The sequence below is a fragment of the Salvia splendens genome, chromosome 9 (assembly GCF_004379255.2).
Source record: "Salvia splendens isolate huo1 chromosome 9, SspV2, whole genome shotgun sequence".
NCBI lineage: Eukaryota > Viridiplantae > Streptophyta > Magnoliopsida > Lamiales > Lamiaceae > Salvia > Salvia splendens.
Window position 1 is genome coordinate 22361082 of NC_056040.1, and position 69315 is coordinate 22430396.

Consider the following 69315-nt stretch of genomic DNA (forward strand, 5'->3'; position numbering starts at 1 on the left):
AAAAGAAATAAGAAAAAAAATTGAAATAAATTCGAAGGCAATAAATTGGAGTTTATCTATTCTTAGCATGCCCAACAGGGTTAAGCAAAATGCATTCGAACCCAATGGTATAAAAAATGGAATTTCTCTCCTAAAAACACCAAGTACTATTATATTGATGATGATTTCTCACATAAGAAAATTTCAGTCAATTGCACAAAAATGTTATAGGAGTACTCCATTACATAAATAAAAGAATAATACTAGTCGTCCATGATAAAAGATTGATTTATGAAGTGCTTTCGAACTTCACTCATATCCCTAATCCCTAATTTGATTGTTTCTGAGTGTGAGTGCTAATGCTGTTTTCCAATTGATGAAGTATGGAATATTTTTGAGAAGGGAAAGTTGAGCATTAATTTGTATATAGCCGCTCGTGTTTTTTTTTTTTTTTTCCTATTTACATCCGCTTTCTCTCTCAAAAAGGTTTCGCTTATTCCTCCTCCTCTGTATCTTTAAACATTTTATTTTTCTTTATAAATGCACACTCTGTCATACACGTCGTTTATTCGGCAATCACTCGCCTCAGATCTCTCCGTTCAGTGGTAAGTGCTGCCTATCTCCTCTCAAGATCATCAGCACGCTAACCCTATAAACTCATTTTTGTGTATTCATTTTCTGTTTTCCTTTTTCCGTCTCAACAATTGCGTGGTGGCCAATTTAATCTAATCCAATGCCGGTTTTCCTGGCTCATTATATTATCTTGATTTTCGATCATAATGATTGAATCTCAATTTATGGTTAGAAAATTTTGCTTGCGAATCAGTTTTAACTCAAGTCTGAGTTTCTTCAGATTGTTCTGGATCCTTTGTAGTGAGAATGAGTTTTTTCACTAATTCATATTTCCAGGATTTATCTACACTATGAGCATCTTCTTGTTTAGTGCTGCTAAGTTCATTGTGTATAGACAGTGTTATTCTGCCGATGATCAAATGCTTATGTGTGTGACTGTTAGCTACATAAGTAGTAGGCAATATGCTGCTCGTTGAGGAAGCAATTGGAGATTTTTGCTCACAGTTTAGTTTTGTGGATAGAGCTGGTAACAACGGTTAAGGGCGGCTTGATCTGATTTGCATGAGTTTTTTTTTTTTTCATTTTAACATGCGATTTTATTAGCTTATTCAGTTGCTTTACAGACGTAAGTATTCATTAACAATTTCTGTAAGTCACAATTATTCTGTAAAATGTATAGATTAGTTCTTAAGGATAACTAGATGTGATTCTCGGTGGTTCTCATTCTTAAAATTTGAAATGAATTTAATAGGTGGATACAATTGTGTGTTACCATGTTAAATACAATTAAACGTTGGGTGTAGCTTTTTTTTTTGTGTAAGATCACTACACATTTAAAGTAGCTTTTACTTATGTCCTTATATTCGTCTTCAGCACGTGGTTTAATCAAGTTTGTTCATCCTTTAATGAGAAAAGAATCATACCCAAATCATTCTTACCTTTATAATAAATGCTTAATGCTATAGAACCTTCTTGATATATACTGCTTCTGCCTATTTATTAAATGAATCTTGTGCCTTTTTGAATGAGATTTATCTCCTTTATTGTCTGACTGAGTTTTATAGTTATTTGGCATTTTCAATCAATATATGGTCACTTATATATCATTAAATTGTGCAGTGTTTCTGAATGAGATAATTGTAATTGAAACCTAGATGCCTGCTACAAAGCTCTGCTCAAGTGGAACTCTCAATGCAATGAAATCAGAAGTAGGGAATGATTCCCTAGATACCTTCATCAGACAAGCCGTAGGAAAGGAGCCTCTTCTCCCTTTCCCAAGGACTGTGGATAGTTCAGTTCCGTGGATTCAATTGTTTCAGGCCTTAGATCAACCAGGTATAAATAAAGTTTAACGTTGTTGAATTTGGTTGTCCATCCACGAAGAAAAATACCTATATGGTGAAGTTATCGATTGGGGTATGTGATTCTATATCCATGATTTAAGGCATAAAAACTTAACACATACAGATGTGATACAATTGTCTGCAACTGTATGGAACATTATATTTTTCTTTTTTAACATTTACGGTGTGTTTATATAGACTGAGAGAAATAAATGTACAAACCACATTTGCAATCAGTTCTAGTTCTTCATCGATCCTGTACTGTACTGCATAATCGGACTGTTTTCCGAATGCCCTGTACTCTATGGCCGATATAAATAGCAAATTAGGGTTATCCACCTAACTGATGGCACCTTATATCTTTCCTCAAGAATTAAGGCTCCACCTCTACTCTTACAATCTAGTAATTGTCCTCTGCACCTGATCAGTTACTTACAATTCATCGGCAAAAGCTAAATCAGATTTGCAGAAGCCGCAACATTTTCTCTAAAAGACCTTATTTGCAAGTAGAGTAGTAGTATATTGCCTTCTATTCTACTTGGGTGCATTTCTTGTGTAGTTTTTTGTTTATTTCTTTGCATTTGGTTGTTGCTTCATTGGTTTCACAATGCTAGGGCCCAGGTATAATCTCCCAGATTTAACATATACTCACCCAGTTCTCCAAGATTTGACATATACTCACCCAGTGGCTGCTGGTTTTTGGCACATGTCAAACACCACAAGCACTATCTGTAGGTGTTCCTTTAGAAAGGTTTTCCGTGATGATTATCACTCATTCAGGTGCAGCGGTTACCTTTGTTAGATGCCTGATTTGTACTAGATCTTGGAGTTTTTACGAAAGATCATGTTTCGTAGGTTATAGATATGAACTCTAATTTGGCTTTTATGTTTGTTTCTTCTTTTACTTATAGATCTCCCTAGTTGGCCCTTGCTGACCCCTGTGAAAGTTCAGATGCAAAGGTGCAAGAAGTGTTCCCGGGAGTTCTGTTCTCCAATAAACTACAGAAGACATATTCGGGTGCACCGCCGCTCCTTAAATATCAACAAGGTTGTCAAACTTTTCCTGAGCACCTTAAGAAGCACACACAAATTGATGGCCTTCTTTTATTATGAAGCATTAAATTCAATGCATATGATACATTATCTGTTTGTTGCTTGTATCTCCAAGAATATCACCAACGTTTTGTTGAGTCACATTTTATAATATTTCTAATGCATGTCTTAATATTGTGTAGGAATGGCACAAAAATAGGGATTTATTAGCTGTATTTTGGGATAAGGTAATTACTTTCTTGTTTGCATTCCTTTATTGCTTATCCTTCTAACAATGAAAATTTCACTCTTGCTGTGTATAGTTGTCATTGGAGCGGGCTAAGGAAATAGTGTCATTTAATGACATAATTCTTAAGGTAGTCATGCTCTCCCTTTATATCTCTATATAATTTGTTTGTTAGGATATACTCCCTCCGTCCCATTCAAAGTGAAATATTTCTTTTTCGGTAAGGGATTTTATGCAATGTTCTTTTCCGGTAAAAAAACAATTTATGGTAAACTTGTATTTGTGGCATGCCAGAAAGAAATAAATTAACTGTATATTAGGGAAAATGTGTGTGGAAAAAACTCTGTTTGATTGTATTATAATAAGAAGGCCTTTCAATTGAATGTTGCCTAGCATGTGGGAAGCTTCAAAAGTCCGAACTGCGTGTTTCAATTATTTAGTCCTGTAAAAGAATTCTGAATTCTTTTACCATTCCTACATAAAAAAGTACTACTACGCCCATGTCTGCTGTCAGCACTATTTAGTTACTCCCTCCGTCCCATAAAATTTGGACATTTGGTATGGCACAGGAATTAATGCACAATTGGTAAAGTAAGAAAGAGATAGAAAGAAAAAGTAATTATATTATTGTTAATAGAGAATGGGGCCCACCTTATTAGAGAGAAAGAAGTTATCAAAAATAGAAGGGGATAATTTTATGGGATATCCCAAAATGGAAAATGTCCTTATTTTTATGGGACGGAAGGAGTATAATATTTGCTTTTTTCTGCACAAAATATTGAACTCCCAATTAATTAGGTGCAAAATCTGCTATTTCTTATTTATTGTTTTTCTTTGAATACCTTCTTGCATTCTTTCATTTCCTCCAGTATCACATTTAAAATTTCTTTGGTTTTCAATTAACCTCTCAGGATATTCCTGGATCATCGGTAGTAAAAGCTCTGGCTTCCTCTCTCCGAAGACCAGGGGTTTGGTCTCTTCCGCAGGCTTATGTGAAGGCTGGTGCTACACTGCTGGTGAGGAGGCTTCATTTATTTTTATGCCTTACTGCCCTTTGTATAGTTTCTGCCACATGCAGTATCTGTTTCACAAAATTCTTCCTTCATCCCAGGATATCATCCAAGCTAAGCCTTCCAGATTACCAATATCCTCACAAGAACTGTTTAGCATCCTCGATGATGCCAGTGAGAGTACATTTCTGTGTGCCGGTACAGCTGAGTCTCTGCAGAAGTATGTTTTTGATGGAGAAACTGCTAAAAATAGCCTTGAGTTGAAGAACCTAGTAGCGCTTACTAGCTTCCTCTTTGAGCAGCAACTGGTACTTGCTCTTATTTTTCTCTAGTTTTCACCTATGCAGTTACTAGCTAAGAATGCCCCCTCTTTTGTTGAAAAGTAACCATGCAGCTCTCCATAATTTCAGTTGGGTGTGACTGAAAAGGACAATATGTTATTCACCCTTTGGTATCATACCACATTCATTAACCTAACCTTATGTTACTTCAACCAAATTCTTTCTCTTTACATTGGGGGGAAATGGTGTTTCAGTAAACAAGGAAGCACATTGGATCTCTGTTATATATCCTCCCCCCTTATCTTTGCCTTAGTTGTCATGGCGTCAAGGTAACTTGACTATTCAGTATACTACAGGTTGAGTCATAATTCCTTTGTATTCAGGTCAAGGCATGGGTCGCTGACAAAGATGCAGAGGCTTTGAGATGTCAGAAGCTACTTGTGGAGGAGGAGGAAGCTGAACAGAAAAGGTAGACTCCATTTCTTGATTCATACACAATATTTATGTGTAGGTGTAATTTAGTATTGCATGGTTGATTTGCCAAAAGAGGGCAGTACTGTGAATGCTTGCTTATATTATGAATTGTCAGTGTCACACAGCTTTAGTGAGATGTATGGTTACTGTATTTGTGTGAAACTATTCCTGAAGTATTTAGAGTTGAGAGATGCATAACACTGATCAGAAATTCATGCAGAATTTGGGTTAAGGAATTGGGCAACTATTAGTGGATTGGGTTGCAGGTACTAGAACAAAATTCTTCTAAAACTATTTACTTTGATTTGAAATGTTATTAGGCAAGTAGTGATTCTGGAGAGGAAGAAACAGAAAAAGCTTCGTCAAAAGCAACAGAAGGTCAGGGAACAATACTATGGTTGCAGCAGAGATTTGAATGTCTATGTTGATGCTATAGATAGGCCTACTTCAGCCGAAGCATCTGATCTGTCATCCCCATCGGACCCAAACTCAAACTCAAAAGAGGTGCCTACAACCTCAGACTCTGTTCAACCCCAAAACAAAGAGTCAGATGAAGATATAGGAGCACAGTTTGATGCTAGAAGTGAACATAAGAAACATGGGGACTCTCCAGCTGTTGAGCTCCAGATGGTCGTTGCAAATGGTGTTCGGCAAGTAGCCACCAACTGCTTGCAAGCTCTAAAGTCACAAAGGGGAAGCCGGTATGGTGCCCATGCAAACTTGAATCTTCGAACATTGAATCCTGAACTTATGCACAAGTTTGGTCCATCCAAAGACAGAAGTCTACATAATGGAAACAAAGTCTGGACCAAGAAACTCAAAACTAACAATGGTGGGGAGAACCCAAGGCCTCCTTCTTTGCAAGACGTGAGCAGTCACCATATAGAACAAAATGACGGTGAGGTGATTATTGGTTCTATATCTGTCAAACTGACATGTTACTTTGATCAGCAGCAAGCAAGTCACCCAAATGAAAGACAAGATACTTGTGGCACAGAGCAAGCTGTGCTTAAGAAGAAAACTGCTTCAGAAAAGCCTGCGAAATCTAATTCTCTTCAGTCCGGTACCAACCGAGTGGCTACAAGACTTTGGAGGCCGGTTAGCTGTGGTGAATCAAAGAACGTGCCACCTGTTGGTAGAAGCAATGGAGATCCTGAAGATAATGCTACATTGAGTAAGGTTCATGACCATACTTCCTCCAGTGATAGATCCGGGCAGTCAGAGTCCTTGGACAGTGATGGTTGTCATAATGGGAAGCAATCCCATGTTGTCTCAGTTGAAAATGCTCAACCAGGATTGGTGCCCTTCTCCATTGAAGCTGCAAAAGAGTTTTTCGCCAGGAGTATGCCTAGTTTTACCTTTATCCACCTACCACTTATGTGTTCCGAGTTTTACCTTGTATTGCTATTGTCTTGCAATGAGCCCTTATAAACCTCAAATTGGTGCAGGATGGAAAGACGCTATCTCTGGAGACCATGTAAAATTAGTGCTCTCATCAGAGCACAAACCTCATGGATGCTCTGACATTCAGCATGCATCGGATCCTCCTAGAAGTAAAGCTCCTAACCAAGATGAGAACCAGTTTGGCAGAACCGTTCAAGTTCAAGTTGCTATAAAGCCGGAAAAGAGTGTGAAATTCAAATACATACCAAAACAAAAGCTATCGCGAAGGTAAATTTGATCATTCGGATTTTTTTTTTAGTTTAGGACGTTGCTCTCTATTTCCGAGCAGAAGTTCCAGTTTTACAGTAATCTTCTGTCGGAAAACGAAGGAAATTTTCTTGAGGAAATCGATTTTTTATTTTCAAGCAGTTGTGAGCTTGGGGAGTGGTAGATTGTTTAGGCTTGATGCTGGATCTTGAATATTTGCTGCATGCATTTGTAAAGTAGGGGGTTTTTAGTTGTCCATTAGGTATTCTCTGTGTGAATTACAAGCATTTTGAGGAGAGTATGTTTGAATGGTGGCCAAATTTTAGCTGAAAATTATACTTGAGTAGTTTTTAGTTATTAAGAATTGAACATTCACAAATACTAGTACTATTTCTGACTTTCTGTAATGCTATGTGACGATCAATGTTGATTAGCAATTGATAAACCAGTATCTAGCATATAGTCTCTTGAATTAGAGGAGAGGAGGCTAGTGGTCTAAGTAAAATTTTTAACAATATTTCACTTTGTTTTAGAGAGATTTAGGTAGTCACACCATCCACTTCATTCAGTCCATAAAATGCAACAGAATGTTGAGTTGAACTATATGGATATTATTATATTAATACGGGAATCAATTGATTTTCTAGATCACACAAATCTAGTGCATTGATTATTCTATTGTTTCGACTATAATTTTTAGTGGGAAGCATGCTCTAATTGGATAATTGAGTGAGACTCCGTTTGTCACGTCATTCTCTTCTTTTTTTTTGCACTAGACCACAACATCATAATAATATCGCCCTCTAGCCATACTTCTCGAATTAATTTGTACTACTCATTGTTTTCACTTATTGTGTGTTGTAAATTTTAAATATTTATGGACAGTATACAGAATAAGTTAAAAAAAGGGAATTATAGTACTTACTAAAATTAAAAAATCCTAGAAATAGTAAAACTACAAAAAATAAAAATAGTTCAAAATCCGGGCCATCGCTGGATCGCGCCACGTTTCCAGCCCCTATCTCTCACGTAAGTACCTTCCTGGCTGCCGTTGGATCGGACCACGTTTCCAGCCCCTATCTCTCACGTAAGTACCTTCCGAGCCGTCGTTGGATCGCGCCACGTTTCCGGTTCCTATCTCTCATGTAAGTACCTCATATGGTTAAACATAAATTTGTTCCCCTAATTCATCTTTTATTGCCCGAATGACATCTATTCAAATTCTTCACCTCACCGCGCGAGTGTAAGACACAGAATGACCCTGTCCTGTGTCATTGTCACACGATAAAGAGTTAATAGGGCCACGTTTCTAACAATGCCTACTACTATTACATATTTTACGTATTCTATCTATTCTACTTAGTTGTTTTGAATACAAGATTTTTTTTAAAAAAGTGATGTTTGGCGTGTGAACAAAAATAAAATAGATGAATAAAAGAGAGTAAAATAAGGAAAAAATTTTGATTTTGTAAATGATTAAGTCATAATGGTACAATACAAAATAAAATACGAATGAATAATGGTACAGTATGATTGATATCAAGGAAATACTATACTAGAATTTTCCTATTGAACAAATTGGCTTTTTTTTCATTTATTTATGTTTATATTTCCCCCCTAAACGATGATCTTGATTCATGATAGGGATGAAAGAAATGAATCCATATCAGAAATAGGAGCAAATCAGGTTTATAAGGTACTTTACGTTTAAAATAACGTAAATGTACCCATTTTATTATCTCTTCCATATATGGGAAAAACGCCACCCACGTTGGCGTTTTAATTAGTGAAGACGCCACCCACATTGGCGTTGTACAATTTAGAACCGTATGTCGTCGTATTTTATGTATGTATAGGTAAGTTAAAAAACGCCGACGTGGTTGGCGTTTTAGCTTTTAATTTGGCAATTTAAAAAAATACAGTATTATTGAAACCCGCCAATGCGGAGGGCGTGTGTTGCATTGGCGTGAAACACGCCAATGTGGAGGGCGTGTTTAATGAAGCAGAAACGCCTATAATATTGGCGTGTTTAATGAAATGAAGCAGAAACGCCTATGCTATTGGCGTGTTTATACTTCACGTGATTTCTGTGATTTCTTTAGCAAAATTAGGATTCTTGTGCAAAAGGGGCAAATGGGATTTGAGCTCCCGTGGGAAAGGCGGCTGCTTTGCGGAGTAGGAGATGGAGAAGAACCTTCTTGATTTGGCGGCGACATTTTCCGACAAGAAGAGAGCGAGCTCCGGCGAGGTTTTGGGCGGGAAGGGGACTTTGGCGCAGAAAACGGAGGCGCTGTTGTAGGCTAAGAGGCAGAGAGAGAGCCGAGACACCAAAGCGTAGAAAGATTTCTTGGCTCTCTGCAAGTGGGAAAGAAGCTCAGACAAGAAAGTATCAGTGGTTTTCTCAATTGTCATTTCTGAACAAGATATAGTTGCGGCTACGATTATGAGCTCAAGAAGTAGAGAGAGAGGGAGTGGTTTTGAGGTGCAGAAGAATTCAAAGTGTGGTTGTTTGGTTTTTGGTGGTGATGAAGCTTTTTGGGAAGTGAAACACGCCAATAACATAGGCGTTTCTGCTTCATTAAACACGCATTGGCGGGTTTCAATAATACCGTATTTTTTAAAATTGCCAAATTAAAAGCTAAAACGCCAACCCCGTCGGCGTTTTTTACCTTACCTATACATACATAAAATACGACGACATACGGTTCTAAATTGTAAAACGCCAATGTGGGTGACGTCTTCACTAATAAAAACGCCAATGTGGGTGGCGTGTTTCCCATATATGGAAGAGATAACAAAATGAGTACATTTACGTTATTTTAAACGTAAAATACCCTATAAACCCGATTTTCTACGCGTATACCTCAAATTTTCCCTCCCAAAAAACTCTCCCCTCCGTCGAAAATAGTAACCTCCCTCTCTTACTGGATAACATAATTTCCATTTTCCATTCACAATCAAAGTTTGGAATCAGATTACACACACAAATCATGTCAGGCGGAATCGGCCAACCGGCGACATCACCCTCCCCAGCGACCCCGAACCCGCCGGAAAACCCTTACCCCTCTTCGCCTTCCGCCAGCTCAACGCCCTCGCCGTCGCCGTCGTCCTCTCCGCTAGCGGCATGGCCAGCCCCGAGAACCTAGCCTTCGTCCTCTTCTCCCTCATCTACATCCACTTCATCGCCAAATTCGCCTTCCCCGCCTCCTCCGCCCGCCCCGATCCCCCCGTCTTCGGCGACACCAACCGCATCCTCAGCCTCTACGTCGCCGTGGCCGCCGTGATCGGCCTCTTCCTCCCGATCGCCTACATCTTCGAGGGCGTTTTCGAGGGGGACAAGGCCGGGATCAAGGCCGCCGCGCCGCACGTATTCCTCCTCGCCAGCCAGGTTTTCATGGAAGGGCTCACCTTCTCCGGCCGCTTCTCGCTGCCGATCCGCATTTTCGTGCCGGTATTCTACAATTCGCGGCGGATCTTCACCATCGTGGATTGGCTGAGGAGCGAGATCTGGAAGGCGGAGGAGGGGACTCTCAGATCCAGAAGGCTGTATGTGGGGAGAGGCCTCGCCATTGCAAACATGGCGTTTTGGAGCTTCAATTTGTTTGGCTTTTTGCTCCCTGTTTATCTGCCTAGGGCTTTTAGGATTTATTATCAATCATCTCACAACAAAATTAATTAGTAACTATATGTCTAATGACATTTCCATTTTGATTTGTTTGAATCTATTTGGTTCATGTATACAAATGTTAAAAGTTCATGTATTTAGATGCAAAATAGCTTTTTAATGATAATTGTAGTCCTATTTAGTTTGCTCTATATGTCAAAATTGGTATCATCTCCATCTCTCCTCAAACAAGTGCTACATCTGCATTCACCCTATATCTTGAGACCATGTTTCCTTCTTAACCCTACTTGATATGAATCTTGAGTTTCTGAAATATTGTAAGATATGCCAGTTCCTGGGAATCATGAAAATTTAAACACTGCTTTGAGAATGTTGGGGTCCCAATAAGAGGGGCTACTCATGACTGAGGGCTTTCAAGAAGTATCGCCTTGTTTCAACCACGTCGTTTGATGAAGAGGAGGCTGGATCATTACCATGGACGGGCTGGATTTGGCAGGAGGAGACTATAGCTGTATAAATTGTTGAGGTGATGATGGATGCAAGAGCGGACTCCCGACTGGAGAGACGGGGGCCGAAACATACCTTGGAGTATAGATATCACTGCAGAGAGAGTGAAAGGTTAAGGAATATAGGGCCAATCAATGAAAATTGCATTCAAACACTCAGTGTTTCATTATACTTATTTGCTATTGCTACATTGTACTAGTTACAAAAAAGATTGTACAAGAAGAACCGGAGATGAAAGAATACCTCGACCGGGAACTAGCTGTGGAGGAGTGGAAAACAACTTTCCCTGAATCAAACAGATGATGGCTTCTAACACAATCAGTGTCCTGTAACGTTGAGAATTTACTCTGATAATCTTTCAGAAAACATCACAATATATCTTTGCAGGCATAGCACTCAAGGCTAATGTGAAGCTCAACTACAAACTAATGACATTTACAGTGACATTATCTGTTTCACCTTTTTATATGTCAGGGCGAAAAGCAATTAAGAATAAAACGAGTGATGTAGTATGAGATGCATCTTATAAGATTCACATTATTGAGTGCCAGACAGTATAGAGGTTTTATTAAGACCTCTGACAGCATCATATGAAAAATAAAGTGACTTTGATAGATTTAAAGCGAACTATTGTATCCAGAAGATAAACACAAAAGTGCACATCTTAAAGCGAGCCATTAGAGCTATAAAATGGTACCTCCGGCTTCATAGCATTTGTAACCATAGGAGGAAACTTTAGCTGTATAAATTGTTGAGGTGATGATGGATGCAAAAGCGGACTCCCGACTGGAGAGACGGGGGCCGAAACATACCTTGGAGTATAGATATCACTGCAGAGAGAGTGAGAGGTTAAGGAATATAAGGCCAATCAAAGAAAATTGCATTCAAACACTCAGTGTTTCATTATACTTATTTGCTATTGCTGCATTGTACTAGTTACAAAAAAGATTGTACAAGAAGAACTGGGGATGAAAGAATACCTCGACCGGGAACTAGATGTGGAAGAGTGGAGAACAACTTTCCCTGAATCAAACAGATGATGGCTTCTAACACAATCAGTGTCCTGTAACGTTGAGAATTTACTCTGATAATCTTTCAGAAAACATCACAATATATCTTTGCAGACATAGCACTCAAGGCTAATGTGAAGCTCAACTACAAACTAATGACATTTACAGTGACATTATCTGTTTCACCTTATTATATGTCAGGGCGAAAAGCAATTAAGAATAAAATGAGTGATGTAGTATGAGATGCATCTTTTCAGATTCACATTATTGAGTGCTGGGCAGTATAGAGGTTTTATTAAGACCTCTGACAGCATCATATGAAAAATAAAGTGACTTTGATAGATTTGAAGCGAACTATTGTATCCAGAAGATAAACACAAAAGTGCACATCTTAAAGCGAGCCATTAGAGCTATAAAATGGTACCTCCGGCTTCATAGCATTTGTAACCATAGGAGGAAACTTTAGCTGTATAAATTGTTGAGGTGATGATGGATGCAAAAGCGGACTCCCGACTGGAGAGACGGGGGCCGAAACATACCTTGGAGTATAGATATCACTGCAGAGAGAGTGAGAGGTTAAGGAATATAAGGCCAATCAAAGAAAATTGCATTCAAACACTCAGTGTTTCATTATACTTATTTGCTATTGCTGCATTGTACTAGTTACAAAAAAGATTGTACAAGAAGAACTGGGGATGAAAGAATACCTCGACCGGGAACTAGCTGTGGAAGAGTGGAGAACAACTTTCCCTGAATCAAACAGATGATGGCTTCTAACACAATCAGTGTCCTGTAACGTTGAGAATTTACTCTGATAATCTTTCAGAAAACATCACAATATATCTTTGCAGACATAGCACTCAAGGCTAATGTGAAGCTCAACTACAAACTAATGACATTTACAGTGACATTATCTGTTCCACATTTTTATATGTCAGGGTGAAAAGCAATTAAGAATAAAACGAGTGATGTAGTATGAGATGCATCTTATCAGATTCACATTATTGAGTGCCAGGCAGTATAGAGGTTTTATTAAGACCTCTGACAGCATCATATGAAAAATAAAGTGACTTTGATAGATTTGAAGCGAACTATTGTATCCAGAAGATAAACACAAAAGTGCACATCTTAAAGCGAGCCATTAGAGCTATAAAATGGTACCTCCAGCTTCATAGCATTTGTAACCATAGGAGGAAACTTTGGCTGTATAAATTGTTGAGGTGATGATGGATGCAAAAGCGGACTCCCGACTGGAGAGACGGGGGCCGAAACATACCTTGGAGTATAGACATCACTGCAGAGAGAGTGAGAGGTTAAGGAATATAAGGCTAATCAATGAAAATAGCATTCAAACACTCAGTGTTTCATTATACTTATTTTGCTATTGTTGCATTGTACTAGTTAGAAAAATGATTGTACAAGAAGAACTGGAGATGAAAGAATCAATGTTATCAAATAGCGGATATGGCGGCGTCATGGCGCTATGGCATGGCGTTCAGTGGTGGAAAAGCCATAGTACCATGTCGCTGCCATAGCACCGCCATATCCAACATTTGACAACATTGCATGTGTACTGTATTTAGGAATGGGGCATTATGCAAGAAACATGGAGATTAAAGTTGTATTTTATACTTAATTAATTGTTTAAAGTGTTTTAAATGTTATATTTTAATTATTTTCTAATTTCAGAATTATATATAAATATATAAGTATTATTTTATTTATTTAATTATTGACCGCCATATCCGCCATACTAATACGCCATATCCCTGTGGCGGTTTTTAGGCGAACCGCCATAAGCCGCCATACGAGATTGATAAGATTGGAAAGAATACCTCGAACGGGAACTAGCTGTGGAGGAGTGGAGAACAACTTTCCCTAAATCAAACAGATGATGGCTTCTAACACAATCAGTGTCCTGTAACGTTGAGAATTTACTCTGATAATCTTTCAGAAAACATCACAATATATCTTTGCAGGCATAGCACTCAAGGCTAATGTGAAGCTCAACTACAAACTAATGACATTTACAGTGACATTATCTGTTTCACCTTTTTATATGTCAGGGCGAAAAGCAATTAAGAATAAAACGAGTGATGTAGTATGAGATGCATCTTATCAGATTCACATTATTGAGTGCCAGGCAGTATAGAGGTTTTATTAAGACCTCTGACAGCATCATATGAAAAATAAAGTGACTTTGATAGATTTGAAGCGAACTATTGTATCCAGAACATAAACACAAAAGTGCACATCTTAAAGCGAGCCATTAGAGCTATAAAATGGTCTAGCTGTAGAGGAGTGGAGAACAACTTTCCTTGAATCAAACAGATGATGGCTTCTAACACAATCAGTGTCCTGTAACGTTGAGAATTTACTCTGATAATCTTTCAGAAAACATCACAATATATCTTTGCAGGCATAGCACTCAAGGCTAATGTGAAGCTCAACTACAAACTAATGACATTATCTGTTTCACCTTTTTATATGTCAGGGCGAAAAGCAATTAAGAATAAAACGAGTGATGTAGTATGAGATGCATCTTATCAGATTCACATTATTAAGTGCCAGGCAGTATAGAGGTTTTATTAAGACCTCTGACAGCATCATATGAAAAATAAAGTGACTTTGATAGATTTGAAGCGAACTATTGTATCCAGAAGATAAACACAAAAGTGCACATCTTAAAGCGAGCTATTAGAGCTATAAAATGGTACCTCCGACTTCATAGCATTTGTAACCATAGGAGGAAACTTTGGCTGTATAAATTGTTGAGGTGATGATGGATGCAAAAGCGGACTCCCGACTGGAGAGACGGGGGCCGAAACATACCTTGGAGCATAGACATCACTGCAGAGAGAGTGAGAGGTTAAGGAATATAAGGCCAATCAATGAAAATTGCATTCAAACACTCAGTGTTTCATTGTACTTATTTTCTATTGCTGCATTGTACTAGTTACAAAAAAGATTGTACAAGAAGAACTGGGGATGAAAGAATACCTCGACCGGGAACTAGCTGTGGAGGAGTGGAGAACAACTTTCCCTGAATCAAACAGATGATGGCTTCTAACACAATCAGTGTCCTGTAACGTTGAGAATTTACTCTGATATTCTTTCAGAAAACACCACAATATATCTTTGCAGGCATAGCACTCAAGGCTAATGTGAAGCTCAACTACAAACTAATGACATTTACAGTGACATTATCTGTTTCACCTTTTTATATGTCAGGGCGAAAAGCAATTAGGAATAAAACGAGTGATGTAGTATTAGATGCATCTGATCAGATTCACATTATTGAGTGCCAGACAGTATAGAGGTTTTATTAAGACCTCTGACAGCATCATATGAAAAATAAAGTGACTTTGATAGATTTGAAGCGAACTATTGTATCCAGAAGATAAACAAAAAGTGCACATCTTAAAGCGAGCCATTAGAGCTATAAAATGGTACCTCCAGCTTCATAGCATTTGTAACCATAGGAGGAAACTTTGGCTGTATAAATTGTTGAGGTGATGATGGATGCAAAAGCGGACTCCCGACTGGAGAGACGGGGGCCGAAACATACCTTGGAGTATAGACATCACTGCAGAGAGAGTGAGAGGTTAAGGAATATAAGGCTAATCAATGAAAATAGCATTCAAACACTCAGTGTTTCATTATACTTATTTTGCTATTGTTGCATTGTACTAGTTACAAAAATGATTGTACAAGAAGAACTGGAGATGAAAGAATCAATGTTATCAAATAGCGGATATGGCGGCGTCATGGCGCTATGGCATGGCGTTCAGTGGTGGAAAAGCCATAGTACCATGTCGCTGCCATAGCACCGCCATATCCAACATTGGACAACATTGCATGTGTACTGTATTTAGGAATGGGGCATTATGCAAGAAACATGGAGATTAAAGTTGTATTTTATACTTAATTAATTGTTTAAAGTGTTTTAAATGTTATATTTTAATTATTTTCTAATTTCAGAATTATATATAAATATATAAGTATTATTTTATTTATTTAATTATTGACCGCCATATCCGCCATACTAATACGTCATATCCCGTCATATCCCTGTGGCGGTTTTTAGGCGAACCGCCATAAGCCGCCATACGAGATTGATAAGATTGGAAAGAATACCTCGACCGGGAACTAGCTGTGGAGGAGTGGAGAACAACTTTCCCTAAATCAAACAGATGATGGCTTCTAACACAATCAGTGTCCTGTAACGTTGAGAATTTACTCTGATAATCTTTCAGAAAACATCACAATATATCTTTGCAGGCATAGCACTCAAGGCTAATGTGAAGCTCAACTACAAACTAATGACATTTACAGTGACATTATCTGTTTCACCTTTTTATATGTCAGGGCGAAAAGCAATTAAGAATAAAACGAGTGATGTAGTATGAGATGCATCTTATCAGATTCACATTATTGAGTGCCAGGCAGTATAGAGGTTTTATTAAGACCTCTGACAACATCATATGAAAAATAAAGTGACTTTGATAGATTTGAAGCGAACTATTGTATCCAGAAGATAAACACAAAAGTGCACATCTTAAAGCGAGCCATTAGAGCTATAAAATGGTCTAGCTGTAGAGGAGTGGAGAACAACTTTCCCTGAATCAAACAGATGATGGCTTCTAACACAATCAGTGTCCTGTAACGTTGAGAATTTACTCTGATAATCTTTCAGAAAACATCACAATATATCTTTGCAGGCATAGCACTCAAGGCTAATGTGAAGCTCAACTACAAACTAATGACATTATCTGTTTCACCTTTTTATATGTCAGGGCGAAAAGCAATTAAGAATAAAACGAGTGATGTAGTATGAGATGCATCTTATCAGATTCACATTATTGAGTGCCAGGCAGTATAGAGGTTTTATTAAGACCTCTGACAGCATCATATGAAAAATAAAGTGACTTTGATAGATTTGAAGCGAACTATTGTATCCAGAAGATAAACACAAAAGTGCACATCTTAAAGCGAGCCATTAGAGCTATAAAATGGTACCTCCGACTTCATAGCATTTGTAACCATAGGAGGAAACTTTGGCTGTATAAATTGTTGAGGTGATGATGGATGCAAAAGCGGACTCCCGACTGGAGAGACGGGGGCCGAAACATACCTTGGAGTATAGACATCACTGCAGAGAGAGTGAGAGGTTAAGGAATATAAGGCCAATCAATGAAAATTGCATTCAAACACTCAGTGTTTCATTGTACTTATTTTCTATTGCTGCATTGTACTAGTTACAAAAAAGATTGTACAAGAAGAACTGGGGATGAAAGAATACCTCGACCGGGAACTAGCTGTGGAGGAGTGGAGAACAACTTTCCCTGAATCAAACAGATGATGGCTTCTAACACAATCAGTGTCCTGTAACGTTGAGAATTTACTCTGATATTCTTTCAGAAAACACCACAATATATCTTTGCAGGCATAGCACTCAAGGCTAATGTGAAGCTCAACTACAAACTAATGACATTTACAGTGACATTATCTGTTTCACCTTTTTATATGTCAGGGCGAAAAGCAATTAGGAATAAAACGAGTGATGTAGTATTAGATGCATCTGATCAGATTCACATTATTGAGTGCCAGACAGTATAGAGGTTTTATTAAGACCTCTGACAGCATCATATGAAAAATAAAGTGACTTTGATAGATTTGAAGCGAACTATTGTATCCAGAAGATAAACAAAAAGCGCACATCTTAAAGCGAGCCATTAGAGCTATAAAATGGTACCTCCAGCTTCATAGCATTTGTAACCATAGGAGGAAACTTTGGCTGTATAAATTGTTGAGGTGATGATGGATGCAAAAGCGGACTCCCGACTGGAGAGACGGGGGCCGAAACATACCTTGGAGTATAGACATCACTGCAGAGAGAGTGAGAGGTTAAGGAATATTAGGCTAATCAATGAAAATAGCATTCAAACACTCAGTGTTTCATTATACTTATTTTGCTATTGTTGCATTGTACTAGTTACAAAAATGATTGTACAAGAAGAACTGGAGATGAAAGAATCAATGTTATCAAATAGCGGATATGGCGGCGTCATGGCGCTATGGCATGGCGTTCAGTGGTGGAAAAGCCATAGTACCATGGCGCTGCCATAGCACCGCCATATCCAACATTTGACAACATTGCATGTGTACTGTATTTAGGAATGGGGCATTATGCAAGAAACATGGAGATTAAAGTTGTATTTTATACTTAATTAATTGTTTAAAGTGTTTTAAATGTTATATTTTAATTATTTTCTAATTTCAGAATTATATATAAATATATAAGTATTATTTTATTTATTTAATTATTGACCGCCATATCCGCCATACTAATACGCCATATCCCTGTGGCGGTTTTTAGGCGAACCGCCATAAGCCGCCATACGAGATTGATAAGATTGGAAAGAATACCTCGAACGGGAACTAGCTGTGGAGGAGTGGAGAACAACTTTCCCTAAATCAAACAGATGATGGCTTCTAACACAATCAGTGTCCTGTAACGTTGAGAATTTACTCTGATAATCTTTCAGAAAACATCACAATATATCTTTGCAGGCATAGCACTCAAGGCTAATGTGAAGCTCAACTACAAACTAATGACATTTACAGTGACATTATCTGTTTCACCTTTTTATATGTCAGGGCGAAAAGCAATTAAGAATAAAACGAGTGATGTAGTATGAGATGCATCTTATCAGATTCACATTATTGAGTGCCAGGCAGTATAGAGGTTTTATTAAGACCTCTGACAACATCATATGAAAAATAAAGTGACTTTGATAGATTTGAAGCGAACTATTGTATCCAGAAGATAAACACAAAAGTGCACATCTTAAAGCGAGCCATTAGAGCTATAAAATGGTCTAGCTGTAGAGGAGTGGAGAACAACTTTCCCTGAATCAAACAGATGATGGCTTCTAACACAATCAGTGTCCTGTAACGTTGAGAATTTACTCTGATAATCTTTCAGAAAACATCACAATATATCTTTGCAGGCATAGCACTCAAGGCTAATGTGAAGCTCAACTACAAACTAATGACATTATCTGTTTCACCTTTTTATATGTCAGGGCGAAAAGCAATTAAGAATAAAACGAGTGATGTAGTATGAGATGCATCTTATCAGATTCACATTATTGAGTGCCAGGCAGTATAGAGGTTTTATTAAGACCTCTGACAGCATCATATGAAAAATAAAGTGACTTTGATAGATTTGAAGCGAACTATTGTATCCAGAAGATAAACACAAAAGTGCACATCTTAAAGCGAGCCATTAGAGCTATAAAATGGTACCTCCGACTTCATAGCATTTGTAACCATAGGAGGAAACTTTGGCTGTATAAATTGTTGAGGTGATGATGGATGCAAAAGCGGACTCCCGACTGGAGAGACGGGGGCCGAAACATACCTTGGAGTATAGACATCACTGCAGAGAGAGTGAGAGGTTAAGGAATATAAGGCCAATCAATGAAAATTGCATTCAAACACTCAGTGTTTCATTGTACTTATTTTCTATTGCTGCATTGTACTAGTTACAAAAAAGATTGTACAAGAAGAACTGGGGATGAAAGAATACCTCGACCGGGAACTAGCTGTGGAGGAGTGGAGAACAACTTTCCCTGAATCAAACAGATGATGGCTTCTAACACAATCAGTGTCCTGTAACGTTGAGAATTTACTCTGATATTCTTTCAGAAAACACCACAATATATCTTTGCAGGCATAGCACTCAAGGCTAATGTGAAGCTCAACTACAAACTAATGACATTTACAGTGACATTATCTGTTTCACCTTTTTATATGTCAGGGCGAAAAGCAATTAGGAATAAAACGAGTGATGTAGTATTAGATGCATCTGATCAGATTCACATTATTGAGTGCCAGACAGTATAGAGGTTTTATTAAGACCTCTGACAGCCTCATATGAAAAATAAAGTGACTTTGATAGATTTGAAGCGAACTATTGTATCCAGAAGATAAACAAAAAGCGCACATCTTAAAGCGAGCCATTAGAGCTATAAAATGGTACCTCCAGCTTCATAGCATTTGTAACCATAGGAGGAAACTTTGGCTGTATAAATTGTTGAGGTGATGATGGATGCAAAAGCGGACTCCCGACTGGAGAGACGGGGGCCGAAACATACCTTGGAGTATAGACATCACTGCAGAGAGAGTGAGAGGTTAAGGAATATAAGGCTAATCAATGAAAATAGCATTCAAACACTCAGTGTTTCATTATACTTATTTTGCTATTGTTGCATTGTACTAGTTACAAAAATGATTGTACAAGAAGAACTGGAGATGAAAGAATCAATGTTATCAAATAGCGGATATGGCGGCGTCATGGCGCTATGGCATGGCGTTCAGTGGTGGAAAAGCCATAGTACCATGGCGCTGCCATAGCACCGCCATATCCAACATTTGACAACATTGCATGTGTACTGTATTTAGGAATGGGGCATTATGCAAGAAACATGGAGATTAAAGTTGTATTTTATACTTAATTAATTGTTTAAAGTGTTTTAAATGTTATATTTTAATTATTTTCTAATTTCAGAATTATATATAAATATATAAGTATTATTTTATTTATTTAATTATTGACCGCCATATCCGCCATACTAATACGCCATATCCCTGTGGCGGTTTTTAGGCGAACCGCCATAAGCCGCCATACGAGATTGATAAGATTGGAAAGAATACCTCGAACGGGAACTAGCTGTGGAGGAGTGGAGAACAACTTTCCCTAAATCAAACAGATGATGGCTTCTAACACAATCAGTGTCCTGTAACGTTGAGAATTTACTCTGATAATCTTTCAGAAAACATCACAATATATCTTTGCAGGCATAGCACTCGAGGCTAATGTGAAGCTCAACTACAAACTAATGACATTTACAGTGACATTATCTGTTTCACCTTTTTATATGTCAGGGCGAAAAGCAATTAAGAATAAAACGAGTGATGTAGTATGAGATGCATCTTATCAGATTCACATTATTGAGTGCCAGGCAGTATAGAGGTTTTATTAAGACCTCTGACAGCATCATATGAAAAATAAAGTGACTTTGATAGATTTGAAGCGAACTATTGTATCCAGAAGATAAACACAAAAGTGCACATCTTAAAGCGAGCCATTAGAGCTATAAAATGGTCTAGCTGTAGAGGAGTGGAGAACAACTTTCCCTGAATCAAACAGATGATGGCTTCTAACACAATCAGTATCCTGTAACGTTGAGAATTTACTCTGATAATCTTTCAGAAAACATCACAATATATCTTTGCAGGCATAGCACTCAAGGCTAATGTGAAGCTCAACTACAAACTAATGACATTATCTGTTTCACCTTTTTATATGTCAGGGCGAAAAGCAATTAAGAATAAAACGAGTGATGTAGTATGAGATGCATCTTATCAGATTCACATTATTAAGTGCCAGGCAGTATAGAGGTTTTATTAAGACCTCTGACAGCATCATATGAAAAATAAAGTGACTTTGATAGATTTGAAGCGAACTATTGTATCCAGAAGATAAACACAAAAGTGCACATCTTAAAGCGAGCTATTAGAGCTATAAAATGGTACCTCCGACTTCATAGCATTTGTAACCATAGGAGGAAACTTTGGCTGTATAAATTGTTGAGGTGATGATGGATGCAAAAGCGGACTCCCGACTGGAGAGACGGGGGCCGAAACATACCTTGGAGCATAGACATCACTGCAGAGAGAGTGAGAGGTTAAGGAATATAAGGCCAATCAATGAAAATTGCATTCAAACACTCAGTGTTTCATTGTACTTATTTTCTATTGCTGCATTGTACTAGTTACAAAAAAGATTGTACAAGAAGAACTGGGGATGAAAGAATACCTCGACCGGGAACTAGCTGTGGAGGAGTGGAGAACAACTTTCCCTGAATCAAACAGATGATGGCTTCTAACACAATCAGTGTCCTGTAACGTTGAGAATTTACTCTGATATTCTTTCAGAAAACACCACAATATATCTTTGCAGGCATAGCACTCAAGGCTAATGTGAAGCACAACTACAAACTAATGACATTTACAGTGACATTATCTGTTTCACCTTTTTATATGTCAGGGCGAAAAGCAATTAGGAATAAAACGAGTGATGTAGTATTAGATGCATCTGATCAGATTCACATTATTGAGTGCCAGACAGTATAGAGGTTTTATTAAGACCTCTGACAGCATCATATGAAAAATAAAGTGACTTTGATAGATTTGAAGCGAACTATTGTATCCAGAAGATAAACAAAAAGTGCACATCTTAAAGCGAGCCATTAGAGCTATAAAATGGTACCTCCAGCTTCATAGCATTTGTAACCATAGGAGGAAACTTTGGCTGTATAAATTGTTGAGGTGATGATGGATGCAAAAGCGGACTCCCGACTGGAGAGACGGGGGCTGAAACATACCTTGGAGTATAGACATCACTGCAGAGAGAGTGAGAGGTTAAGGAATATAAGGCTAATCAATGAAAATAGCATTCAAACACTCAGTGTTTCATTATACTTATTTTGCTATTGTTGCATTGTACTAGTTAGAAAAATGATTGTACAAGAAGAACTGGAGATGAAAGAATCAATGTTATCAAATAGCGGATATGGCGGCGTCATGGCGCTATGGCATGGCGTTCAGTGGTGGAAAAGCCATAGTACCATGTCGCTGCCATAGCACCGCCATATCCAACATTTGACAACATTGCATGTGTACTGTATTTAGGAATGGGGCATTATGCAAGAAACATGGAGATTAAAGTTGTATTTTATACTTAATTAATTGTTTAAAGTGTTTTAAATGTTATATTTTAATTATTTTCTAATTTCAGAATTATATATAAATATATAAGTATTATTTTATTTATTTAATTATTGACCGCCATATCCGCCATACTAATACGTCATATCCCTGTGGCGGTTTTTAGGCGAACTGCCATAAGCCGCCATACGAGATTGATAAGATTGGAAAGAATACCTCGACCGGGAACTAGCTGTGGAGGAGTGGAGAACAACTTTCCCTAAATCAAACAGATGATGGCTTCTAACACAATCAGTGTCCTGTAACGTTGAGAATTTACTCTGATAATCTTTCAGAAAACATCACAATATATCTTTGCAGGCATAGCACTCAAGGCTAATGTGAAGCTCAACTACAAACTAATGACATTTACAGTGACATTATCTGTTTCACCTTTTTATATGTCAGGGCGAAAAGCAATTAAGAATAAAACGAGTGATGTAGTATGAGATGCATCTTATCAGATTCACATTATTGAGTGCCAGGCAGTATAGAGGTTTTATTAAGACCTCTGACAGCATCATATGAAAAATAAAGTGACTTTGATAGATTTGAAGCGAACTATTGTATCCAGAAGATAAACACAAAAGTGTACATCTTAAAGCGAGCCATTAGAGCTATAAAATGGTACCTCCGACTTCAAGGCTAATGTGCATTTCATGCTCAACTACAAACTAATGATATTTACAGTGACATTATCTGTTTTACCCTTTTATGTGTCAGGCCTAAAGCAATTAAGAATGAAACGTGTGGAACTAGTATGAGATGCATCTTATCAGATTCACACCATTGAGTGCCAGGCACTAAAAGTGTTTTCTAAGACCTCTGCCATTAGAGTGGTAAAATGGTACCTCTGCCTTCACAGCATTTGTGACCACAGGATGACCTGAAGACGGTGAAGCCAACATATGTTTTCTTAAGGGAGATGAACTTTTCAAAAAAGGGTGCTCCAAGAGTTGAGAAGCCGTAGCACGATGTAGGGGATTCAACTGCATGCAACACCTCAGGAAGTCCTTACATACATCTGAGAGGTGATCTGGAATTGTTGGAAGCTCATTTTGACATGAAACCTTGAACATGGCCATGACCTAATGTCCACGAAAACAGAGTCTTAAACTAGAAAGTTTATTTACAGGTATCTGTCACAGAAAGAACTTATTATGACTTTTAAAGAGTTCAATACAGATATCTTTCATCCCAGCACAAGCGTACAACCAAGAAACAAAAAAAAAGAAAGTAAATGTTACTGTCTGAAACACACACCCCTTTGTACTGGCTTAGAGGTGGCTTTGATGTAGCCATCTCCAGAACAGTGCATCCAAGGCTCCATATATCGCTAGCTGGTTTACGCACATTTGAGTTCATAATAACCTAGAAAAAAACCTTTTAAATATATGCATCACGAGGCCTTATGTCGCGGAAGATTAAGAAATAAATATACCTCAGGTGCCATCCAGTAAGGGCTATCCATAAGAGATGATGAATTGGATCTCCCAACAATCTACAAAAGCACTTGTTTGTATAAAAAGTTTACCATCGCAATATACACTGAATTACTTAATTATCAATATAAACCAACCAAAAGATGACAATAGCATCAAGCTCAAGACAGCACATCATAAGTTTTGCTATCATGCAATGATGCAAATCAAGCCCAACTAGCAGTTGAAATCACCAGTCTTTATGGAGGAGGTCTTTGGCATATTTAGATTGATTTTTCATGCATATAGTGATACTTACATTCATTTCAATGATGAAGTTGGACAACTTAGCTGCGCCATTTGGATCCACAAATATGGAGGCTGCTTTAATATTCCTGCAACACATGCACCCGTAAGGTACTACGATCTACAAATCATGTTCAAATATGGATGTAAGAATTGCTAGCAGAAGCAGGATGTCTACCCGTGTACGATATGTTCGGAGTGCAAGTATGCTAGCCCTGCTAAAATCTGCTGAGTATAGTTTCGTATTACCGATTCTCCTAATTTTCCATATTCTTGGAGAATCGCATGGATTGAGCCACCAGATACGTATTCTAAATATACATAGAAGTTATCACCTACCTGACCAATGAAATAGTTTAATGTCAACCAAAGTACAAGATAATCTCTAAAAAAACAGCAATAGTTTTGGATTTCATGATTAGCAAATGATCATACACAAATATTTACAGTAAATGAACTGCAACAGATTAAAATGTAGCCAAGTTTGCAACATTATGAAAGGAACAATTAAAACTGCCAGAGTAACACTGACCACTTCAGATCCAAAATACTGCACAACGTTTGGGTGCTTCATGCGGCTCAACAGAGCAATATCCTACAAGAAACTGAATCATTACAAATTCACAAGCAATTCCACATTTTCAGCAAGTGCAAAAAAAAGGTAAGCAAGCCTCATACATATAGCACGAAAACAATCCTCATCACAGATAGTAGCCTAAAAACCTACTTTTTCCATCATCCGTGCATCTCGCCTTACGTCTGCATTAGGCAACAAACGAGCCTCCTTGATAGCACACATTTCACCTTTTTCACTACCAACAGAAAACAACCAACTAAATCAATAAAACAACTTCACTAATAATAGAACAAGGCAATCAACAAACTCAATGTGTTTCTCTACAAAAAGAAAGCAACTCGCACCTATTAAAACCAAGATATACGTTTCCTAATGTGCTTCTACCGATCAACTTCCCCTTTTTCCAAGTGCTCTCAACACTCTCATATTTTTTAGGAGTACATGGAGGTGCCGGGGGCGATTTTGCAGGTGGAATTGTTGGAGACACAGGTGGAGATCTGAACGTTGCACCTGGAGGAAGAGGCAATGGATAACTTTGTTGCTTCGTCTCTGACATAGAATGCAACCCTCCACTTGTTGGGCTAACGCTAGGACTCGCCGTCCTTGGACTAACTCTCCAGCGATATTCTGAGATACTATAACCAGCATCTTGAAATCGAAATTCCGGCACTTGAATCTTTAAACCCCGTTTCCTAGCTGGTTTTGAAGTAGTACTAACAGTTTTGATAGGTTCCTCAACATGAATCCTTGAGCACAAAAGGAGCGAAAACGTAAACATAAACAAGAAAAAGGTGATTATATGCGAACAACACAGCACGAAATCAACTCATTGATGATAAAAAAAAATTACTCCCCCAATTGGAAATAAAATTGTGACCTCGGAAGAGATTTGGCGGCAATGACGTCGTTAAGTGAAGAGGTCAATTTGCAGAAACTGAAGCCGGATGAATCGGAGCTGATGCTGGCTGAATCGGAATTGAATAACTGCCAAAGCTGCTCCTTCTTCAAAACAGCAGCCACCAGTTTCTCCCAATTGTCGTAGATCGCCGACATCTCTCACCCTACCAAATTCAACGCAGACGCAGTTGAAGTACTGTATGTTTTGTAATTCTAACGCGGAAATGCAAGTCAATTTTCGCCTCTGATGACGTAAGAACTCCATTGGGTTTGCAATTTCAAGGTAATGTACGATTTGATGAGACGAGACACACCAGTCAAATCAAACGAAAACGAATTGATAATAACGACATCTGCCATTCTTTAAATTGGTAGAATAAATTTTCAAAACAAGATGACGTCTCTCCTCCCTCCATATGGCAGCTCGTCGCAGGCAAACTCTTCTGTTTTCTATGGTGATTTTCCATTTGGAACAATTAATTGAATGTTACAACTTACGTCATGAGTTCATTAGTAAGTATACTTACATTTGATTCTTTCTTTCTTTTTTTTTTTGGTAAAAAAAGCGGGTAAATAATAGATGTAAGAAACACCTAATTTATCATGTATCAATCAAATACTAAGACCCGAGTGAGGGGACTCTAAACCATGAACACCTTTATAAAAGTTGTATGCGTAATGTGACAAAAAATCAAGCAGCAAAATTTCCTTCCATGTGCACATGACGGAGCACCACTGAGTCAAACTCATGTAACAAACTCTGCACTTTCCGTACTATACATTTGCTATTGATGGTAACTTCAAAGTTCCCACAATCATGGACACACCAATGAAACTATCACTCTCTACCTCTTACTTTCGAATACCTATATTCTTTGCCAACTGAAGCCATGAAATAAGCACCAAATTTCGACAGTCAAAATAGAACACACTCCAATATTCGCAACAAAACATACCTCCAAGTTCCTTAGTATCACGGATGAGACCACCACCAAAAGCATATCCTGATCCTCCCTCTAATGATGCGTCATATTTAAACAAATATGAAGATTTCCTAGAAAAATATTATAAAATGAATTGTTTATGGCATAGCAAACTTTTATTCTTATATGGTCACTTCTTCTTTTTCACAAAATTATTACTTTCAAAATTATGTAGCAATATTCTTATGCAATAATCAGTATGATTCAAAGTTTAGAAATTGTATCCTTTTAAAAATAACTTTTGGATTAAATTTACTCAATATCAACTTATAAAATCATCATATAATTATCTATATAAATCGCTTATAAGTACTACTCTTTATGTCCCTCATCCACTAACACTACTTTATTTATTTTTTTTCTCTTTCTCTCTTTTTACTTTATAATTTCGTATTAAACTCGTGTCGTCCCGTGTTCTCATATTTGTAAGGGAAGGATGAAGTATTCATTAAAATTGATATTCATCATGCCGTTGCTAAATGAATAATGATACCAGTTTACTTGCGAATATCAATCAATTAATTGAATTATTACATTTTTAACATCAACTATAAACGCAATTCAATGTAAATTAAAATGTGTGGATCATCCTCTCAAGAGGATCAAGCCAATAGCCGTGACGATTACGGTGGAGGGAACCCCGAATTTCAGATGATTCCAGAAGGATAAGTTGTAGCCGAAGTGCTGAGCACGACGAGCCTGCTCGCACACGATCAAGTTGGCTGCCGATCCCAGCAGGGAAAGGTTCCCAGCCACCGTGCTCACCCATGCCAGTGATGAGGCTGCGAATTTTTGATGGTGATGAATGCTCGTAAAAATAAAGGAAGATCAACACACAGAGATTTACGTGGTTCGATTTACTGAGGTAAATCTACGTCCACGGGGAGAAATGGGGGCAGGTTTGTATTGCTTGATCTGAGAATTACAGCTTACAACACAGACTTGCTATATGATTATTTTCTCTCTAGAGAGCTTTACAGAAGTTAACAGAAGATCCCCTATCTATCTGACCTAGGTTCTATTTATATTTTGAACCAAGATCGTGGCATGCAGCATTTATTAGGTAGTGGATGTCGTGGAGATCGTGGCGACCTTGCATGGGTCCACTATCCTGCCTGAGTTAATGACTGCTTGACACCACTAAATAGATCGTGGGTGTAGTGGAGGTCGTGGAGGCCTTTCATGAGTCCACTAACTCCTAGTTCGGTCGAATGCTGAGACCGAACTACTGAATTATTGCCGAGCAGCTTTTGCCGATCTGAGAGTAGAGCTTGATGCCGATCTGAGAGCAGAGCTTGATTAGTTGGCTTTTACCGAGCTATAGGCTAGGGCCGAACTCTTTGGTTGTGCCGAACTGAACTCTTGGCCGAACTGAACTCTTTCTTGGGCTTTGGGCTAGCCGAGCTGTCCCTGCTATTGGGCTTGTTTAGTTCGTACTCCATCACTACCCCCCCCCGAAAAAGCGAAGTGAATCACTTCGGCATTCTGGATAAGGATACGGGGGAGGCTGAAGCCGAAACAGATAAGGAGAAGGAAGCTGAACCTCACCGAGAAGGTGGAGACGAAGCTGGCGAAGTATGATTTCGTCTCCTTTCTCTTAGTTTGGTTTCTTCCTTTATGTAAAATGGCCTTGAAGTAAACTTCTTTGACCGGACTAGGTCCTTGGTCTGATGAAATAAACATCTTTGACCGGACTCGTCTTTGGTCTGATGAAATAAACATCTTTGACCGGACTCGTCTTTGGTCTGATGAAATAAACATCTTTGACCGGACTCGTCTTTGGTCTGATGAAATAAACATCTTTGACCGGACTCGTCTTTGGTCTGATGAAATAAACATCTTTTGACCGGACTCGTCTTTGGTCTGATGAAATAAACATCTTTGACCGGACTCATCTTTGGTCTGATGAAATAAACATCTTTTGACCGGACTCGTCTTTGGTCTGATGAAATAAACATCTTTGACCGGACTCGTCTTTGGTCTGATGAAATAAACATCTTTTGACCGGACTCGTCTTTGGTCTGATGAAATAAACATCTTTGACCGGACTCATCTTTGGTCTGATGAAATAAACATCTTTTGACCGGACTCGTCTTTGGTCTGATGAAATAAACATCTTTTGACCGGACTCGTCTTTGGTCTGATGAAATAAACATCTTTTGACCGGACTCGTCTTTGGTCTGATGAAATAAACATCTTTGACCGGACTCATCTTTGGTCTGATGAAATAAACATCTTTTGACCGGACTCGTCTTTGGTCTGATGAAATAAACATCTTTGACCGGACTCGTCTTTGGTCTGATGAAATAAACATCTTTGACCGGACTCGTCTTTGGTCTGATGAAATAAACATCTTTGACCGGACTCGTCTTGGTCTGATGAAATAAACATCTTTGACCGGACTCATCTTTGGTCTGATGAAATAAACATCTTTGTCCGGATTTGGCTTGTCGGTCTGATGAAATAAACATCTTTGACCGGACTTGGTTTGTGTTCTAATTTGGCGATTTTTGTTGCCGGGATCGAACTTTCCCTTGTCCTAATTCGGCGAATTTTATCGCGTGGATCGGACTTTCCTAGTTAACCGAAGTGGTCTTATGCAGTAAACCTCTTTGACTAGACTTGGTCGTCCTTGGTCTTATGAGGTAAACTTCTTTGACCGAACTTGGTCGTCCTAATTCGGCGAGTTTTATCGCATGGATTGGACTTTCCCTTGTCCTAATTCAGGCAAGTTTTATCGCGAGAATCGGACTTTTGTTGCAGTTCGTTTCAGACGAAGTGCTTGATTCTTAAGCAGAATTGTGGTCTTGTATCCTCTTTAGAAGTTTTGACGCACAATCGTTGGCTTGTTGCAGCTCGTTTCGGACGAACTGCTTGTTTAAGCTGAATTGTGGTCTTGTATCCTCTTTAGAAGCTTTGACACACAATCTTTGGCTTGTTGCAGCTCGTTTCGGACGAACTGCTTGTTTAAGCTGAATTGTGGTCTTGTATCCTCTTTAGAAGCTTTGACGCACAATCGTTGGCTTGTATGTTCTAAAAAGGGGATTAGCCTTTGAAGAACGAGATACCTCAGTTATATTTGTAAGAGACGACACTCACATAGACAGACACAACGCACGTAGAGACAAGAACAAGTAAAAAACAAAGAAAACACATAAGACTGACTGAACTGTCTCTTACAAATGGAACTTTTTGAGGTTGGAAATATGCCATGCTCGGGGCGTTTATTCTCCTGACTTGAGAGTCAATTTATAAGACCCTTTGCCGAGGACTTCTGGCACCCAATATGGAAATTTTTGATGGTGGGTTAGAGTTTGCCCAGCTTTTCTGCTCGGCCGACTTCGTTGTTTCTCAAGATGAGATCTCCCACTTGAAGTTGCAGCTTCTTCACCCTTTGGTTGTAATACCGGGCTACTTGCTCCTTGTACTTGGCTGCTTTTATGCAGGCCAGTTCTCTTCTTTCTTCGGCAAGATCTAGCTCGGCTCTCAGTCCGTCCTCCTTCAGTTCTGCTGAGAAGAAGTTTAGAGTTCGGAAACTGGGTATGCCGATCTCAACCGGAATTACGGCTTCAGGGACGATTTAGTCTTCCCGGCAGGGAAAGCATCAATGGTCAGGATTACTCCATCATATTGTTGCTCGTCATCGTCTTTGGGATCCTGTTGCCTTTTCGGATTCTGAGGAAAGCAGCTCGTACCCCTCTGCTTTTTGTTTTTGTTTTTCGGCTGCTTGCTTTGGTATTTTTTTAGCGTTCCTGTTTTCACAAGAACATCAATACCTGCAGCCAAATTTCGGCACTCCTCGGTATCGTGACCGTGGGTTTGATGGAAGGAGCAATATGCATCAAGACTTCGGCGTGTGGCCGATTTCGTCATCCGTTTTGGTTTTTCGAACATTTCGGAATGTAGTTCGAAAATTTCCGCTCTTGACTTGTTCAATGGTACGAACTGAGCGGGTGGCGTCCCAGGATTGAGACGTGGTCCCAATCTACTTCGTACCGGTGCCCTCTGAATTCTTTCAAAAGGAGTTCGGCGAGGAAGAACATGTCGGGGGTGAGGATTCTCTCTCCTGGAGGACACGTCACTACTGCGGTAGTGACTTTCATGTCTGAAGGAGGAGGGAGAATCCCCCGTTTTCTTCTCCGGCTGCTGGCTTTTTTGCATGAAGGCTAAGAACTCCTCCTGCTTCTCGGCCAAAAACAGCTTGACAACCTCATTTAAATCGGGCTGCTGGGAAAATTCTGTGCGATGACTCCTGGAGTGGCTTGTTCCTTCGTGAGAACTGGAAGTAGATGTCTCCCGAGGCCGTTTTTCAGACCTGCGAGCTAGACTTACTTCCTCACGGTTGTCACGGACAGAATTATGGGTGTTACGTGATCTGGAATGCATTTTTTTGGTGGAGGAGGATCAAAAACTCGCTTTATCACAAATTTGGTTCTGAGTTTCCCACAGACGGCGCCAGTGATGAGGCTGCGAATTTTTGATGGTGATGAATGCTCGTAAAAATAAAGGAAGATCAACACACAGAATTTACGTGGTTCGATTTACTGAGGTAAATCTACGTCCACGGGAAGAAAAGAGGGCAGAGTTGTATTGCTTGATCTGAGAATTACAGCTTACAACACAGACTTGCTATATGATTATTTTCTCTCTAGAGAGCTTTACAGAAGTTAACAGAAGATCCCCTATCTATCTGACCTAGGTTCTATTTATATTTTGAACCAAGATCGTGGCATGCAGCATTTATTAGGTAGTGGATGTCGTGGAGATCGTGGCGACCTTGCATGGGTCCACTATCCTGCCCGAGTTAATGACTGCTTGACACCACTAAATAGATCGTGGGTGTAGTGGAGGTCGTGGAGGCCTTTCATGAGTCCACTAACTCCTAGTTCGGTCGAATGCTGAGACCGAACTGCTGAATTATTGCCGAGCAGCTTTTGCCGATCTGAGAGTAGAGCTTGATGCCGACCTGAGAGCAGAGCTTGATGAGTTGGCTTTCACCGAGCTGTAGGCTGGGGCCGAACTCTTTGGTTGTGCCGAACTGAACTCTTGGCCGAACTGAACTCTTTTTTGGGCTTTGGGCTAGCCGAGCTGTCCCCGCTATTGGGCTTGTTTAGTTCGTACTCCATCAGCCAGCATCAGCCACGCCTTCTTCTCACTCGATGGAGATATCGCCGCTGCTGATGCTGCCACTCTAGCACCTAATAGCAGCACTGCAAACACCACACTCCATCGTATGAGTTCTACATCTTGCTCGCGCATTATTTAACAAACATACCATATGTTTTGTTTGCTATGGATGATAACATTGTACTGATATACTATGATACACCCTTTTAACATAAATTAAAATACTAAAGTACCATAATTTCACTCTTCTACTATAATTAATCTATATATGCAGCAGATAATTTGATACATGTAACCAAACATAATATGGATAAGTTATACACATTACAAGACATCTCAGTCAAAAATACCAAGTTATCTATGGTGTCTTGTCATGGATAAGAGTTGATTTAGGTAAAGGAGGTTATGGATCAACTGTAACATCAGCGCGATAGATTATTAGAAACGGAACAAAGCTCACAACACGCAGAGAGTGGAGATGTATTATACATAGTCTTGATGATCAGATTATTGAACATAAATGTTTGTTACTTAGATAGATGCTGATAACATTTTTTGTTTTTATGGGATTCATGTCACGAAATATATAGTAGTAACGTAGAGAGGCGGGTCGGCTCACCTGTAGGTACATTAGAAGCCAGATTGGAGAGGACAACTATAACAGCAGCTAAAACTGCTACTCCACTAACGTGATCTATTTTCGTGTAAGGCTCCACAAACTCCCACATTGCACTCGGGATCCCTGTTTTATTGAAGCCATCGACAGTAATAAACATTCCGCAAAAGAATATCAACAGCGAATACGACACCTGGATGACAAGAGAAGCTGTATAAATGATCAATAAGGACAAACATTAGTTTCTAGTGTGAACAATCTCTAAACTGATGTTACCTTTTCGAGACTTGGCCTGGCGTCCTTAAAATCAAGAACAACGAGGGCGAGTGCAGCTGTGATTGCAGTCCACGACATATTCAGGCCGGCCAACAAAGATATCAGCATTCCCAAAGTGATGAGATAAACACATGCCTTCCACAACACTCTTTTCCACTTCTTTGGCAATCCTAGCCTTTCTTCTGCAAATGCTGCTGCAAAACTATGACACTCGACTTCGTTGACAAGATCATCCGAATCTCCAATCTCTTTTGAAGAATCTGATTTTCTGTTTGAATCAAACTGCGAACTAGAATCCCTTTCAATTTCAGATCTGCCCAAACTCGCCCTGTCGCTTAGCCCCTCAACTTGATCTATTTGACCATTCGTGCCAGCCAAATTACCACGATTCCTAAGGGTCGATTCTACATGATTCATTGTTTCCAAAGCAGAACCGAACTCTTGGGAGTGTACTGAAGTGAGATGTGACATTGTTGCAGGTGAGAAGCGATGAGAAACCACATCATCTTCGCCAACAACTTCCGAAGCTACATCTTCTTCGTCCTTTTGAATGGACAACAGCTTCCAATACATACATAGGAGGATCGAAGCATTGACACACACTCCCACTAGCATGGCAGGAAGGATACCAGACAAAAACGTGCCGAAAGTTATCCCACTTTGAACAGCTATGACCAAGTTCTGAGGATTCCCTATAGGAGTCGCGGAAGATCCTATATTAGCACTGGAGGCAAGGGCCAAGAGAAAGGGATGAGGCGGCAGATTATGCTGCCTCGCGATTTTCAGCACAAACTCGGTTAACACAACACACGACGTATCGTTGGTGAAGAGGGCACTAGAAAGGGCAGAGATCAAGCAAATCCGACAGAGCAAGTCCTTGGCACCCTGGCTCTTCCACGCGAGCAATTTGCCTAAATACTGGAACATGTCAGCTCTCTCTAGATACACACTAACTACCATAGTTCCAAAGAGTAGCCCGAGAATCGGGAGATCAATGGCAGCATAGGCTTGATCAGGAGTCATGACTTGAAAGAGCACCATGAGCATGGCTCCGAGAAGGGATCCGGCTGTCCTACCAATCGGTAGGAACGGCACAGCCGGAAAAACAGCCAGAACCCAGAATATTGCAAATGCAATTGAGCCAAGAACCACTTTTACAGTAGGGGCCATAGCCATGGTTGTCAATTCAACAAACTTATTATACACTTGAGATCTTCAGCAATCAGTCACTTCATAAATTCATAGAAAGATTTGATCTTGACAAAATCCAAATCACATTCAATAATGATATGATGAGCAATGCAGTTCAGTATTCACATGGAAGCCTGTAGAGACAAGAAAACAAGAATCAGAATCATTTATTTCATTAATTATACTTTAAGGCTTAGTATTTCAACATAAAAAAAATACCCTAGCTTCTTGATTAAATCATCTCCCATCTATTATTAAGAGAGCAAGTAGACAAAGCAGCAGAGACACAGAAAACAAACATGCAAATCTTTGATGCAAATCAAAGCAAGCCAAATCCATAAACATATTTAATCATTGTTCAAGGCTGAAAGGGGCAATAATTAACAGATTTAACTAATTACCAGAAAACTAAGTTTGTATACCTGCTGGAAGAGGAAAGATTGGCACTTTATGACTGACTGAGAGGTTCCAGCTCGAAAAGACAATCAGTACTCTGTTTTGTGGGATTTTTGCTTGTTTGTGACTGATGCAGTTGTGCTTTACTACTAGTATTTGACTAGGTAGATTCGGCCAATTTTGGGAATTAAGGGAAATGTAAATAGTAAAACGAGAATATAGTAGTACTAGTTTTTGGAAGATGAAGTGAATGCGTGGACAAAAGCATTTGAAGACACGTCCTGTCACGATGATGTAATAACTCACGAGAATATAGTATTAGTATCCCACTTAATCCAATTTTATTACGAAATCTGCAAAAAGTAAGACTAAGAAAAACAACTACCCCGTTTGTGAATCCAATTTTATTACAAATCTGCTAAAAGTAAGACGAAGAAAACCAACTACCAAAAAATGGAACATTTTCTTTTTAATTGTTTTAATAAAAATAAAATACTCCTATCTTCTAAAATAGAACCAACATACTATCTATTTTTTTATCTATATTACTTAATTCTTTTTTCATTAACTTACAAAATAACACTATATAAAATCTTTTATCAAAAAACAAATATTTCATTTCTAATGGCACAGAAGGAGTAATTATTTATCTAATTTTACTTTTTCTGCTAGAATAATAAATCTAAATAACACTATTGTGCGATGATGTAATAACTCAAAATAGGGTTGAGTCATATCGTATTGAAACTGTCAAACCTTATACAGTACCGAAAATTTGGTACTCCATAATTAAAACGATACCTTACTTAATTAAAATTTTCGGTATATAATATTTTAGGTATGACCAATTTTAATACAGATATATCGTAATGAGATTGGATATGCCACACCATTGTTATGTCCTAAAAAAACAGATAATTTGCAAATAACATGGGTTTTAATTTGCAATTTGCTAAATTGAGAGAGAGAGAGAGGAGGAAAATGAGTGAAAATAGTGTTAGTTGATTGTGATGTCTATATTATTAGTGATGTGTAATTGGTTAAAAACTTTTCATATTTAGACTTTGTCCAATTTTGGGAATGCCCAAAAATGGTAAAACTAGCCTATTTTTTAGGACATGAAGGAGTAGTAGTATTATATTATAAACTTATTTAATTTATAGTATCAAATATATAAACATATTTTCTACTCCTTCCAACCGTCAAAACCTGACACGTTTTGTTATTTTGGGATGTCTCCCATTTAAAGACACATTTACTTTTTCCCACTTTTAGTAAGTGAGCCACGTGCTCAACTAATCCATTCCACTCGCATTCTATTATAAAATTAATATATAAGAATGAGACTCACATTCTACTAACTTTTTACACCTTTGTTTATAAAATCAAACAATTTGTTAAATATAGTGCTGATTTAAAATGTATCTTTAATCGGCACACTTGAGTTATTAGTTAGAGTGCATGATGTAATAATAGTTTTTAGTTAGAGTGTCTCCTGTGGTTAAATTTATCATGAATAAATGAGAGAATGGAATTTTTCTCTCATTAAATTCTCCATCTATATCAGAGAAAAAGAATTTTAACCTTAAAGCTAACAAGAAGAGAAAATATTATCATACCAAATGTGGCATGATAATATTTGCCCTCATGATAATATTAAATCACACCTCTAACAATCATACAAACGCATTTCTTATTCTTCATTGATTGGACTGTATAAAATATGCTAATTTATGGATCATCTAGCCATAAACTTTGAGATGAACCTAAGTCCACAAAGCAGGCGTACTAAAATACACTCCCTGAGTATATATTTATATAATAATGAATCATTGCAGATATTTTAATATCCACGGTCGGCTATTGGAATCAATTTGACTAATTAACCTACGTTTGCGGTTTTGTCATCCCCGCCCATAATGATTTATCAATACATTAGGGCACCCGCAACGCTGTGCCGTTGCGGTTCCTATGTCGTTCCGGCGGAACGGTTCCGCGGCGGCACGCGTTGCGGGGTGCGTTCCGTCGCCGTTCCGTGCCGTCGCCGTTCCTATGCCGTGCCGCGTTTCGTTCCGGAGGAACGCGGAACGGAACGTTCCGCCACGCGCCGAGGCGACGTGGCGGCCTCCCATTCGACGCGTGCAGCCCACTCGCTGCCCCGCGAGTGGGCTTCGTCCGGTGACGCAATAATTAATTTTTTTAAAAAAATTCGAATTTAATAATTTTTTTTTTTTGCAACGGTAATGAGACCGTTTTTTTTATATCCGTTTTTTATTTTTTTAATTTTTATTTTATTTATTTACTCTATAAATACTCCTATTTCATACTCATTTCAATCACAAACACACATCTATTCCTCTCTATTTCCACCCCAATTTTCATCTCAAATCAACTATATTTTCCTTCTCCCAAATTTAATCAAACTAATGGATCCTTATGAACAAATGCGTCAAATATTGGAACAATCACTTGAAGAAGATCGACGACGGGAGGCGGAAGAAGCCGCGCCACCCCAACGACGCTCCCGTACGTACATCCATCGTAACCGGGAGGAAGCCGCCGCAAGGTTAGTACGCGACTACTTCTGCGATAACCCGGTTTGGGGAGATACGTACTTCCGTCGCCGTTTCCGCATGGGGAAACCGTTATTTCTCCACATCGCGAATACTTTGGCAGCCCGGGAAGAGTTCTTCCAGGAAGGGTTCGACGCGGTCGGCCGTCTCAGCCACACAACGCTGCAGAAATGTACTGCAGCAATCCGCCAGCTTGCGACTGGACAAACGGCCGACATGTTCGACGAATACCTCCACATCGGAGACAGCACTGGGCGAATGTGCTTGCTCAAATTCTGCCAAGGCGTCCGGGCAGCCTTCACCGACGAATTTCTCCGAAGGCCAAGCACGACCGATTGTCAGTTCCTGCTCAACCTTCACGAAACAGTGCACGGATTCCCCGGGATGCTCGGCAGCGTCGATTGCATGCACTGGCAATGGAAGAATTGTCCGGTGGCGTGGAAGGGGTCCTACACGAGCGGCCACAAAGGCACCCACCCAACCGTTATACTTGAGGCCGTTGCCGACTACCGCCTTTGGATCTGGCACGCGTACTTCGGGGTCCCCGGGTCGAACAACGACGTAAACGTGCTCCACCAGTCCGACCTCTTGACCGAAGTTTTGGATGGTAAAGCGCCGGCCATCAACTTCGTCGCCAACAACCGGCTTTATAAAATGGGGTACTATCTCGCCGATGGCATCTACCCGAAGTGGCCTACCTTCGTGAAGACGTGCAGTGGGTCTGCGAACCCAAATCAGACTCTTTTTGCACAGAAGCAGGAGGCTGCTCGCAAGGATGTGGAGAGGGCGTTCGGGGTTCTCCAAGCGCGCTTCAACATCATCAAAGCCCCGGCTCGTACGTGGTTCATGGAAAACATGGTCGACATCATGTATACGTGCATAATCTTGCACAACATGATTGTCCAAGACGAAGGACCCGACGCGGGAAATTGGTTCGACGACGAATCCCCCGGAAGCTCAACCGCAAGTAGTCCGCCTCGAAGTGGAGCGCATCCGTCTATACAAGAACGGTTATCTATTCGTGCAAGGACACGCGACTCTAGTGCCCACACCCAACTCCAACATGATCTAATTGAGCACATTTGGGCAAATTTTGGCGGATGAAATTATTAAAATTGTGTACTTTTATTTTTTTAGGATTTTAATTGTGTGCTTTTTATTTTTTTACGTTTAAGTTGTAATTTTTTTTTATGTTGTGTGTTTTTTTAATAAAGTGTGTTTGTTTTTTAAAGTGTGTTTATTTAAATTGAATTGGGTTGGAAATAAAAAAAAATGAAATTGAATGAATAGTAATTTAAGGAACGGTTAAGGAACGGTTAAGGAACGGAGGGTTGCAGGTTCCGTTCCTTAGTTAAGGAATGGAGTAAAAAAGTACAGTGGGGCCCTCAAATAGTGGTTTAAGGAACGGTATAGAAACGGTATAGGAACATCGTTGTGGATGGCCTTAGTTTTCTTTTCAAAGACAGCAAATATATATAAAAATAAGAATATTATTATTATTATTATTATTATTATTATTATTATTATTATTATTATTATTGTTGTTGTTGTTTTTAGAAAGTTAAAAAAGGGTAATCACTGAAAAATAGTGGGAATCAAATCTATTGCGATAAAACTAGGTAGTCCCATTCAAAAAGTCCACTGAAGTTGACATATGTGTTGTAATAAATGACCTCAAATTAATTGTGATGCGTCTAGTATGCAATAATCTATTCATATCCATAAAAACCTCTTCAGTATCATACACGAGACACGACCTACCAGCTACCACGAACACAAGAGGTATGCTTTCTTCTAAAATCCTTATATCAAAATGTTAGTATGGTTTAGTTTTAACACCATAACCGCGACTTTAAATCGGCAACATGATTGTTTAACTCGATTCAATTATAAAAAAAGTGATTGCTCCAAGTCTCCAAGATTTAAAATTTTTCATCTTAATAACTACATAATGTAATATTGTTCGAGAATGTCAACTTCAAGAGTTGTAGAAATATATTGGTAAAGAAAACCCTCAGAATTTCGAATTTTCCAATATCAATTTATTTGTGCCTTAGCCCATTAAATATAAATGTAGAAATTGGGCCTAAAAGCCCACCAATTAGGCTGAAGAATTCTAACCCATTCTAAAATCTCATTAATTTCTGTGCACTAAATATCATATACTACTAAATAAAATAATCTAATAAAATATCACAACATATCAATAAAATAATCAACATTTTTCACATGCTTCGAAGTAAGAGCATCTCCAATGGCGGCGAGCGGACAGGTTAGCCGATTCCCGGCGCTGGCCGGTCCGCTCGCCGAACCATTGGAACCGGCTAGCGCCATTTCGGCGGAAAAAATCGGCGACCCGACGCTGATTTTCGGGCGCTCGCCGGTCGGCTAGCCGCCATTGCAGGCTCCCGATCGGCGAGCGATCGACCAGCTCAATTTTTTTTTAATTTTTTGAAACACTATATATACGCGATTTGCAAGTCATTTTCATTTGCACCACTTGTTTTAACGAGTTTTCTCTCCATCTTAATTTCTGTACAAGAGCAACAACGTGACATGGAGAACACCAACGAGTCTACTCCGGTGACGAGCGGGTCTCAAACTCCCACGGTACCCGTGGAAGGTGGATGGGGTCCGATGGCCGGGTACTACAACATGTACCCTTGGCAGCAGATGATGCCCGGGATGGCAGCTGGGGGTAGTATGCCGGGATGGCAGGGGATGCAGGGCGGGCAGGGGGTACCGGGGATGCAACCCGGATTGCAGATGATGTCGGGGTGGCAGCCAGGGATGCAACCCGGGATGCAGGGGACGCCGGGGGGGACAATGTCTATCGCCCCAGTTTTGATTTTTTGACTGCTTCTTCGCACACATCAACCCCATCGGAGACGCAGTTCACTGGGTGTGACACTTCCTCCTTAGAGGAGTTGGGGATAGATCTCGAGGATGCGGACACTCCCGTTCAAACGGGGGGAGTAGGGCGGGGTTGGGGAGCACCAAAGAAGAAGAAGGGCAAGGGGAAGGGCAAAAGGATGGTCGGCGAGTCGTCGCAGCCGGCTGATGATGACAGCCCGTCACAGAGAAAGTGGACGGATGCGGAGAACGTCGCGCTGTCTAAGGCTTTGGTGAGTGTCTGCGATGATCACCTACATTCGAACAATCAGAGGATTGTCAACTTGTGGGCTAAAATATCAGCAGTCTACAAGGCATTTTGCCCGGAGGGGAGGCCACACAGCGGGGAGGAGTGCCGGAAGAGGTGGGACCGAATCAGGGCTGCGGTCTCCCGATTTTCAGGCTTGTACACCAACGCCCTCCGCATGCAGACCGGTGGTCAAACTGACGAGGACTGCAGGAGGATAGCGGAGAAAGCCTTCCCCGTGCCCGGGCTTTATAAGGAGTTCACCTACTGGAATTGCTATGAGGAGCTGATGGACTCCGAAGAAGCAACGACTGAACTATGACGGTGATTACAGCGGCAGAAGCGGCGGTTCCCACGACCTCCCCGAGGATGTTCAGGAGTTCCCGTCCCCTCCATCGTTTACTCGCCGCACTCGCCCGGTTGGTCAAATGCGGGCGCAACGGGTAGCGAGGGGGGTCGCCCATGGGTCCCAGGAGGTCCAGTCGTCATCCCCCCTATTGGCACGTCGCCAACCGAGCTCGCCTTCTTCGCGCGTCAACAAATGCGGGCTTAGATGCACAAGATCTTAGCTGAATGGAGGGCGACAACTGACCTTGTGGAGAAGAGGTTTCTTCACTCAATGCTCGTGAGTATGCGGGTCGATTTGGATGCCGCCTCGGCACAGTTGGGGGGCTCAGACGCGGGCTCAGATGCCGCAGATTTGAGGGTCCCGGATAGCGGCGACAAAGGCGGCGACGACGGCGACGGCGAGGACCACGAGGAGTGAGGCGGAGGCGGGGGCTCGTGTGTGGAAGAGGGGTTTTTTTAATTAATGTATTTTTTTAATTAATGTACTTTTTTAATTTAAATATTATTATCAAATTTTTCTGTATCTGTGTCGTAAATTTAATTCCGTATTTTGTGTGATTGTTAATTATTGGTTTTTTATAATTTTGTTTATTGTGGCTAGCCTATTACTTGTCAAGTTATTTGTCCTGATGACGTGCCATGAGTAGTTTTAATCCTGATGATGTGGCAGGAGGAGTTTGTGGCTAGCCTATGTCCGACCTATGACTAGCCTATTCTTAGAGCATCTCCAATAACCGGCGTCAGCCGATTTTTCGCCGACGCCGGTTTGACGCCGAACCATTGGAACCGGCGTCGGCGAAATCGGCGTCGCCATGCCGATTCCCGCGCTGACGCCGGTTCCGACGCCGATCCTCACGGGCGCCATTGTGCGTCCCGGATCGGCGCCAAACCGGCGTCGGATTTAAATTTTTTTTTTAATTCGAATTTTAAAAATTCGAATTAAAAAAAAAAAATTTAAAAATACTATTTATTTATGAAAATTGTTTATAATATTTAAAAACAATTTTTACAAATAAATTTATACAAGAAATTCGTAATAGCCCATATATATTTAATGTGCTTGCGAATTTTGAAACCATTCTAGGTTGTCTCTCTTTTATAGAGACATCCTTGAATGTTTTATGTTCCACATTCGATGTGGGACAAAAATCACTCTAGGTAGTCTCTCTTTTATAGAGACATCCTTGAATGTTTTATGTTCCACATTCGATGTGGGACAAAAACCACTCTAGGTAGTCTCTCTTTTATAGAGACATCCTTGATTGTTTTATGTTTCACATTCGATGTGGGACAAAAATCATTCTAGGTTGTCTCTCTTTTATAGAGACATCCTTGAATGTTTTATGTTTCACATTCGATGTGGGACAAAAATTATTATAGGTTGTCTCTCTTTTATAGAGACATCCTTGAATGTTTTATGTTTCACATTCGATGTGGGACAAAAATCATTCTAGGTTGTCTCTCTTTTATAGAGACATCCTTGAATGTTTTATGTTTCACATTCGATGTGGGACAAAAATCATTCTAGGTTGTCTCTCTTTTATAGAGACATCTTTGAATGTTTTATGTTTCACATTCGATGTGGGACAAAAATCATTCTAGGTTGTCTCTCTTTTATAGAGACATCCTCGAATGTTTTATGTTTCCATATAGAAATATTGTACTTTTTTAATTGTACTTTTTAATTTTTGTACTTTTTTTAAATTATTGTACTTTTTTTTAAAATTAATGTACTTTCTAAATTTTAATAGTATTATTCGAATTTCCCGTATTTGTCTCGTAAATTAAATTCCGTATGTTGATACGAGTGTAAATTAAATTATATAATTGTTATTAGTGATGTGGATAGGTAGTGTGAAGGCTATGTGAGGGCTATTTGATGTCCAGTTGATGTGACAAGCTGATGTGGCAGGAGAATTGTAGTGCTGATGATGTGGCAGTGTGAAGGCTATTTGATGGCTATTTGACGTCCAGTGCTATTGGAGTTGCTCTAGACCATAGCTTCCATCCCTGCCATTACATGACTTCAATAAACTCCAGAAATCTAGCTAGTTTCTGGACTTCCAAATGACTGCAACAATGTCAATTGCTATTTCTACCCCAACATCTTCTTTATTGCATTCTTCTTCTTCAACTCGGAAGATCCCATCTTTGTGTTATTTCTCGAATTCCGCAATTCCAATCCCTAAAAATGCAATCTTTCAGCATATTAAATGCGTGCCCAGCTTGGGTTTAGCTCAATGGAGCGGCCTGAAGAATATGGGGGTTTCCACTTCGCAATATCCGGTGAAGATAGGTAGCCATATATTTTCCCCCATTTTTCAGCTTCTGGTGTTTATTGATTAATATTCCTGATGTGTATCTAAGCTGGGAAAACCTTTGGTTGAAGTGTGATATTTTTAGTTCATTTTGTAAAGTTAAAATCTTTATGTGCTGCTGAATCTATGAGGTGTGGTGTTTTTGTAGCGAGGAAGGGGAAGTGTAAAGGTAAAGGAGTTTATGCTTCTTTATTTGGAGTTGGGGCACCTGAGGTTCTTGTCATTGGGGTTGTGGCTCTCTTAGTTTTTGGGCCAAAAGGTCTTGCTGAGGTTAGCTTTTTCTTTCTGTTTCCCCTTTTCGTTTATTTGCTGGGATTTGGCTTATGTGTTGGGAATCTGATTCTGAAACACTATACCGGTTCAATCATTTCTCGCTGATTTTATCCGACAACATTCTCGATTATAAAGCTTTGCCTGCTGATTAATGTAAAGATGGGAAGATAATGATGCTACTCGGTTTCGGATAAGGGACTAATGTCATCTGGATTCTTGTTTTTTGCTTCTGCTTGAAACGACACGCACTGTGTAGTCAAAATGCTTTGGCTTAGATGGTTTTAGGTTTATATAGGTAGTGTTGACCCCCTCAATTTGTATCTGATAACTTTAGTTTGTTGCTCTGCAGATTATGAAGTAGTTAAGTTAGTTAAAAGCTTAGGATCTTTGGATCTTCTCTCATAGTAGCCACTTCAGGTCCTTGAGATTTATGAGGCAAGCAGTCATTTCTTGGATTTTTTCTGAATCCTGGAGAAGTTCAGCTGGATCGAGCCTTGTTTATGTATTAGCAATAATGACACGAAAATTTTGGTGACACCATTACAAGCATCCGTGGTGGATAATTTAACTCCTAGCATATAGAGTAACACGATGATGTGCACTATTCTCTGCTGCTATCACATAACATTATTGGGACATTACATTTTTGTATAGTGAGTAGTTTGTATAGTTCTTCTTTAAGATGAAGCTAAGTAGATAGTCAGTACAAGTTTTCTTGGCTGAACCAAAGTTTTGATCGATATAGGACTTAGGTGAAGAGCAAGGTGTAGAGTCATGCTCATGAATTCTAGAAATTGTTTTCTGTAGTGTATCTTAGTATCATTAATGAGTTGTAAGGGTTGTTTATGTAGCAGCCTGGGATTGGAAAGTTTCTACTACTTAATTGAAAAATTGTTGAAATTTCTCTACAATTTGTAATTGCTGCAAATCTTACTAGCCCTTTTATCTTAGAAATGATTGTAGGTAGTTTCATAATCATCTTGGTTCTGAAAAATTAATAGGGTTAAGAATATGAACAAATGTTTGAGTTGTGTGTTGTATGATTCTTGAAAGCCTCTTTTGAATTTCCTACTGTACACGGGATAAGAAGATTTCAAAAGATACACTCTCCATCTGCCATTAATTGTTCCATTTAGGATCAACATGGGTTTTAACAAATGTGTGTGGAAAAAAAATAGTGGAATGAGAGTTCTATTTATATGAGTTAGTTTTATGATAAATTATGAGTGAATTGAGTTTGTGGCATGTGGAACCCACTTACCAAATACAGTAAAAATCAAATGGGACATGTAATGGTGAAATCTCGAAATAGAGAAATGAGACATTTAATAGCGGACAAAGTGAGTACATATTTAGCTGCTGCTACTTTTGATAACAAACCAGCATCACCATTCACCAATATGTAGAGATTCTTCAAAATCGAAACCTGTTGGTGATCAGGTCATTGACATTCCAAATTTGGGTGAAATTTATGAGTCCACTCAAGTGCATGCCCAAAAAAATTGATTTCATTTTCCTGTAACTTGGAAGCTTTTGGGTATTTTTCTCACAAGCTGTATATTATCCAAGTCTAGATTGATGTTTCTGGGCTGATAGCATAGGCAGTGGAAATTTCTAACAAGTTTCCAGTAGAAAAGAGTCTGATCTGATATAGATGTATTCCTAGGTCAAAAAGAAAAGAAAAGAAAAAACCCGGTGCTCCTTGAGGAGTAATTTAAGAAACTCCCTTCCATCCGTTTCCTATCAGTTTTTTTTAAGGACTAGTTTGTAAATTGATGAAACTCATTTCTCCTAAAATCACGTTGCAGAAGCTTTGCATGACGGTAATGTATCTCCATTGACCATACTTTGTGGTGACAGGTTGCCCGTAACCTCGGAAAAACTTTGCGTGCATTCCAACCTACAATAAGAGAACTTCAGGTAGCTGTCTTTTCAAGTGCTGGATGAAAATACATTATTTTGGTTCGTAATCGAGTTATCCTGCACCCCTTGCAGGAAGTCTCAAGGGAATTCAAGAGCACCCTTGAACGTGAAATTGGACTTGATGATATTGACACTCCAGTACCAAAACGTTCGAGTACCAACACAACTCAACCAGAAGCAAATATTGAACCGAGTGAGTACACGTTTTCTTAAATAAAGTTCATTATTTTCGATTTTGTTAGCTGTTCTGGAAACCCAAAGTAATTATGTGTAAAATAAGATGAGTTTATTTATGTAATGTAAAAATTTATTTTTATCTTTGCATTTCACTAAACCACAAAGCTATATACTGATGGGTCGCCTTTAGAAACCGCAGAAGCTCCAGCTGAAAGCGCGTTAAATATGAAGGCCGAGCAATTTAAAGGAGCCCTTTCCCAGCTGAAAAAAGAGCAAGAGGAGGAAGAAAGACTGAAACAGGAAGCCCAACTGGTATCGGAGGATAGCTCTCAAGGTCAGTATAGTCTCTCTCTTTCACACTCTATCTTAGAGACGTTTATAGTCATATACGCCTATTTTCAGATGCCTCTGAAGCTCTGGATGGTCCGAAAGCTCTAGATATTACTGAAGAAACCTCCTCGGTGACCCCTCCCCCTAAAGCTCTAGATACTACTGAAGAAACCTCCTCGATCACCCCTCCTTCGGAGAACCCAAACAGCAATACTCTTCAAGAGGCTGCTGCAGGAGCACCTACCGGCTCAGCTTCAAACACTGAAACATAAAGTTGACTCTTGAGAAAAAGTTTTGGGACGACAACGACGGTGTAGAACATGTAGCGTGACAGTCCTTGAACTGTCTGGACTTGAGCAATAATGAGATGTTTTAGTGTTTTTGGCATTGGTTCCATTATAGTTGTATTTGCATTTCGAAAATTCTTTGAGACTGAAGAATTCAAACTGCTACTTATGTACTATCTGTAACACGTATGATGAAGAATTTGACCAATTTAACTTTTATACCCTATATTTGATGTGATACTTTTTCTTGAAGATGGTAACTGAGAGGGATAAGGGATAAAAGGCTAGGCATGGTTAATTGCAGAGAACAAAGTTTATGATTCTCTTATTTCTGTGTGTTTTACATTGTATACAATGATCTCTTTTTATAGGAGAGAAACACAAGTATATTTGGAAACATATCAATCTATTCTAGGTATAATCACTAATTGGTATTCTCCTAAAATAGATTTATTTCTTTCCTTGATTCTTTCCTTGAATTGTGTCTTCTAGGGTTTGACACCCCCCCTCAAGTTGAGCCGCGGCATCTCCGATGCTCAACTTGCCAAGAACTTCTTTGAACACTTTAGAATTCACAGCTTTTGTTAAGATGTCTGCCAGCTGATCCTCTGACCTCACAAATGGAAATTCTATGACTCCTTTTTCTAGGTTCTCCTTAATGAAATGTCGATCTACTTCCACATGCTTAGTCCTGTCATGTTGCACTGGATTTTCTGAAATACTGATCGCCGCCTTGTTGTCGCAGAATAACTGACTCTTCTGTGTTGGAGGAAATCCTATCTCCGTAAGTAACCTCCGCAACCACATAATCTCTGTTAAACCACTCTTGATTCCTCGGAACTCTGCTTCCGCACTAGATAAGGCAACAACCTTTTGTTTCTTGCTTCTCCAAGTGACCAGGTTCCCCCTACGAACGTGAAGTATCCTCCCGTAGATTTCCTGTCAACTGGATTGCTTGCCCAATCAGCGTCAATGTATCCATGAACCTTCAGATCTCCTCCTTTTTCTAGGAGTACTCCGTATCCTACAGTCCCCTTCAGATATCTTACAATCTTCAAGGCAGCCTCCATATGGTCTTCTTGCGGTTTGTGCATAAACTGACTGACTATACCAACTGCATAGGTAATATCTGGTCGAGTATGTGAGAGATAGATCAACTTTCCCACCAATCGTTGATACTTCTCCCGGTCTGCTAGCTTTGCTCCTTCTTCTATCTTCAATCCATGGTTGGGTACCATAGGAATATCTGAGGGCTTGCAATCTAGTAAACCAGTCTCTGCTAGTAAATCCAGTACGTACTTCTTCTATCTCAGGAAGATTCCCTTCTTCGATCTCAAGACTTCGATTCCAAGGAAATATTTCAGTGCCCCCAACTCTTTCATCTCAAACTCCTTAGATAGATTCTCCTTCAGAATCTTGATTTCCTCTTCATCGTCTCCTGTGATAATCATGTCGTCCACATAGATGATCAGACATGTCACCTTGCCATCCTTCTTCTTAATGAACAATGTGTGGTCAGAGTGGCTTTGTTCATACTCATGCTTGAACATTGCCTGGAATAATCTCCCAAACCATATCCGGGGAGACTGTTTTAGTCCATACAAGGTTTTCCTCAATCTGCACACCTGTCCGTCTCCGAATTCTCCAAGAAAACCTGGAGGGGCTTCCATGTGGACTTCCTTATTTTCTTCCAACTCTCCATGTAAAAAGGCGTTAGTGACATCCAGCTGATGTAAAGGCCAATCTCTGGATGCAGCTATAGACAACAGTGCTCTAACTGTATTTAGCTTGGCTACCGGAGAGAACGTCTCTGCATAATCCACTCCATAGACCTGAGTGTATCCCTTAGCCACCAGTCGTGCTTTATACCTCTCGATTGAACCATCTGCTCGTCTTTTGATTGTGAAGACCCATCGACATCCTACTGGCTTCTTTCCCTTTGGTAGAGTACACTTCTCCCATGTTCCATTCTTTATTAAGGCATCTATCTCTTTCTTCATTGCCTCCCTCCAATGTTTGTGTTTCATCGCCTCCTCAAAGGATTGAGGAATCTCATCCTCATAGAGGGCAGCTTCAAAAGCTCTAGCCATTTCTGTGAGATGTCCCTGCACAAGATTAGTTACAGAATATTGGGACTTTCGTCCTTTCCAGTCTGGAGAGTATCGCCGAGGAGGAACGCCTCTCGTACTCCTTAGCGGTAACTCATAACCCATGTCTGCTTGTTCCTCAATTTCCTCATTCTCCCTGTCACTATTAGTTTCGTCAACAGGAGTAATATTTTCAGAGTTATGACTATTTACCTCAGGATCCCTGACCGGGGTAGATAGCAAGGTGTCGCCGAACTCCTCGTCCTGCACATTGGAACTTGACGGCCCGGCGTTATCGCTAACTGTCTCTGGTGGACCGACGTTTAGAACAGGTTGACTTGGACTCGTCAAGTTTCCCTCCCCCTGACTGTTGTGATTCTCTTCCTGGTTTGGTGTAGGCTCAGGTATTGGTGTAGCTGTAGGTTCGGGTACGGGTGTAGGTGTAGGTTCGGGTATTGGTGTCGGTAGCCAGCCTAGTGAGTCATTTTCCGGAATTTCTGGTCGACTCTCCCCCTGAGCGCTAGGTTGGCTATAGAAGTATTCTCCCTCAACAAAGTCGCAGTTCATGGTGGTATACATGGTTCTTGTTTTAAGATCATAGCATCTGTAGCCCTTTTGATTCCGGCCATACCCTAGGAAAACACATTTAACATCACAAGGGGAAAATTTAGACCGCTCGTGTTTGGGAATATGGACAAAGACGGAGCACCCAAATATCCTAGGTTCTAGAGGAAGAGATGATGGGATAGTGGCTTGGGCAGATAGGATGTCCAAAGGTGTTTTGAAGTCCAGGATTTTGGTAGGGAGAGACGATTTAGAAGGTAGACAGCAGTGGCTACAGCTTCTGGACAAAAAGATTTTGGGATTCGGGATTCGATTAGGAAGGCTCGTGTGACTTCTAAAATATATCAGTTTTTCCTTTCTGCTACCCCATTTTGTTCAGGAGTATGTGGACAGGTGGTTTGGTGGACTAATCCCTTTTCAGTGAAGAAAGACTTCATTTTAGAATTGACAAACTCCCCCATTATCGGATCGAAGGATTTGGATATTGTGTTTGTATTGAGTTTGTACGAAGGTATAGAATTGGGTGAACTTGTCAAAAACTTCAGATTTTATTTTTAAGAAATAAACCCAAGTCATGCGTGTATAATCATCAACAAACAACAAAAAATAGCCAAAGCCCAATCCCCCAGTAACAGGTGCAGGACCCCACACATCCGAATGAATTAATGAAAAGGGAGTTTTCACTCTAGTATTATTTAACTTAAACGAATGTCTATGGCTTTTGGCCAAAAAACATGTTTCACAATTAAAGGTACAAGAAGAATTCAACTTAGGAAAAAGCAGACGGAAATATCCTATAGATGGGTGCCCTAACCGGCGATGCCAAAGCCAAGCCTGCTTATCGGTCAGTCCGTGAGACAGCAACGCAGTACTCTGATGGGACACCACATCCACATAGTACAGTCCGTGTCGTTCAGTGCCACGCCTAACTATCGTCCCCGTTTGGGTATCCTGTAGTAAACAGAAACGAGGCTGCATTAGTAACTTGCAGTTCAATTCTTTAGTCGCATGACTAACTGACATTAATTTGTGAGATAGTGACGGAACAAATAAGCAATTCGAGAGTCGAAGGGTTTGGGGGATAGTGATGGTTCCCGCCCCCTGAACAGGTGCCAGATCTCCACTCGCAGTTTGAACATGAGTTTTATTTGACTTGGAAATACTTTCAAAATCAGACATATCAAAAGACATTGTGTCAGTTGCACCACAATCAGAAATCCAATTTTTATTCTTTTCTCCTATTTCTGAGGTAGATGACATGGCCAAGGCTTCAAAGGAATTTTGGTATTTTATTGTGGGATGTATCACAAGATTTTCACAAGGTTTAGGGGCTGGAATGTGTTTATGGGGAATTTTGGGGAGTTTAGAGGAGTTATTTTCGAAGTGGGGTACGGGGTGCAATATGTGAGGAGTTTTGGGGCTGGAAACAATAGGTCTATGGGGATAGGGTAAAAAACGTGATTTGACAGAACTTGGAGGGTTCAAATGAGAGAACCCCCATTTACCTTCACTCCAAACCCTAGACAGGTCCGCCGCGTTTGCTTTTCCTCCAATCTGCACTCTCGCAGCCGTGATAGTGGCCACGGCCTTCTCCTCCCCGCGTCCGCCATAATTTCCGGTGGTGGTTGGAGTACCGAAGCCACCCGCCGCGTGCTCGGCGTAGGCGGCTTGGCCTTCGACCGCCGCTGCTGCTGATGTCGATGCCCTCGGTCCGCCGTGATTCGCCGCCCTCTGGAGCTTGGATTTTTTCATTTCATCCCACCATTCGGGATACCCATGAATGAGGAAGCAAATATCTTTTGTATGCCTCTTTCCTCCGCAATGGCTACAGAACAATTTGCTTTTATCTTCGTCGCCTTTGCGGTGATTGGCTGGATACCGGGACGGCGCCGGTGGTGGCGGTGGAGGCTGACTGGCCCTGTTGCGGTCGAATACGATCATTCCCGTTCCAATTCAGGAGCCTGGTTGTTCGGTAGGTTTCAATATTCGCGCATTGTCGGCATTGCGCCTCACCATCGCGTATGCCTCTCGAGGAGTCGGTAATGGCTCTTTGTTGATGATCTCCTTCTTGACTGATTCATACCGTTCATCGAGTGCGGTAAGAAACTGATACACCCTCATCCTTTGGGTCCGTTGATTGTCTTTCTCGATTGACGGAGGATGGTCAGCCCTTTACCGCCAATAGCCCTCTTCATCAGGTTGGCCCATAGGGAATAGTTGTTCCCGTTGAGCTTTGTTTTGATGGTTACTTCCCCCAGCGATTCTGGCTGGGTTGAGGGGTTTTTCTGGCTCTGCCCTGATGAAAATTCCTTAAATTTCAGGAATTCGGCAAATTGTGCCGCGAAATCTGGTGGAAAATTGGTTTGGTTTGAAGTGTTTGTGTTATGTGGATCTGTGTTTGAACTCTCGGTGGTTTTCTGACATTTTGTTTGCTCACAGGGCTAAGGACAGACGGTCGGGAAAGGTAGCCTTGGGACGGTGATGAACTCTCTCTGAGTCCCCACCTTAATAACCTGCTCTGATACCATCTTGAAGATGGTAACCGAGAGGGATAAGGGATAAAAGGCTAGGCATGGTTAATTGCAGAGAACAAAGTTTATGATTCTCTTATTTCTGTATTTCTGTGTGTTTTACATTGTATACAATGATCTCTTTTATAGGAGAGAAATATAAGTATATTTGGAAACATATCAATCTATTCTAGGTATAATCACTAATTGGTATTCTCCTAAAATAGATTTATTTCCTTTCTTGATTCTTTCTTTGAATTGTGTCTTCTAGGGTTTAACACTTTTAATCATCGATTTGATTATTAAGCCGCAGTGCTTCCGCGCTGACATTTTTAGAACTACAATGGTGGTTCTGAACATGCACTAATATCATTTGTAGTCCATATTTTTTTAATGGACATTAATATAATTGGTAGAAGGATTTTTGCATTTGTCGAACAAAAATCCCTCTAAGCTATAAGGGATATTTATGTCTTTTTCATAATATAGAACCGTCACTTTGATACATTCATTTCCATTTAACGAGCAATTATTTGCCACATATTTTGATGACTTCTCTCGAGAGAACACATAATAAATGAATGAACAATGTATAGCAGAAATGGCAATTCTCTCTCGTGGGATAAAACATAAATAAATAGTGTGGAGGAATTTTGGTCTAAAAAATGGGTCCAGCGATATTATACTAATTTCTAGAGATATCTTGTGCTATTTTTTAAAGTATAGAGACCGCAGTGCAATGTTCGGGTAGTAAAAGTGCAGTTCTTTTATTGGAAAGTAAATCATTAATGTCTAACTAATTAAACCAATTAATTAAATTTGAACTGTGGATTGCTAAGTTCTAATTAGAATTTTACACACTCAGCTAAGTAGTGCGAGGCAGAGAAAATATGGTGCACCCAATAAATAGAAATAGTACGTAGTTAAGACAATAAAATTAAATTAAAGTCGGATAATTTGTCTGAAAATTTCAGCACACATACATGGAGATAGAGGGACAGCCAATGAACACACACACAGACATAAGAATAAGATAGAGGGCGAGAAAGAAATAACTGTAAAGCATAGAATATGGGTGGTGTTTATTAATTCCTGCTCAAGCCTCCAATAGGAAGTCCTTATCATTATCGAGCTTCTCCATGGCCTTAGCTTCCAAACTGATCTCCACGTCAATGCTCCCTCCCCCACTCTTCCCCGGGTACAGATACACCATCCCATCGAACCGGTTGTTGAGCCCGCTCCGCACGCTCTCCGGGCTGCCCCACCCGAAATCCACCTCGTACACCTGGAACCGCGGCGAGCTCCCCACCGCCACGCAGTTCACCCCCGCGTCCTTGTACCCGAATATCACCGGCTTCTTCTCCCACTCCTCGTTCCTCTTCTCGATCGCCTCCGCATTGTGCGACTCGATCGCCCCCCGAATCAGCCCCGCCCCGAACTCTGTTTCGTTCGACAGGATCAGCCCCGCCCCGGTCACCGTGAATATCGCCTGGATCAGGTTCCCGAAGTAGCTCTCCGGCATTGGCGGCTCCACCCGCTTCCTGCAGTCCGCAAACACCGTGAACACCGTGTAATCCGTGGGCCCCAGCTCCCTCGCCCTGGTCACTGCCTGCCACACGTGTGCAGACAACGACTGGAACGTGGAGAAGGGCTTCTTGTTATTATTCACTCTGGATTTGATCTGGTCGATGGCGGAGGCCGGGAACTTGAAGACCTTGCCGCGGAGGACGGGGGCGGCGGAGGATGCGGAGTTGGCATGCTCGGGGGCGTCGGAGGGCTGGGAGAGGTCCAGCTTCACGCGGGTGTTTCGCGCCTTGGTGCGGTCCAGGAATGGTGGGACCGGGACCGAGGTGGCCCCGTTGCAGATGGCGGCCCACGAGCTCATGAAGTGCCACGTGGATGTCCCGTCCAGTATGGCGTGGTTGAACGCGAGGCCCATTGCCAGCCCGTCTTTTAGCTTCGTGAGCTGTCAATTTTAATTACATTAATTTTTCAACCTCCCATCTAATCACTCTCTACCACAATAATTTCATAACCAAAAGTAGCATTTAATATGGAAATAAATTTTGTACAAATAAAACCAAAATTTAAAGTTACAAAAATCTGAGAGCAACGTAAAGTCAAACGTTCTTGGAAACACTTACCTTGTGATGTTTGAAGCCTTTACTAAAACATGGCATTCTATCTCATGTGTAATCTAGGAAATCATTTTTGCATGTGTAATATAAATAGCGGCGAATACTAAATTTAATTTAATTTAATTGATTTGATTTGATTGTGAGCGTTAGTTAGTGGGTAAATGAATTTGACATTAAAAGTTGCACCACGAAAGAACTCAAACCCCAGACTTTTGGCTCCATGCATTAACCTCTTAACTATTTCACCAACTTACTAAATTGTGAGCGTTGGTGTTTAAAGTGTAGTAGGGAAGCATTTATTCAGGCACAACTAAGTTATCTCATTCAACAAAATAGGGGCGTATAGGAAGTGGTTCAACCCTCACCTAAGTCTTCAAATAGTAGGACCCAGAAAAAATTTTATTGTACTACAATTCTAATTCTGATTAGAGAGTTTAGTATAACAATTCATATAAAATTTGAATAAATTTCAAAATTAAATAAAAAAAGAAAAGAAAGGTTAAGTGCCCTTTCATCACTGAAATCCATATCCGACCGCTTATAGTCTTTAACTACAGTACTCCATACTTTCCCTACTACTCAACTCGCGCTCTTAACTACACCATCACTACTTTGATTAATTAGCCTATGATAGTGTATATATATATATGTTTCAGTGTGTATATTATACAGTAGAATAATACTCCTATCAAATCTTAAATCAAACACTTTACTCTACAAATAACACCGGAAAAAAATACCAAAAGATATGTCATTAGGGAACACCAAAAAATGCGACGTCAATTGTTTATAGAGTTCAAATATCATCACTTCCCAACCCCAACAAGTACAAAAATATGTCTTATGATTAAGTATAACTTCCCACTTGTTAATTTGTTCTAAATCAGTACAGCATTTCAATAAGTTCAGGAGCCCAATTTTGTAGCATTTTGATAGTTTATGATATTTTTCCAATAACAGTACTATAGGACTTCACTAAAATAATTTATTTTTTTCCAAAGATCTAAAATGAAAGTAGCTCCAGACCACATAAGTGAAACATTTCATAAGGACTAGAGTAGAGTGAATTAATTAAACTACAGACCACATTATGAATCGAATGAACTAGTCACACACTCACTAACTACTCAAGAATTTAATAGCTAACAGAAGTTGGTAGATAGTAGTGAAAAATAGATGCAATACAATAAATGAAAGGTGAATCAAGAGTATCACCTGCACAGCCAACAAGGGGCGCTGCAGCCCCTCCAAATTCAACACTCCATTATAAGGCAACAGCTCCTTAAATCTGGAGAATCCCTCCTCCGCCGTCAGCTCCGCCACGTCCACATCCTCCGCCTCGGCCTCCACCACCTCCACGCCCTCCATGTGATCGTCGTACACGACCTTAAACACCCCATCCTTATCCTTCTCGAGCTTCCCAGCCAGCTGGTGGAACTCCTCCAGCACTAATTCCAGCCCATCTCTCAGCTTCTCCACGGCCGCGCCTCCATCGTCGTTCCCTCCTTTGTAGAGCAGGAGCTTCTGGTTGTAGTAGAAGGCGAGGTAGGGAAGATCGAATGTCACCAATTGGCACTCTTTCCTTCCTATGGATTTTTTGGGCTTAACATAAGTTGTGTTGAGGAGTTTGACACTTCCCACTTTCTTCTCACCGTTTGCAACTTCGCCTGCCATGCCCAAAAAGAGTTGTTTATGAACTAAAGCTTCAAATTTGGGAATGTTTAGTGACAGGATTTGCTACTTTTGGCTTCCTAATTGGTTCATTGGAGATGTGCACATATATATAATGATAGTGTGGTTTTGTGAGATTTGATGTAGTTGGGACTGCCATTAATTGTTTTCATGGGTGCAGTTGTGAGACATTTATTACATTTTATTTGCCACTGTCTTTTTTGGTGGGAGTTGAGTAAAGATGCTTCCCACATTCACCTATTTTCCCCCACACATCCTTTAGTAGTTAATAAATGTGAAATTGTATTTATCATACAATAAATTACTTCCTTACCCAAAAACAGTACTATGATAAAGTACGAGAAAAAAATACTTATAAAATAAGAAAATAGTAAAAGGAAAGAGAAAATGTAAATTTAATAGGAGAGAAAGGTAAAGAAAAGTGAACAATAAATTAGGAGTAATTTTCCATTTTTAGTATGCCACTAATTTTGATGGACAGGCGAAAATAGAAAAATGATACTGTATTATTTTTCGTGCATGATATAATAAAAGATATTCTCTTGTTTTTTAATGTATCATAATAATATAAAAACCACTGAAAAATGCGTTTATAGAGTTTTGCCGGCGAAAATATTGACCAGTAAAAAGCGTCATTTTTAGTGAACCTCGTAAAAAGTAGTACTCCTATAGTCACCCCGTCTACGATTTAAAGACGTTCACAATTTAAAGATCTACTTTTGTTCCACTTTTTGGTATGTACATTTATATCCATTAACCTTTTCACTCACAATTCATTAACTTTATTTATTTATTTATTTTATAAAGTTGAACAATTTGTTAAATTAATATTGAGTAAAATTATTCTTTAAATTGTGGACATATGGAGTATATAGTTTTATGCCTAACGTAATTATCATTCTGTACTGGAAAAATTATGGGCGTTTAAACGTAAATAGTGAATGTAATTTTCATAAGTGATGAGTGACTATTGCATTAGTACAATAATTGTGAAAAGGTTGAATGATGGAGTATAATTGATCAATAATTTTTGTTGACTGATCAATATTAGTGATGATTATCTATCTTTTTAGTGATGATTATCTATCTTTTTAAGGTTCTTTACCGAACTTTCAATATTTCTATTTGTTTTCCTCAAATTCTTTTTTAAAATTTAAATACATGGTTATAGTAAAAAAAAAATTTCCAGTTGAACAACTTCGATCAAATTAAAACTAATGTAGACTACCTATGACATATTACCATCTACACGACTGATAAACACGGAAATTGCATGCTTTTTAGGATTAGATTTGACTAATATCGATTGAATGTTATGTGAATTATGTACATTATTCCTTATATATCACTATATATTTTAGTATTTTGACGTGTTTGCTGAGTTTTGAAGGAAAAAGACTAAACATGATGAATTCCAATCAAAATTTCAAGACCACTATTATGTTCGTCTTTAGAAGAGCTTCGGGTGAGTACCTCACACGCCTAAATCAGAGTCTGGTAGAGAAAGTTATAATCATTCTACATAAAATAAATTGTATGCATACTGTTGCACTGAGCGGTCCACTAGAAGCGCGAAATTTTGAGATTTTGGTGATTTTTTTGCCTTCTAAAGCCCAATACTTAATATTTTTTGCCTTCTAAAGCCCAATACTTTCCGTATTAATGATATATTTGAATCCTCCCATATCTTAGTCTTCTCTACACTATAAATATGCCTATTTTGACTTAGAATTAATGGTCTAATAGTTTCTTCTATGTCTAGCTTTTGATACACTTAGATTAGGGTTTTAATTTTATAGTTTCATCTTATGGAGAGGGAGGTAAGTAGCCGAGAATTCAAGAGAGTTTGACTCGTCCTAATTTTAACTAGATCTATCCGTGAGTATACAGTGCAATTATAGTTATGGACAAGTAAGAGTATCGTATCTACGAAGACCAATGAGTGATACAACCTTTGTTTAGAATATATAATTCTTGTCACAAGAGTGTTGTGAGGCTCTTGCAGTGCACATCCGAACTCATGTTAGTATGATATTGTTCGTTTTAAGTATAACTCTTACAACTTTGCTTTAGGGGCACTCCCCAAAAGGTGTAGATGTTGAACTTATATATTACTTCCACCTTTTCTAATTCTCCGATGTGAGATGGTTTGAATACCTACAATCATCCTCTCAAACCAAAACCAAAAGACCAAGAATACACAGGTCACAGACCACCCACCACCACACCACACCACGGGTCTTGATTGAGACCACATAAAAACCTTAGAGAACGTGCAAGCAATTGATCGAACTCCGAGCCACACAAGCCTGCCGAACCTCAACTCTGGTACCAATGTAAGGGTTCGAAAGTGCACACCCGAACTCCCATTAGTACGATATTGTCCGATTTGGGCAAACCTCTCACGATTTTGCTCTTGAGACACTTTCTAAAAAACCTCATACTAATGGAGTAGGGATTGCACCTATATATTGCAAACAAATCTCCACCCATATCAAGACCAAACATGTCATAGGTCACAATAGATCTTGATCGAGCTTACACAGGAACACAGAGTAACGTTTAAGCAATCGATCGAATTTTGGACCACAGAGGTTCGCCAAACCTTGGCTCTGATATCACTGTAAGGGTTTATACTTGTATATTGCTTATATCTTCTCTAATTTTCGAATGTAGGATAGTTTGAAGTCCAACAAGTGTTTTGCAAGAATTACAACTATATATTGGCTGTGGCATTTATAAAGAGCATGGCATTTCGAATCTTATAGCTATCGGTATAAAAAATTTACTTAATTTACATCGGATGCGTTGAATATTAGAGCACTGTCTGTATTTATATGTGTAGCTAGATTCCCATGAACTATATAGAGAGAAAGAAGCTACTTTAATAATTATTGATAAAGGAGCCATGTTTTTGGACTGGAAAATACGTGAAGGAAAAATGAATCAATTCTCCCATCTCATCCTATGTTACAGAAAATTTATTGAAAATACTAATTCCAATATGATTCACAAATTAGTAGGCGAAAAGAATGACGCAGAGGAAGGGCCTATTCGAGCATATCCATCATTAAATATTTTATTTTATTTTTATTATCTTTAGTAAATAAATTTTATATTTACTAGTTCAATTTACTAATAATTTTATTATAAAATTAATAGAGTATAAAAGTAGATTTATATTTCATTAATTTTTTAACTCAACTATTTTCATTTCTTATAATCCGTATCACATTTCATTAACTTTTCACTCATTTTTTTTATAATTTGTATCAAATAAAAGTAAAATAAATCTCGACCTTTTTCATCAATTTTCTTTTACATTCTTATTTATCTGTATCGAATAAAAATAAGATAAATAAGAATAGATGGATGATGTCTTCTGTTTACGGTTTAGGGGCAATGATTAATGTATTCCATCCACTAAATAGTCACTAAAACTGTTTCACTTTTAAAAAGTACAATAAAATACATAATACATAAGCGTACATATAACTGCAGCAAGCCTATTAAATTTAAGAGTGAATTTTAAATTTCTTGATTTTGCATATTTTTGGTCTCTGAATTAAGATTTTTTTTAATCTGAGGACTCTTTAAAAAAAATATCTTCCCTCATCTCATATATAGCCTCTATTTTCTCTCATTTTTTCATGTGACAGTATTATTTATATGACAGTAATTTTTAATAATTTAGAAATATAAAATTTATATGCTTTTGATAAATAATTAAATATTTTATAAGTGTAATTTGATACGTGTATAATACATTTTATATAATATCATTCGATAAACTAAAATAATATTGAAAATGACATAATTTTGTAAAACTATCCCCCTACTATAACAATAAAGACTTTAAGAGCAACACGAGTTTTAATGCACAATTGATAAAGTAATAAAGATATAGAAACAAAATGTTATTGAAATCGTGGTAGCAGAAAATAGAATACACCTCATTAGAGAGCGAAAATTTCAAAAATAGAAATGGATTATTTTTACGTGTGAAATCATTTTCTATGAATCAAATTAGAATTAAGTTGACTGTAAATTTAGTTAGAAGACTTCGATAGATGCTGAAGTTTATAATAAGTATTGGCTCTTTGAAAATTTAAATGTTCGTCTAGTTAATAAAGGGACAGCAAACTGGATCAGGTCATAGACCTCCAGTCAAGAAGTGAGGTCTATTACCGCCCCTAATTAAACATCAACTATGTTAGAGTGTCCACGATAAGGCGCCGTAGTGCCCTATTGCGCGCCGGTAGGGAGCTGCGGTGGTGGTGGAAGAGCCGGGAACGCGGCAGGGACGGCGGTGGCGGTGATCTAATTAATCATATTCTAGTCCAATTAAAATATACCAACAATTGATAAAATAAAGTGATTTGTGGTTGTGGAGTGGTTGGACAAGTTTTTATAGCTGTGCTGACTAGGTGGACAAGTTTTTTATGACTGTGACGTGACTGTTTTGCCTTACGGTGGACACTCATAGAATCCCATTAATTTACAATATACAGTAAATAGCAATCACACTAAACTTTTTGAATTCAATTGAACATATCTAGATTTCCTCATATACAGGAAAATGAACATTTGGCTGAGATTAATTCGGACACAATACCATTTTTTGTTCTTTTATTCGGTTCCTTGATTAAGAATATTCTTAAGCATAATGATCAGATGAATACAACACACTTTTTTATTCTACAATTTCTTCTTCTTTGACAAGTTGATTGTGCAATAACAACAGTAAATGGCCAGCAAGCAATGTATACATCAAATAAGTGGGAAAAAAATACACACGTATACGCTTTACTAATAATCCTCTTCCTCATCAGCCAGATCATCCGCCACGTCATCAGCAATATGATCCTCAAGGGCGTCAACACCTTCTGTGAGCGCGATTCCACCCAAGACCCCTGCAACCGCACCCACAGCCAATCCCGTCCCCATCCCCCCAAACTTGCTTCCCTTCTTCTCCTCCTCCTCCACGTATCCCTGCTGGGGCCCACCATAGAAACTATCCTGCCCGTACCCATAGCTCGGAGGAGGAGCTCTGTACGCGGGATAACCCGACGGCGGGGCTGCATACGCAGGAGCCCCGCCGTACGGCCCCACATACGGATACTCCCTGGCCGCAGGGGGAGGCGGCGCACGATAGCCAGGCTCGCGGACGCTGACGGCGACGTCGAGCTTCCCCTGGGGGCGACCGGAGGGGCGCGTGAGGTGGAGCGTGCGGTCGGCGCGGCGGGCGAGGCCGACGACGTCGCGGAGGGGGAGGCGGGAGGAGCCGATGAGCGGCTTGGTGTCGTCGGCGTGGACGATGTCGACGTGGAGGGTGGAGTCTGATACGAGTATATCTTAATAAATATCTCTCATATCTCTATTATTATATTATCATATCTTTTCCATATCGTTATTATCTTATTCACCAAGTTAGGTTATCCATAGGAGTATTATAAATAGGACTATTGTTATTCTCATTATTCAATCAACGAAATCATAATTATTGTCTTTTATCTTTATTTAGTTTTTCCGTTTAGAATTTTCCGATTGTCGACAGAGCATAGTTTCTCTGCGACTTTCTTTATCTTTTTTCACTTGATAAGGGTATTTCCCTTAACAATTGGTGCTTTCATTGAGATGACTCATGGCCGAAGTCAAGCTTTGTTCTTGGTCGGAGATATCACAAGCATGCGAAGGCTTGCAATTGAATCCAACAGCATCAACGTTGGAGCATATTCTCGCTAGGTTCACCCGACTCGAGACCCGATTGGTTGAGTATGAGCGCAGAGTAGCAGCAACGCTCCCTCCGTTGCAACCCGATCCTGATCCACCCGACCGACCCCGGCTGTACGCGGCCTCACAGCCTCAACCACCGATCCACCGGCAACCATCGCATCCATACCAACCGGACAGCCCCACCAGCACCATGGACTGCTATCATCTAATATCTCACACGTATGATAAGCAATGTTGGAACCAGCCGCCGCAGCCCGTTCACCCACGACGTGCAACCTGCTGGGACCTTCCTGACTGCGGCAATCTGTCTTATGGATATCAACAAACGCCAACTTATGCTCCGGAACCCTACCCATACGCGTACAATCCACCAAGGCAGCAGGGATACCCGGGTTATGATCAACCTCCACCACGGCTGCCTACCAGCTGGGACCCGCCGGGACCGTCCTGTTGGTACCCGCCAACACTGGCCTTTGATCAGCCGTCCTACACCTACATCGATTCATACGCGCCACTGCAAATTCCCTACACCGGAGACCACCGAGAGCAGCCTGACTCCCAGCCCCCGCGGCTGCCATATACATACTCAGAATCACTTGTGCAGCCTATAAATTGCTCCTCGGGATATTATCCGTGGCAGCTGGAGAATTCCCCATCACGTCAGCTCCCCCTCCCTGACCTTCCGCTGCATTTACCATCACCGCCACTCCCGAGTCACTGTCGCTCAACTGCGCTGCTGCCTACTCTTGCCCCACCGCTACCACCACTGCAGCACAACTTCTACACTCAGCCGCCACCGTCAAACGACTACCACCAGCCTCCAAAACTTTCCTCCCAGCAGCCACTGCTAACAGCAGCCCTACCCCGCCAAAATTACTCGCAGGTGCCTCATCCAAAAACCTACCAGCCGTTGCCGCCGCCGTTGATTCTTGATTGTGATCGAGTTAAGGAAGGCTTTGCTGATTCTACCAAAAATATTCTCGATTCTTTAGCTGGTTTTGGTAGAGTTGAAACAGTTGAGAAGATGGAGAAATCCAGTCCGGATTCCGCATGCAAAGAGAAACCGGTGCAAGGTTGCATAGAGGTTGAGTACTCCCGACAATTGAATGCTTCTCGAATCAAGATTCTCCAATCACAGATTGATTTGGGTGATTCCATTGTGGACAACGCATTGCTGGAATTATTGGGTGATGTTGCAGGAATGAATCATCGACCAACATTGCTCGACGGTGATGCACGGTTGATCCCGCCGCGCAATGACACACTATATTTGAGTGTTCTTGGACGGGTTGACAACCTATCCATTTTAGCGCTGAATTTTGATAATCACATTGGTCCTCCTTTGATGATTTTTGATAGGGATGAGGAAGGGAGACGCTTCCCTATTCGGTGTGCATTTGATCCAGGAGGGAATAGCTCGCCAAAGCTTTTGTTCGTGATGCTCTTCATTGTGTCGTGGTTCCCACCTTGAGGACAAGGTGGATTTTAACCGCGGGGGAGTTGATACGAGATATCTCTATGAATATTCCCTCTACCCTATTATTTAGTTAATTAATGATTTGCCATATCTTTCCATATATTTTTAGTATCTTTATTTCTTATTCCCTAAGTCAGAGTAGTCTTATAAATAGGAGATATTGTATTCTTCTATTCCATTCAAGAAATATCATAATATCTTTTATCGTCACTTTATCTTTTATCGTCTTCTTTATTTTCTCGCGGAGCTGATCCCGGGGAAAGCCCGAGACGTCCACTTTTATCCCTCCGTTCTCGTCGTCGTCGGAATCTTGTTAAGGGAACTTATCCCTTAACAATGTTACGGACGCAATTCCCACATTGATTGTGAGAACAACTGATATGGGGTATATAGACTAAATGGGCTCTCTCTCCTAACAGGCTAGTCTTTTGGGATGAGTTATCCCGTTTGGTCTGTATCAATTGGTGCTTTCATTGAGAGCCCAAACGGCTCGGAGTGGTGGCCGGGCAACGAACTCGCCGTGACCAACGAGTACGTTTGGGACCGCTCGGAGTGGTGACCCACGGAGTGGTGGCCGGGCAAAGAATCCGCCGTGACCAACGTGGCCGTGACCAACGAGAACTCGGAGTGGTGGCCTGGCAAAGAACCAGCCGTGACCAACGAGGACGTTGGCCCTTAAAGGAGGGTCGAATGTTACGGACTCAATTCCCACATCGGTTGTGAGAACAACTGATGTGGGGTATATAGACTAAATGGGCTCTCTCCTAACAGGCTAGTCTTTTGGGATGAGTTCTCCTGTTTGGTCTGTATTAATTGCAGTTGATACGAGTATATCTTAATAAATATTCCCTCTACCCTATTATTTAGTTAATTAATGATTTGCCATATCTTTCCATATATTTTTAGTATCTTTATTTCTTATTCCCTAAGTCAGAGTAGTCTTATAAATAGGAGATATTGTATTCTTCTATTCCATTCAAGAAATATCATAATATCTTTTATCGTCACTTTATCTTTTATCGTCTTCTTTATTTTCTCGCAACCCTAGTTTGGAGCTGATCCCGGGGAAAGCCCGAGACGTCCACTTTTATCCCTCCGTTCTCGTCGTCGTCGGAATCTTGTTAAGGGAACTTATCCCTTATCAATTGGTGCTTTCATTCGGTTCTCATCCTCTAATTACGTCATGATGTCACGCAACTATGCCGATTATCAGTCCGGACAGCTAGTTTGCAGAGATTGGCAGCAGCCGTATCAATTCTACGCTGCCCAACAGCCTCCCACTCATAACCAATACGTCGCTGCTCGCTCATGGCAGCAGGACCGTGCCTCCTTCGACCAGCTGGACAGGTACCCTCCGCAGCTAGACCCAGACCCGCCCGACTCTGTGGATTGGTGGCAGCCATACCATCCCTACTACCAGAGCACGCCCGCTGCACGTCAGCCTCACGCGTATCAGCCTCAAACGCAGACCTTTATCACACCCTTCGGACAGCAAATTTCCATCGACATGGACCAAATCGTCCACCAACGAAATCCTGACGCCGGGTATCACCAAGGTCAGCCGGAGTACCAGCCCCCATGCACTCCGTCTCATTGTTCAGATTTTTATGGACAACGTCAGACTCATCACGAAGGATATCATCCATGGCAGCTGAGTTACCATTTGGCCGGACAACCACTGCAATTCGACCAATCACTGAGTCACCCCACAGCGCCGCTCCCTGCCTCTGTCCCGCCACAATCCGGCTACACACATCTGCCTCTACAGGACAGAAAGTTTACTGATTCGGAGCAGCAACGTGATCTCCCCAATAATCCTGACCTCATGGCTCGATCGTTCTCCCCTGCCCAACTAGCCGTCGTAAACGATTACAACGAGAAGTTACGTGTGTATAGATTGGACCAAGCCGCCCTGCTCACCCGTTTGACCGCTTGGTTTGAGGAGAACACTGATGATGAAAATATAACTGAGGAGAACATTGATAACACTTTCACGATGGTATTGAGTGCGGATGTTCCCAAAGACATTCAAGATGTTCCCAACAACATCACCGATGTTTCCATCAAGTCATTGGATGCGGCGTCAGACTTCCAGAAAGATTTGGAGGAGCAACGCGTAATAGATGAGAAGAAGGGTCATTTCATGGGTGATAGAAATCAGATTCTGTCCAAGTCCGACCAGTTTTCAGCTCCGGCGAATGCGTCTCCGTCCATTGTTACGGATCCTATGGCGGCGCAGTCTAGGGTTTCTTTGGCTAATCACAAAGCTAAGGCCGTCCTTAGCAAGAATCTGGTCGCAATCTTGGATGAAGGGGGAGGTGAGATGAATGCCGAAAATTTTGGAAACCTTGACTGCTCCAAAACATCATATTTGCAAATTCAAAATGAAGAAGGAAGGTTTGACTACCACATATTGCATGCAGCGGAAAATAAGGGAAGGATTGTTGCTTCACGCGGAGGAGCGGATTCTAATTCAAATTTGAGCACTCACTCTTCTTCATGCATTATTCTCGAAAATGATAAGGATCAATCTTTTGCGTTTGACCCAGGAGGATTCCTCGATGCTCATCGTTGCTCCATGGTTCCCACCTTGAGGACAAGGTGGATTTCAACCGTGGGGGAGTTGATACGAGTATATCTTAATAAATATCTCTCATATCTCTATTATTATATTATCATATCTTTTCCATATCGTTATTATCTTATTCACCAAGTTAGGTTATCCATAGGAGTATTATAAATAGGACTATTGTTATTCTCATTATTCAATCAACGAAATCATAATTATTGTCTTTTATCTTTATTTAGTTTTTCCGTTTAGAATTTTCCGATTGTCGACAGAGCATAGTTTCTCTGCGACTTTCTTTATCTTTTTTCACTTGATAAGGGTCTTTCCCTTATCAGAGTCTTCGATGGGGGAGTCGAAGGGGATGAGGAGAGTTTGATCCCAGGTGGGGGAGGTGTCGCCGTCGGAGGCGACGTGGGTGGAGGACTTGGCATTGGGGTCGACCCACGCGACGGCGTAGGGCTTGAGGCTGCCGTGGCGCCAGTTGACGTTTTTGAGGTCCTTGGCGGAGGTGATGGTAACCTCCACTTGGTAGCGCCCCGCCATGATCACACACTTGCTTTGCGAGTTGATGTTTGGTAATTTGGGAAATTATAGGCAGCTGGAGTATATATATATATATATATATATATATATATATATATATATAATGGGATTGGAAATGGAGATGCACAAGTGCTAGATTATTCCATATCTTTCGGATTTGGAATTACTATCTTACCCTTTCTAAGTCATTTTCGTGTTTATTTTAATAATACACAAATAGTACACAATTTATTTTGTATGGTAAGTAGAAAAAAAATAAAATAAAATATAAATAATTATGTTTCTATTTTTAGTAATGAGTCATCTTGGACGTGATTAGAAAAGTAAATAGCTTCGTTTGGATGAAGGGAATATTTAATTACACACAATGCCGAAATGTATGAAGGGCTCATTTGGACATGAAAATGAGTATTTGGAAATATAGTGCGACACAAATACATACTGAGATATTAGCATGAGTTCCAAAATCAATTGCAGTTTTGTTATCACAAAATATCTAACACACTTTTGATGGAGGAAAACCAATTTTAATTGACAATTTTCACAATTACAACATTTCATTAAGCCACTCTTCATTATTTTGAATTCTACTTTTGTTGGATAAATTTGGGAAAATTCCCGAGCCGTTTACATGCAGTACTCTAACTATTACAACCGAAGAACAATACAAATACAAGTGAAATGGAAATTACAACGAAAATAGAAAATTACAGTACTAACTATAAGTCGAGTCGAGGAAAGCCCTCTTTCTGCAAGACAAATTACGCCCCGGCTAGTGCTCACGGATTGGCGTAGTGTCCCCAAAGATAAAACGACTTCGTCCTAGAGAGTAGAAGCACCTCAAACTCACTAGGCACCGGCGAACTTTCGGAGTTTCGAGAATTGAGGAGACTATGCTCCTAAATGGCTAATTGAGAGAACTAGTTTAGAGAGGAAATGAAGATGTTGAGATGTTGATGTTGTTGTAGTGAATGATCCTTTCAACCTCCACACATATATATAGGCTTGTGAAATGATGAAGTGGTGATTATTTTGGAATTTGCTTCCACAAGAGGTGATCATCTTGGATTTTACTTCTTCCAAGTGGTTTCCAATTTGATCACTCCAACAATCTTGAGTGATCATCTTGGATTTTACTTCTTCCAAGTGGTTTCCAATTTGATCACCTCCAACAATCCCCCACATTGGTTAGAGCTTCACAAGCTCAAACCAACATCTAAGTCACACCTCCATCGGAGGAATGCGTATGCGTGTATGCAGACGCTAGCCTCAATTCTCAAGAAATAATATTGCATTTGAAATGGTAACTTGGGGCTTTGAACCTTCCATAGTCAATACGATCGGGCATACCGGCGGCCTGGTGGACGTGATGCCTTAAACCATTCCTCCTTGGTGTATACCGAGACAATAGTATTGACACAATATTGTTTACAAACTCGTCAGTTCTCACGTTTGTGTTCTTTTCTGGCCATGGAACACTACTTTGGATTGATAAGTGATTTTACATATTTTGAAGCGGCCCTCACTTCTCACTTACATGGGTGATTCTTTCTCGAGTATCCTGCTATACTCTACCTCCTAGAGGTTTCCAAGAATCATTAAAAGTCAAAGACTTAACCTTTTACCACGTGCAGGTTACAACACTCAATGCTTTCTAAGGAATAGGCGAAGACTAAGATCTTCTAAGTGTTACGACTAGATTCATATAGCTTCGTTTTCCCATTGAACCAAGTCCATGGGATCTCCAATCGTATGGTTGGGTTACCACTATAATCATCTTTTAGATGTGGTTTTCAACCCCATTCCATCTAGCAGCTTAAGCATTTGATCACGATATAACCCTTTGGTTAATGGATCCGCTAAGTTATCTTTTGACTTTACATAATCAACTGAAATAACACCACTCGTGATCAATTGCCTCACGGTATTGTGCCTTCGACGTATATGTCGAGATTTTCCGTTATACAAACTATTATGTGCTCTCCCTATAGCCGCTTGGCTATCACAGTGTATCACTACTGTGGGCACTGGCTTCTTCCAACATGGGATGCCTTCTAGGAAGTTTCTAAGCCACTCTGCCTCTTCCCCTGCTTTATCTAGAGCGATAAATTCATATTCCATGGTAGATCGAGCTATACAGGTTTGTTTCGTTGACTTCCACGAAACAGCACCACCCCCCACAGTGAACACATACCCACTTGTTGAAAATGAGTCTTTTGAATCAGAAATCCAATTTGCGTCACAATACCCTTCAAGTACTTGGGGATATTTGGTGTAATGCATCCCAAAGTTGAGAGTATACTTTAAGTATCTCAAAACTCTACGAAGAGCTTTCCAATGTTCGTTACTTGGATTGCTCGTAAATCGGCTCAACTTGTTCACTGGACATGCAAGATCAGGTCGGGTGCAGTTTGTGATAAAACAGCATACTCCCTATGATCCTTGCATATTCTTCTTGAGCAATAGGCTCACCCGTGTGCACGCTCAAATGCACATTTGGGTCCAATGGAGTCTTAGCTGGCTCACAATCAAATGAGTTGAACTTCTTGAGTACTTTCTCAGCGTAGTGAGATTGTGTTAAAGTAATTGCCCCGTGATCTCTTACAATCTTGATTCCAAGAATCACATCAGCTAGACCCATATCTTTCATGTCGAAATTTCTTTTCAACATATTTTTCGTCTCGTTGATAATGCGATTATTATTGCCCATAATCAACATATCGTCTACATAAAGACACACAATAACAAACCCATTATCTGTGTGAACAAGTAAATCCATTTGACAACATCACTTTGTCAAACTTCAAGTGCCATTGCAATGGCGCTTGCTTTAATCCATATAGAGACCTCACTAGTTTGCATACCTTCCTTTCTTGGCCAGGTACAATAAACCCTTCAGGTTGCTCCATATATATCTCTTCTTCCAATTCACCATTCAGAAATGCAGTTTTCACATCCATTTGATGAATCTCAAGATTGTGCAATGAAGCAATCGCAAGAAGCATCCGAATAGAAGTGATTCTCGTAACCGTTGAATAGGTATCAAAGAAGTCATATCCTTCTTTCTGCTTAAAGCCTTTCACGACTAAGCGAGCTTTGTACTTATCAATAGTACCATCAGCTTTATATTTCCTCCTTAGGATCCACTTGCACCCTAAAGGCTTACAACCTTCTGGCAAGTCCACTAACACCCATGTGTTATTTCTCATGATCGATTCAATTTCACTATTGATCGCTTCTAGCCAGAATGGTGCATCTGGGTCAGACAGAGCTTCTGCTAGTGACTTTGGCTCATCATCTAACATAAAAGTAATAAAGTCGGGACCAAAGGTCTTTACAACTCTGGCTCTTTTGCTACGTCTTGGTTCTTCATTCTCAGTACTTGGCTTCGTCCTTTCCAGAGAATGAGAACTAGTAGCTTCATCTACCATTCTTTTACTAGAACGGTCCTCTTGTTTCTTGCAAGTATAAACATTCTCAAAGAATATAGCATTCCTTGATTCCATGGCCGTTCCTTCAGCTATGTCAGGCACAGCTGACTTATGGACCAAGAAACGATAGGCGTAGCTATTGAGTGCATAACCAATAAAGATACAATCGACAGTTTTGGGGCCAATTGCAACTTGTTTTGGAAGAGGCACTTCCACCTTCGCTAAACATACCCAGACTTTGAGGTATGAATACGATGGTTCATTTCCTTTCCACAACTCGTAAAGAGTCACATCCCTACCTTTAAGTGGAATTTTATTCAAGATATACATCGCTGTTAACACAGCATCCCCCCACATGTTCTGGGGTAACCCTGAATTAATCAAAAGAGCATTCATCATCTCTTTCAATGTTCGATTTTTGCGTTCAGCAACGCCATTCGACTGGGGAGAATAAGGAGCCATAGTTTGATGAATTATACCACTCGCATGACATAATTCTGCAAATGGGGCTACATATTCGCCACCTCTATCACTTCGAACACACTTAATTTGACAACTAAGTTGATTTTCGGCTTCATTTTTGAAGTCTTTAAACGCTTCAATTGCCTCATCTTTACCTCTTAACAGATAAAGGTAACAATACCTTGTGCAATCATCAATAAATGTGATAAAATATTTTTTCCACCTCTAGTTTGCACAACTTTCAAATCGCATACATTTGTATAGATCAACTCTAGCGGTTTCGTGCTCCGTTCTACCGAGTGAAACGACAGCTTAGTCATTTTAGCTTCAACACATACCTCACATCTTTCAGGTGAGTTGAATTTGTTGACTTTTAGTAAA

The 69315-nt window shown here is 40.0% G+C and overlaps 8 protein-coding genes across 31 annotated transcripts; 3 read left to right on the plus strand and 5 right to left on the minus strand.

Annotated features, from left to right (window-relative positions):
- The first annotated feature begins 241 nt into the window (after positions 1 to 241).
- LOC121748572 lies at positions 242 to 6964 on the plus strand. 4 transcript variants are annotated; one of them, XM_042143017.1, is made up of 10 exons: positions 242 to 584; positions 1672 to 1887; positions 2807 to 2913; positions 3131 to 3175; positions 3251 to 3304; positions 4086 to 4190; positions 4286 to 4492; positions 4849 to 4934; positions 5260 to 6281; positions 6388 to 6964. In XM_042143017.1, exons 2-10 carry the CDS (start codon positions 1707 to 1709, stop codon positions 6612 to 6614), a joined length of 2034 nt encoding a protein of 677 aa, XP_041998951.1. In that variant the 5' UTR covers positions 242 to 584; positions 1672 to 1706; the 3' UTR covers positions 6615 to 6964. The 4 variants fall into 4 exon arrangements, with proteins under 4 accessions (XP_041998951.1, XP_041998950.1, XP_041998949.1 ...); XM_042143016.1 differs by having other exon boundaries at positions 1707 to 1887; positions 2807 to 2943; XM_042143015.1 differs by having other exon boundaries at positions 243 to 584; positions 2807 to 2943.
- A 1807-nt stretch (positions 6965 to 8771) lies between these two features.
- On the plus strand, positions 8772 to 10268 carry LOC121749310. The gene is made up of 2 exons (XM_042143891.1): positions 8772 to 8884; positions 9587 to 10268. Exons 1-2 carry the CDS (start codon positions 8772 to 8774, stop codon positions 10266 to 10268), a joined length of 795 nt encoding a protein of 264 aa, XP_041999825.1.
- An 82-nt stretch (positions 10269 to 10350) lies between these two features.
- On the minus strand, positions 10351 to 26207 carry LOC121747676. Of its 18 annotated transcripts, none has more exons than XM_042141764.1 (33): positions 25749 to 26203; positions 25216 to 25617; positions 25022 to 25106; positions 24827 to 24889; positions 24473 to 24633; positions 24308 to 24383; positions 24009 to 24068; positions 23831 to 23938; positions 23419 to 23655; positions 22745 to 22827; positions 22071 to 22203; positions 21618 to 21700; positions 21335 to 21449; positions 20453 to 20535; positions 19779 to 19911; positions 19326 to 19408; positions 19043 to 19175; positions 18161 to 18243; positions 17487 to 17619; positions 17034 to 17116; positions 16751 to 16883; positions 15869 to 15951; positions 15185 to 15317; positions 14732 to 14814; positions 14449 to 14581; positions 13567 to 13649; positions 12893 to 13025; positions 12439 to 12521; positions 12156 to 12288; positions 11702 to 11784; positions 11419 to 11551; positions 10965 to 11047; positions 10351 to 10814 (listed from the first exon to the last, which is right to left on the minus strand). In XM_042141764.1, exons 1-33 carry the CDS (start codon positions 25922 to 25924, stop codon positions 10718 to 10720), a joined length of 3906 nt encoding a protein of 1301 aa, XP_041997698.1. In that variant the 5' UTR covers positions 25925 to 26203; the 3' UTR covers positions 10351 to 10717. The 18 variants fall into 18 exon arrangements, with proteins under 18 accessions (XP_041997698.1, XP_041997697.1, XP_041997696.1 ...); XM_042141763.1 differs by having other exon boundaries at positions 19043 to 19157; positions 21335 to 21467; XM_042141762.1 differs by having other exon boundaries at positions 16751 to 16865; positions 21335 to 21467.
- On the minus strand, positions 25814 to 34598 carry LOC121747678 (silicon efflux transporter LSI3-like). 3 transcript variants are annotated; one of them, XM_042141777.1, is made up of 5 exons: positions 34384 to 34598; positions 32771 to 34095; positions 32498 to 32687; positions 31880 to 31961; positions 27248 to 27520 (listed from the first exon to the last, which is right to left on the minus strand). In XM_042141777.1, the coding sequence occupies exons 2-5, from the start codon at positions 33944 to 33946 to the stop codon at positions 27337 to 27339; spliced, it is 1632 nt and encodes a 543-aa protein (XP_041997711.1). In that variant the 5' UTR covers positions 33947 to 34095; positions 34384 to 34598; the 3' UTR covers positions 27248 to 27336. The 3 variants fall into 3 exon arrangements, with proteins under 3 accessions (XP_041997713.1, XP_041997712.1, XP_041997711.1); XM_042141779.1 differs by lacking the exons at positions 27248 to 27520; positions 31880 to 31961 and adding an exon at positions 25814 to 25932 and having other exon boundaries at positions 34384 to 34597; XM_042141778.1 differs by lacking the exons at positions 27248 to 27520; positions 31880 to 31961 and adding an exon at positions 26725 to 26822 and having other exon boundaries at positions 34384 to 34597.
- A 7815-nt stretch (positions 34599 to 42413) lies between these two features.
- On the plus strand, positions 42414 to 45951 carry LOC121749774 (sec-independent protein translocase protein TATB, chloroplastic-like). Of its 2 annotated transcripts, none has more exons than XM_042144402.1 (6): positions 42414 to 42713; positions 42884 to 43005; positions 44869 to 44928; positions 45004 to 45124; positions 45299 to 45442; positions 45511 to 45951. In XM_042144402.1, the coding sequence occupies exons 1-6, from the start codon at positions 42485 to 42487 to the stop codon at positions 45708 to 45710; spliced, it is 876 nt and encodes a 291-aa protein (XP_042000336.1). In that variant the 5' UTR covers positions 42414 to 42484; the 3' UTR covers positions 45711 to 45951. The 2 variants fall into 2 exon arrangements, with proteins under 2 accessions (XP_042000336.1, XP_042000338.1); XM_042144404.1 differs by having other exon boundaries at positions 45308 to 45442.
- A 589-nt stretch (positions 45952 to 46540) lies between these two features.
- Positions 46541 to 46963, minus strand: LOC121749311 (uncharacterized mitochondrial protein AtMg00240-like). The gene has a single exon (XM_042143892.1). The coding sequence runs from the start codon at positions 46961 to 46963 to the stop codon at positions 46541 to 46543; it is 423 nt and encodes a 140-aa protein (XP_041999826.1).
- Positions 46964 to 51806: 4843 nt separating this feature from the next.
- LOC121747063 (BAHD acyltransferase DCR-like) lies at positions 51807 to 54813 on the minus strand. The gene is made up of 2 exons (XM_042141048.1): positions 54240 to 54813; positions 51807 to 52852 (listed from the first exon to the last, which is right to left on the minus strand). The coding sequence occupies exons 1-2, from the start codon at positions 54696 to 54698 to the stop codon at positions 51983 to 51985; spliced, it is 1329 nt and encodes a 442-aa protein (XP_041996982.1). The 5' UTR covers positions 54699 to 54813; the 3' UTR covers positions 51807 to 51982.
- A 4654-nt stretch (positions 54814 to 59467) lies between these two features.
- Positions 59468 to 65055, minus strand: LOC121747655 (protein SRC2-like). Its single transcript, XM_042141730.1, has 2 exons — positions 64833 to 65055; positions 59468 to 60051 (listed from the first exon to the last, which is right to left on the minus strand). The coding sequence occupies exons 1-2, from the start codon at positions 65039 to 65041 to the stop codon at positions 59526 to 59528; spliced, it is 735 nt and encodes a 244-aa protein (XP_041997664.1). The 5' UTR covers positions 65042 to 65055; the 3' UTR covers positions 59468 to 59525.
- Positions 65056 to 69315: the final 4260 nt, after the last annotated feature.

Excerpts from the sequence above, each read along its gene's own strand:
- LOC121748572 (XM_042143016.1), top strand. The coding sequence starts at position 1,707 with ATGCCTGCTACAAAGCTCTGCTCAAGTGGAACTCTCAATGCAATGAAA. Across the intron at positions 2,944-3,130 it reads GCTCCTTAAATATCAACAAG|GAATGGCACAAAAATAGGGA; the intron begins GTTGTCAAACTT and ends AATATTGTGTAG. Across the intron at positions 6,282-6,387 it reads AAAAGAGTTTTTCGCCAGGA|GATGGAAAGACGCTATCTCT; the intron begins GTATGCCTAGTT and ends AAATTGGTGCAG.
- LOC121749310 (XM_042143891.1), top strand. The coding sequence starts at position 8,772 with ATGGAGAAGAACCTTCTTGATTTGGCGGCGACATTTTCCGACAAGAAG. Across the intron at positions 8,885-9,586 it reads CAGAAAACGGAGGCGCTGTT|GCGGAATCGGCCAACCGGCG; the intron begins GTAGGCTAAGAG and ends AAATCATGTCAG.
- LOC121747676 (XM_042141758.1), bottom strand. The coding sequence starts at position 25,924 with ATGTCGGCGATCTACGACAATTGGGAGAAACTGGTGGCTGCTGTTTTG. Across the intron at positions 19,912-20,452 it reads ACAGCTAGTTCCCGTTCGAG|TGATGTCTATACTCCAAGGT; the intron begins GTATTCTTTCCA and ends CTCTCTCTGCAG. Across the intron at positions 15,952-16,750 it reads CAAATGCTATGAAGTCGGAG|GACACTGATTGTGTTAGAAG; the intron begins GTACCATTTTAT and ends TCAACGTTACAG.
- LOC121747678 (XM_042141777.1), bottom strand. The coding sequence starts at position 33,946 with ATGGCTATGGCCCCTACTGTAAAAGTGGTTCTTGGCTCAATTGCATTT. Across the intron at positions 31,962-32,497 it reads GGCTTCTAATGTACCTACAG|TGCTGCTATTAGGTGCTAGA; the intron begins GTGAGCCGACCC and ends TGGTGTTTGCAG. Across the intron at positions 27,521-31,879 it reads AAGGCGTGGCTGATGCTGGC|ATGGGTGAGCACGGTGGCTG; the intron begins TGATGGAGTACG and ends CTCATCACTGGC.
- LOC121749774 (XM_042144402.1), top strand. The coding sequence starts at position 42,485 with ATGACTGCAACAATGTCAATTGCTATTTCTACCCCAACATCTTCTTTA. Across the intron at positions 43,006-44,868 it reads GGCCAAAAGGTCTTGCTGAG|GTTGCCCGTAACCTCGGAAA; the intron begins GTTAGCTTTTTC and ends TTGTGGTGACAG. Across the intron at positions 44,929-45,003 it reads CTACAATAAGAGAACTTCAG|GAAGTCTCAAGGGAATTCAA; the intron begins GTAGCTGTCTTT and ends CACCCCTTGCAG.
- LOC121749311 (XM_042143892.1), bottom strand. The coding sequence starts at position 46,963 with ATGGTACCCAACCATGGATTGAAGATAGAAGAAGGAGCAAAGCTAGCA.
- LOC121747063 (XM_042141048.1), bottom strand. The coding sequence starts at position 54,698 with ATGGCAGGCGAAGTTGCAAACGGTGAGAAGAAAGTGGGAAGTGTCAAA. Across the intron at positions 52,853-54,239 it reads GCCCCTTGTTGGCTGTGCAG|CTCACGAAGCTAAAAGACGG; the intron begins GTGATACTCTTG and ends TAAAATTGACAG.
- LOC121747655 (XM_042141730.1), bottom strand. The coding sequence starts at position 65,041 with ATGGCGGGGCGCTACCAAGTGGAGGTTACCATCACCTCCGCCAAGGAC. Across the intron at positions 60,052-64,832 it reads GACTCCCCCATCGAAGACTC|CACCCTCCACGTCGACATCG; the intron begins TGATAAGGGAAA and ends CGTATCAGACTC.